Source organism: Pelodiscus sinensis, chromosome 1, assembly GCF_049634645.1.
Source record: "Pelodiscus sinensis isolate JC-2024 chromosome 1, ASM4963464v1, whole genome shotgun sequence".
In the NCBI taxonomy this organism is placed as follows: domain Eukaryota; kingdom Metazoa; phylum Chordata; order Testudines; family Trionychidae; genus Pelodiscus; species Pelodiscus sinensis.
This window is the reverse complement of record NC_134711.1, coordinates 267,980,628-268,052,716: the sequence shown is the minus strand read 5'-3', so window position 1 is coordinate 268,052,716 and position 72,089 is coordinate 267,980,628.

Here is a 72,089-nt window from a genome sequence, read left to right as displayed (position 1 = left end):
AGATGGCATCATGAGCTTTCGTGGGTACAAGACCCTTCTTCATCTACGAAAGCTCTTGATACCATGTACATGTTTTGTTAGTCTTTAAGGTGCTGCTAGACTATTGATTGTTTTTTAAGTTTTTCCATCATCCCTGAGATCACTGAGAGGTATGTCTACACAGCAAGAAGACCAATGGCTGGCCAGCCTATGCAGGCTCATCGTATTCTGGCTATGGGGCTGTTTCGTTGTAATGTAGATTTGTGGGCTTAGATCAATAGACTGACAGGCAGAGCCCCACTAGCTTGTGTCAGGTTTTTCTTTGCTGGCATATCCTAACAGTCTGATTGAAACATTTCCTTCTTGGTTCTCATCATCAATAATAGAGTGAGGCCCAGTTTTACATGTGCAGTCTGTTGTCTTCAGTGGCTTTGCACAAGTATAACTTAATGGACCCTAGTGAAACCCTTCTGCCAGGTGTCAATGGTAGCAACAATGGCTAGATTCAAAATGACTAGGGATTCCTTTTCTAAAATAACTACAGTATTAGGTCAAGCTACCACCCACAGTTTTACTCACTTTTCAGCGGGGGGGAGATAGGCAGAAATTTCTCCCTCGTCATCCTTAGCAGGTGGTTTCTTGCCCACTCTCAATCACTTAAGTCTACTTTGGAATATAAAGCAAAAAAAAAAAAAAAGAAGAAATCTATTGCAGAAATGGGAAAAGAATATGTTAGCTCAGTCTATACATTTAAATAAAGATCTAGAAAGCATTTGGTCAATTCTCACTCCATTCCCAATAAATGTCCAGTAGCTGTAAGATCAACAGGCTGACAGCCAGATCTCCACTCACCTGAAGAACTACTTGTGATTGGAATAAGTTACAAGTGGTAGCCAATGCATCCTGGGGTGGCACTCCAGGCTGGTCTGACTTAGGTCCTGTCAGAGCTGTTCAGGCTGGTCCTACCCTGAAGCACAGCCACCTAGCCAAACTCTGTGATTCAGCTTGCCCAAGGTCCAGGCTCTAGGAAATCAGTGTCGCTTACCTTCTCTGGCCTAGCCATGGAAACATTTCTGCTGCCACACTAGTAGTCTTCTCCACACCACTATTCTAGGCAATCCTCACCAAAAATCACCTTTGCTTGGTGAATTCAGTCAGGCCAGTTCATGGAGTCAACTCTGCTCCCTAGCTTGCCAATGGTCAGGTTAAGCCTTATAGGGTGTGTCTAGACTACAGGGTTTTGTCGACAAAAGTGGACTTTTGTCGACAAAACTATACCTGCGTCCACACTACCGCTGAGTTCTGTCGACATAACGTCGACAGAACTCAGCAGTTTTGTCGACGCTGGTAAACCTCATTTTACGAGGCATAACGCCTTCTGTCGACAGAGTTTCTGTCGACAGAAGGTGTTATTGCATGTAAACTGTCCTTTGCGTCTACACTACCATGTCGACAAAGCAGCTTGCTTTGTCGACAGAACTCAATGTAGTCTAGACACTCTTTGTCGACAGAAGTTTTGTCGACAGTATCTGTCGACAAAACTTCTGTTGACAGAAGCCTGTAGTCTAGACGTACCCATACAGTATAGGAGCTCTAAAAGGGAGACCCTGGAGTTAAAGTGAACTCTTGGGCAGAGTTCCTGTTTCTTTACATAGGATGGTCATTTCTAGAACAGAGCACCATTGTGCTGCCTTGCTGAGCCCAGATTCAATCTTAGTTCACATCTGGAGCTTCATGGTGACCCCTCACCCATGGCATATTTGGCACCGTTTCTATGCCCTTTCATTGAACAATAAGGATAACTATTTATGATCACATGGCACTTAACATTTAAACAAATTTTCACCCAAACAACAAAAGTTTACATGAAGGAGTTATGGGTAACAACCCAGGTGGGGTTGGCCCATGCTGACTTTTCCTCTGTCATTCTAGCCATGACAGAGGGTACAGTAGTAAACAACCCTGCTGATGGAGTACAAGAAGGAACTGAATTCAGTTCATACTCTCAGGTCTTAAACTGCTCCTCTTCACATGAATGGTCCAGGATCAGGAGTTTTAAACCACAATCCTGCATTGTGATCTGTGCTGACAGGCTACAGAAACTGGACACAGCCCTATTGATTTCCAGTCTGCTCACCCTGCTCGCAGTGCAAGTTAGGGGTGCTAGCTACACCTTTGCTCATCAGGGCTAGCTGAAATAAAAAAGCAGTGAAAACATATTTGGTCATTAATCTGAAGAAATGTCATACATGTAGAGAATACATTTGTTTATGAAGAATGGGTCTTTGGTATAGTTATGGTTTGTAGAGAGCTGGATCCTATGTGAGGGGCCAATGATGCTAAGTAGTCTCATTGACTGAGGCACTGTGATTACCAGTAAATGTTTGCAGGATCAGCAATGTAATTTCCTTCTGATGAATTCTGGATAATATACTCTGGATTTTCTTGGCTTTCCTCCTGGTAGTTTGTAACAGAAAGTGAAGTGAGAGGGAGCTTGCTGGTTCCAGAGAATTAAAAACTCCTGAAAGCGAAAGAGCACTGATTTCCATAGAATCAGAATTTCACTCAAATTATGTAACAAATACAATATTTATTTTCATAGGCATCAATATAATGGCACAAGATTACAGGTGATCCTCTTAACACACTCTTTTTGCAGATATATCTATATGGGTTCAAAATAAGATCTTAATATAAAGATGAAAAAAAGAAACTCACGATACAAAGAGGATTTATTATGTAAATAATTACCAGGCTATTTAGCACACCATATAGCCTTCCCTGAGCTCCAAATTTCCAAATGGTAGGTAGAGCTCTCCAGATGTGTAGATCTAGAAGCTCTAAATGAAGACCTAATTAATACACTGGCTTTTCTTAGTGCAGGAACTGTTATATGGAGTTGGTACAAATGTAACCACTAGCAGCTCAAAAGAAAACTGGCACTCTATATGTTGATTATTTAGTGAATCCCACAAGTACACACAATCTCCTCATAATACTCTGCATGCAGGCACGTAGTAACATAGAATAGAAGGGTTTATCAAGTCAATATTTTGTATGTCCCCCAGAAAAGATGACAAACGAATCCCCCCATCCTTTCTGGATAGATTTCAATAAGTCAGGAATTTAGAGGAACTGGGTTTAGATATTAGTTGCATGGAGTCCATAATTATTAATTTGTTATTATCAGCATACACATCATTATTAGCAACTCAACCAGCAGTATCATAATGCCTTGCCAAACCACCTTTGATATTTAAGGACTGGTGGTCACAGAGGAGTAGACTGGGATTAGAAGTGTGGAAGTGTGCAAGAACTCAGCCACAGTAACTAACTAAAGACACCAAGTGTCACCATGACATGGGACTCATTAGCTAAAGATGTCAGACATCAACAAGGCATGAAAAAGAGGGCTGGAAAGTGGGACCCACTGTTTTATGATGTTGGACATTCTGGAATGCAATCTGCTTTCAACTCCTTGGAGTGTCCATTTGTTGTAGGTCCTTAAGATACACCAACAGACTGACATTTGTCATTACTTATCTCAGTGGAATGCCTCCTCTGTAGTCCTTCTGGATGCTGTGAGTTTCCTTTCGACACGGTCAAATTTGAAGGAGGAAAAATATTGCTGATACTCATGTAGTGCTCAAAGCAAACATGGGACTAGATTTTCAGGAGAGCTCAGCTCTGATTTAGGCACCTTTTGACAAATGTCAAGCACCTGGCAGCTCTCATGTAACATTTATGGCTAGATTTTCAAAATAGCTCAAGCACCCAACACACCAGGATGTTGTGAAAATCTATCTACAACCGTGAGTACAGAAACAAGGAGAAGCCTAAAAGTCATAAGCCATCACATATTCATTTGAAAAAAGCCCCCAATTCTTTGAAATTGGGTGAAATTCTATGGCCTATGTTATACAAGAAATCAAACTAGCTGATCTAATAAATTCCTTATGCCCTTAAAAATCTATGAATCTATGAAAGTTTTGCAAAACCGGTGACAACTAAATATAAAAATATGGAAAGGGGAAAGTGGTGTTGATTTTACTTTTAAACAATCAAGTTATAGGGTAGAGTTATGCTAATGTTTTTAGGGCTGTTTTCAATGGGTTTCTATAAAGTTTACTGTATAAACTATAATATACCATTTTGGACCCTATCCTGCAACTCCTCTCTGCTATTACTTGTTGCCATTTATAGGTGTTCTGTGCAAGAAGAGTTTGCAGAGCCAGGTTCTTTGTTAAAAAAATAAACAAAGCAAAACAAAAACTTTGCTTGTTTCATTTTCAATGAAAATAGTAATTTGAAACAAAAAGTTTCTAATTTATGAAAAACTGAAAAGTTGGTGCTTAAATTCTAAAGGTGTTTCTTAAAAACCTAAGACTGTGGCCATTTTAGGCTCCTCCATTTCTAATAAGAATGTCACATTTGAAGGAATATTATTCTATTTTGTAACTGGAGGTATGAGTTCTGGTTCACTGTGCCACAGGTTAAACACACACAATGAAAATCTCTTTCCTTCCCCCTGCCAGTTCTGTCACTTCATACAATAGAAGGCCACAAAAATACAATATGATGCAGAATATTGAGGCTGTGGCTACACAAACAAAATTCTTTCAAAATTGATTTTCTTTCAGGCACCCACATATCCCCCATTTCAATTGCTCACTCACTGTATAGCTGAGCGGACACTTAAGGTAGTTGCAAAGCAATGCAGCCTGTCTGGGACATGAAGGAATGTAGAGCAGGATAATCACAACATCATCAACCGAATTCTCCAAGGTAGCTGGCCAATAATGCTGTTCTAATTGAATAACTTATCCACAGCTATTTCCCGTGGGAGAACCTTAGGCTCTCTGTACAGGCAGATGGTGCAGCATACACAATGAAACCTGTAATTTTCTCTTACCACTGGGCATGTTAACGGGGGGTTGTTTTTCGCTTTCTGCTATTCCATTAATATTTTATTTTAACTATTTTCCTTAAATTATTATGTGCCAAGAAGCAAAGGAAGAAGAAATCCATACAATACATCATATCTGTTTTACAGCCAGCTCACTGCTACATCATATTCATTAAAACATTGCCATTGCTAATTCAATCATTTTGTGTGTCATCATCAGGTGTGTATAGAAAGGAAATAGTCACACACTTTAAAGAACAGTACATGAGTCATCATAGCCCCAAATTAATAAACAACTGCAAAGCATACAAATAATCTGCAAGTGAATTCCATAACTGCCGTTCTTAAAAAAATGTGCATCAGTGAAGATGCTCAGAGCACATTTCTGATGTTGTAAATGATCTCCCCTACGCCATCCCAATTTTACATTCTTATCCACAATCTTAACAATTTATTGTGGTCCCCTAATTCGTGACATGTATAACAGCAGCAAAATCCTCAGCAGCAAAGGTGGTTGAAAGGAAAAATGCAGCCTAGGAGGGCAAGGCAGCAGAGACAGCCCATCAGCCGCCTTAACAACATGACAGATGACAGACCCAGAGGCAAATCTAGGACTGCCAGCAGACCAGCCCATAGAGTATGCCAAAGAGCCAGATACAGCTACTGAAAAGATATTATCCTTAGCTTAGTATCTGGGTCTTGCTGTAGCCATCCATACTTCATGTAAAGTATGTCCTCAGTATTGATCTCAACTATTGGGAGAGATTGAAACAATGAAGAAAACCTTTCCTTCTTGTGTTTAAATATTGGCTGGATAATGAACATGACATCTAAAATATTTATATAAAATAGAATGATGAATTCACATTTATAGTAGACTTCTTAGTGTGTACACATTGCTATTTTCCTTCCAGCATTTCCCCAACAAGAAAAAGACTTTTTTAGCTAGAGCAGGCGCAAATTGTTTATTTGCAACCATCATGCACAAATATAGATGTAGCCATTCAACCATCTTCAAGGAATACCCACCCATTGTAAATCTACATGCAATGGAATATTGGCACAGCACAGCAGTACTCGTTTGCTCTAAAAAGGTAAACTCTTTCAAAACACTGAGAAATCTCCAAAGCTTGGCGTGTCCTACTAGACATCAAATAAGCCTTTTCAATGAATGGGGGGGGACAATTAAAGTGACAGCTAATAATATGACATCTTGGAAAAAGATAATTGCACCCATTGTTAGACACTTAGCAGGTCAGAATTTACGCACATCCTTTCAGCAGTGGCATTCATCCATTCTCCCTGGCATCCTAATCTAAGAGCAGCATTGTGGTGATGGAATTATTATGTTTCCTTTTATGGAGTTTAGGGACATTTTTTTCATGATTCTGCCCCATCTGAAGACAGCACTGCTTTACAGCATGAGAAATAAGCTCTGTCATGGAAAATAGAAATGAGGTTAATGAAAAGCATCCTTTAAGTTTATAAAGAGGAGGGTGAAAGAGGGAAGATTTTTTTCTCCTTAATATTTAAAATAACCATGAAGAAATACCTTCGGCTGATATTTCTGGTTGTGTTCCTTAAAAAATACCAACTATAACAATTATTAACCCTGAATAAAAATGTTCTTATCGTTATTCTTACCTTTACATAAAATCAGAGCAATTGCCTCTTCACGCTCAGTGTGGCTCAGGTTACAACCATTAAAAACAATTTATTGAGGGAAAATGGGAAGGTTATGGGAGAGATGCTGCTTTTGCATAGCTCCCCTACATATTTCCACAGCTAATATGCTAATTACTTACTAAATAACCTTTAAAGCCAGCTTTTTCAGATATTTCTGGTTAAACACAAATGAGAATGATGTAGCACGTGATTCCAAATGCAAGATCTATAGAACACACTCACTGGGGGATTGCAGAGCACCACTTGGTGGTCTGTACATGAGGCTAACTCCTTCAACTTATTTCCATTCATTTATACAAGCAACAAGACAAGATGATCACAATGGCCTGCAAAATAAGCTAAAAAACCCAGCCTATTTTGATGCTGGCAATTGTACTTGTCACAGGGATACTTTACCCAGAAGACTGGGAATTGTATGGGTCCATGTTAAGGATGTAATAGGATACTTGATTAAATGATTAATTGATAAGCCAAAGCTTATAGATTAATACTATAGACTACATGGATTCCTCCTCCATCCCCCACTTGCCAGTAAATTTTTTAGCAGGCTGGACAGCAGCCCGGCTTAGTCCTGGCTTGAAACAGGTCTGAGACCTACTGTTGCTGTGGCTGTGCATTTAAAGTGTATTAGAACCGGGTGGGCAGGCAGCCCGGCCCAGTTCTGGCTCGCAATGGGTCCGGGAGCTTAGACCCCCCTAGACAAGGACTGCTGTCATCCCACACTGCTGCCTCTTTATCAGAGGCAGCAGCACAGGGCGACAGGCAGCTATTCTGCGAGGGGAGCTAGTTTTTAAACTGGTTCCCCTCGCAAACCAGCTCCCGCCTGACACTCCATACTGCTGCCTCTGATACAGGAGTGACAGGGGACTCCTCAGGAGTGAGGCCAGAGCACACTAGCTTCCGGCCCCACCCCTGGGGACAATAGGATAGTCGACTAACCGATAAGAATTCTTGAGAATTCAATTAACCGATATTTTACATCCCTAGTCCATGCAATCACAAATGACATGGAGGATACACATGTGATTATTTCTATTAGGATATGGTCTACTCTCACAAAAAGTTTGATGACTTCTGAGCTAACAAATCTATTATGCATATGATTTAGCTTTTTAACTTTAAGGAAACTGGAATCATAGCTAGGTTCTCAACTCAGTTTTCCAGGGTCAACTATAAAGGAGAAAATATAGTTTGGTTTTCATGCCCATGCAATTCTTTGGCTCTCCGCAGACAAACAGGTGCGCCAATTACTTCCAGTTGTGGTGGTGGTGTCAATTCTTGTGATTTTAGCACCTTCCTGGACTAACAGACCATTGAATTCATTTCAAAAAAGCTACACAAGAGCTGCCAAATGTTATCCATAATATCACCTTTGATGCTGGTTACAGTGAGTGTTTAGAAATTAGCTATTCAAATTGCCAAAATGGATCACCCAAAAGTATTTGGAATTGAAACTAGTCACAGGAGTATCACCTGCCCCTCATCTTTAGAGACATCTATCATTTGAGTTAGCTTCATTTGGTCTAACTGAACAGAAGCAGAGTGGACTAGCAGTGCTGCAATTTAATAACAAATTGTCTCCTTCAGATAAAAGCATATTGGAAAAATTGACCTATGTAAGTAAACATTGGTATCAAGAAAATACCCAGAGATAAGAAAAACTGAGCCATCTGCTACCTGAAAGTGTGGGCTGGAGGTGTTACTTTTAAAAAAATCATTCAAAAAAACAAACCTGTCAATAAATATTCTGTAGTCACTCACACTGCCTCCCTTTGTTAGTCTCATCCTTTTTATTTTTTATATGGGGCCAGATGTATAATCTGGGAAGTTTTCCAGACCAATTTTTTTTGAAGTTAGTTTCCAAAATCAACCATACGAGGTAAGGTGCTTTTGCCTGAAATTATGGTCTCAGTAAACTAGAGTTGCATGAAAACATTTTATTTGAAGCGAACATAGAGTTGAGGCTGTTTACCGCTTCTTCTTTGGGAGAAAATTTCTTTGATTTCTTGATAGTCTTTTTTTTCTAGGACAGAAGACCCACAGCCTGGATTCAGACCTGGCAAGAGCAGAGCAGAACATATGTGCCAAGATCCACAAATGCAGCTAAAAGTCCAATTTTAGGCTCCATTGAATCCTGTTTGGCTGATGAGGCTGAACTTGGTAGACCTCCTATATTCACTTAGTACCTACATTTTCAAGATAAAAGTTCTGAAGGGCCTAATGTTTCTGTCTCTGGACATGTGCACTGGTGCCTTAGTCCAGATGCCTAACCCTCAGTGTAATCAATGAACCAGAGAAAGATAGAAGAAGAACACTTATCTTGCCTCGGGTAAATATACGCAGAAGCCACCTAATTTCCCACAAAACAGCCAGGATGTGGTGCTCCCTTATAACCATTAAATTAGAAAATACCCCTCTCATTGGCATTTCCCATTCTCCCTCATTGGTTTAGATAACTCCAAGCTTAGTGCTGCAATACCTGCATCCCTCTGTGGATTCAGACCATGGGGCTTAAGCCAGCTTATATCGAAGCCAATGAGAGCTTTTCAACTGACTTCATTTGGAGTTGGATTGTGTCAATAGTCGAGCTGTCTGGCACTCAGTGCTCTGGTCAGACCAAATGAATTTCAACCATGAACTATACAAAACAGATTTTTTTATTAAAAAGCTTCTTTAGGGACCTCCTTTTATTCCTCTCCTGATTCTGTCTGATTATGTGGGGCCAAATTGTGACTGGCCCCTCTGTTTTCTTATAGAAAAGAACTATTGATCTTAATAGGAGAAAGGCATTAGGGTTCTCTAGAAAAGTAGCAGAGCTCTATAGAAGCTACTCTAAAAACTTACAATGAGAATGATACCCTGGAACTAGATGGTTCAAAAAACTTGTGGCTCTCCCGTAATTGAGTTTGCTACCTTTTGTCAATTCTCAATTGGCATGTGGTCCCTAAGGATATGTCTACACTGCAATGCTATTTCAGGATACTAGAGTATCCCAAAATAGCTATCCCGTGTCTTCACAGCAAGTCCGTTATTTTGGGATCACTTTTCCAACATCTCTGTAAACCTCATTCGACAAGGAGTAAGGCACATTTCAGAAGAGCACTTTATTCTGAAATATGGCACTGTGTAGACAGTGCCGAATGATTAAATAAGCTATTCTGAAATAGCATCGAAATAAGATACACAACTTGCACAGCTAAAATTGCTTACCTTATTTTGAGTTAAGGTAAAGTATAGACACTCCCTTAGGGACCATACCCTGCTGGTGTAAAGGAAACCCATAGCATCCTTTAGATCATGCCAGGGTCAACTCACCCAGGGAATCATAATACTCTCCATGATACAGAGCAATCCAAAGGGTATAGCAGTCCAGGGCTGGAACATCCACTGGCAGTCACCACCAGTCTTGTACCAGAAACCAATCAGTGCTTCCCCTTCTCTCCGACAACCTGTCACCTGCTGTGGATAAGCTGTTTCATGGCATCAGAAGGTGCTGGGGGAGGGGAGAGTAACAAGGGCACAGCACACGTGTGGAAGGGGACAGAACTGGATGGAGAAGAGATGGGGTGGAGATAGGAAGAGATGGGAAGTAGGGATGGGAAGAGGCAAGATGAGGTAGGAGTTTGGGGGAAGGAGTGAGAAGTCATCCCACCCCCCTGACAGATTAAACATTTGGGCCTTTGTCCTATGCCCTGAACCACATGGGATGGCCCTGCCCTGATTGTCTTGCTCCCCTCAGCCCCTTCTTATGCCCAGATTTTGGCACAGGAGAGAATCTACCTCCTTCTGTCCCCAAAATTCCATGGGGATGTCCCTTAGTGTTCTTCCCCGGGTACCTGGTCAGACTTGGAATAATATGCATAGTAAAGGTAAAGTTCTCAAACTTTGCTTGAGATAATCATGATTTTTCAATACTAGACAGTCAAGCAGAGCAGCATTTAAACACAAATATTATGTCCATGCTAAACTAAAATGAAATCTTCTAAAACACTGGGAAAATCTTCTGGGAATTTTATGTAAACACAGTGGTGTAACTAGAAGAAAATCAGTCTGATGTGTGTGACAGCTTGTAGTATGATCAGGGGAAATGTGTGTGTTTGTGAAAGAGAGAATAATTTTATTTGCATAAACAAAATTGGAGAAAAGTATAAGAGAGTGAACTACTATTGGGGAAAACAACAAACAAGTTGTAATTTTAAGCTATAAGAAGAAGGACAGAACAAATAGCAAGGCTGACCTGTTGGAAGGTGATGTGATAAAACCTGCCAAAAGCACATCATATCTGTCTTCCAGGTAAAGAAAGCCAAATGGTTCATTGCTTGGACTATTTAGGGCCTCATCCTGCAAATGCCTATATTTGAATAGCTAACTAATGGAATGAATCCCATAGAAGTCAATGTTGTATAATCTTGTCACAGTCCAGCATGCAATCCATATCAGTGATAGACAGTGCCACAATCCAGGTGCCTTGAATGCCTTATTGTTGTAGCTCCCAGCCTGGGCTGCTCACAAACAGCCTGCCAGCATGCAAGTCACACCTTGAGAGTCTGTGTATAGTCACCACCCTGGCCTATCAGGTCTGACCTCAGCAATCTGTCAGCAACATTCTAGTTGCATCCTGGCTTCCACCAGCCTTGGTTACCATTTTCAGAGTGACCCAGTCTGTTGTCCCAGAACATGTGTTCTGCACCATCCAACCCTGTCCTGGGCAGTTCAGACATTAGAGGTCCATTGCCCCTAGAATGGACAACAGTTTGCTATTGAAGTTACACAAATAGTTCCACACTGCATTAGTTTATATTAAAAATAATACAAATGTAATAGATTTTCAAAGAGCACAAGAATATGGCATTAAACTCAGAAATCGTTACAACAGAAGTAAAACATTTTCTAACCCCTAAAGCGTAACAAACTAGACTTGGTTCCAGGAAAAATCCTTCACACAGGTTCCCTGAAACATTGCTATCCAAATTTTCATGTCAGAATTAGAGCTGACAAGTGTTTTAAAAAACTAATCATGATTAATCATGCAATTAAAAATTAATTGTGATTAATCATGAGCTTAATTGCACTATTCAACAATAATAGAATTCTCTTTAGTTAAATATTTTTGTATGTTTTCTATGTTTTCAAATACACTGATTTCAGTTACAACACAGAATACAAAATGTACTATGCTCACTTCATTTTTATTTTGATTAAAAAAATTTGCACTGTTAAAAACAAAAGAAATAGTACTTGAGAAGTTCCCCACTGTTGTACTGTTGTGCAATATCTTTATCATAAAAACAGAAATTAGGAAAGTAGAATTATGCAAAAAAGATGGCATTCAATAATAAAACAATTTAAAACTTTAGAGCCTACAAATCCACTTACTCCTATTCGTTGTCTAGCGCCGATTACTCAGACAAACAAGTTTTGCATTTGCAGGAGATAATGCTACCCACTTTTTGTTTACATGTCACCTGAAAGTAATAATGGGCATTAGCATGGCCCTCTCATAGCCAGCATCACAAGATATTTATATGTCAGATGCACTAAAAACCTCATATGCCCCTTCATGCTTCTGTAACCTCTATCAGGTGGATTAAAACCTGGGCCTTCTGGAGCTTAGTGTAGGAGTCTGTACAGCTTGAGCTATAAAACCCGTTGGCTCTCAGCTTAGGCTGTAGAGCTCCCTTGTTCTTATCTGTGGCTGTAAGTGGTCTAAGTGCCACTACATGGGACAGTGAACCACAGTATGGGTACGGCTACACTATACAGTTTTTCTGGGCTACTGGAGGTATCCCAGAAGAACTGTTCCACGTCCTGGGAATGTGTTTGCTCTTCCGCTTTTTTTACGGAAGAGTAAACCTGCTCTTTCGGAAGCCCCGGTATTCCTTGTTCAAAAGAAGGGGGTGTGTGGGTTACACTTCCACCACCATTCCAGGGCATGCATTCATGCCGATGATGAGTTCTGCTCAATAACATTCCAAAGCAAAACAGACTAATGCCTGTTCATTTTTATTAACTGAGTCAAATGCCATCAGCAAAAGCCTGATTTTCTGTTTTGGTGATCTGGGATCTGTAGTTTCCATATTGGAGTGTTGCTCTTTTAAGACATCTGAAAGCATGTTTTGCCCCTTGTTTCTCTCAGATTTTGGACTGCACTTGAGATTCTTAGCCCTTGGGCTGAGTACTATATCTAACTTTAGAAATCTCACATTGGAACCTTCTTTAGGTTCTGTCAAATATGCAGTAAAAGTTTTCTTAACTTAATCAACAATATAAGCTGGGCCATCATCTAAGACTACTATAACATGAAATATATGGCAGAAAGTTGGTTTAAAAAAAAAAGCAGGAGGCACACAATTCTCCCCCAGCTATTTCGTTCACAAATGCATGATTTTTCTGAAGAGTGTCATCACCATGGAAGCATGGTCTCTGGAATGGCAGCTGAAGCATGAAAGGGCATATGAATGTTTAGCGTATCTGGCATGAAAATGCCTTGCAATGCTGGCTAAAAAAGTGAACAGGCGTTCAGGTAATTATGTAAAGAAGTAGGCAGCATTATTATCTGTAAATATAAACACTTAGTGCTTGGCTGAAAAAGAAATAGGACTGAGTGGATTTGTAGGCTTTAAAGTTTTTAATTATTTGGGTTTTCAGTGCAGTTATGTAACAAAAAATCTATTTTCATGACAGTAACTGTATGAGGTGAATTAAAAAATACATTTATTTTGTTTTTATAGTGTTAATATAAAGTTAAAATAAAAATAATGTAAAATTAACACTGTACACTATGTGTTCTGTTGTACCTGAAGTCAACATATATTAACATGTAGAAAAACATCCCAAAATATTACTACTTTTTAATTTGGGCTATATTGTTTAACTGTGTGATTAAAGATGTGATTAATCTCAATTTTTAAACCGTGATTACTTTTTTTAGTTAATCGGCTATATTAATTGCCATTAATGACAGTCCTAGAGAGACTCCCTCCGGGTATGTCTACACTAGCCCCCTTTTTCGAACTAGGGTGGCTAATGTAGGCATTCGAACTTGCAAATGAAGCCCGGGATTTAAATATCCTGGGCTTCATTTGCATGTTCCCGGGCAGGCGCCATTTTTAAATCCCATTAATTTGAACTGACTGCCCGCGGCTACACGCAGCAGTCAGAAGTTAATCCGAACTAAATCCTTAGTTAGGATTTACTGTTACTCCTCCTGCAATGAGGAGTTAAGGATATAGTTCAGATTAACTTCTGCCTGCCACATGTAGCCGCGGGCAGTCAGTTCACACTAAGGGGATTTCAAAATGGTGCCCACCTGGGAACATAGAATCATAGAATCATAGAATAATAGGCCTGGAAGGGACCTCGAGAGGTCATCGAGTCCAGCCCCCCGCCCTCAAGGCAGGACCAAGCTCCGTCTACACCAAGCTCCGTCTACCAAGCTGCAAATGAAGCCCGGGATATTTGCAAGTTCAAATGCCTACATTAGCCACCCTAGTTTGAACTAGGGGGCTAGTTTAGACATACCCTCCCAAAGTCAAAAGGCCTGTTCCTTTAACTTAGGAGAGGAGGAGAAGAGAGAGAGAATTTCCAGGGTAGCTTTACCCCTTTCATAGTCCAGTCTTAATTTCAAGTGGGTTCTTTTGAGGTTATTTCTCAAAGCAAAGTTTATTCAAATAATAAAGGAGACGGGATATGAGGATGAAGATGGCTTCATTCTCTTTAGTCCACCCCTGTGCATGGTGAAGTACAGATTTGTCTTGTCTCCCTCTTGATTTCTCAAGGACCCTATTTACTACTTCTATATAAATTGAGCTAACCACACATTCCTATGTTTAGGACAGATCTGTTTAACAACTTGGCCTAGACGGAGCAGTGTGAGTTAGAACATGTGCTAACAACAGCAGACATCAGACATGTGATGCTGTTACTTACATTTTACCATGCTATTAAAATAATCAAGTTATTATTTTTCATAGATAATTACAATAGTTCATGGGGCATGAATAGAAGGGTGCTTTTAGTCACATAACAATGGCCCTGCTGGGTCAGACAAATGACCCATCTGCCCCATTATCCTGTCCTCTGACAGAGGGGAGTGCCAGCTGTTTCAGAGGGAATTAACAGAATAGGCAATCATTTAGTAATCCATCCCCTATTGTCCACTCCCAGCCTCTAGCAATCGGACGTTAAAGACACTTGGACCATGAGATTGAATCCCTGACCATCTTGGCTAATAGCCATCTTGAATGTCTATTACCATCTTGGCTAATAGCAATTGAAGAACCTATCTTCTATGAACTAGTTCTCTTTTTATCCCCGTTGTAATTTTGACCTCCACAATATTCAATAGCAACACCTTCTTCAGATTGACTGAGTTGTGTAGAGAAATACTTCCTTTTGTTTGTTTAACACCTGCTGCCTATTAATGTCATTGGGTGAACCCCTTCCATCCCCGGTTTTTGAGTTACGAGAAGCAATAAATAACACTTCCTTACTTACTTTCTCCGCAGCAGTCATAATTTTCTGTCTTATTATCTATCCTTTTTCTGAAACAGTCCTAACGTTCTTTTCTCTTTTTTTACTGCCACTACACAATAAGTAGATGTTTTCAGAAAACTATCCACAATGACTTTAAGATCTGTTTCTGCCAATTAAAACCCCATGATTTTATATGTATAGGTGGGATTATGTTTTCCAATGTGCCTTAGTTTGTATTTATCAACATTGAACTTCATCTGCCATTTTGTTGCCCTGTCACCCCGTTTTGTGAAATCCCTTTGTAAGTCTTCAGTCTGCTTTGGATATAACTATCTTGAGTAATTTTGTATTATCGGCAAATGTTGCCACCTCACTGTTTACCACTTTTCTCAGATTATTTATGAATATGTTTAACAGCACTAGTCCTACTACAGATCATTGGGGCACACCATTTACTTCTTTTCATTCTGAAAACTGACCATTTATTTCTACACCTCGTTTTCTATCTTTTAATCAGTTATGGATCCATGAAAGAACGTTTCCTCTTGTCCATGACAGCTTACTTCGCTTAAGAGCCTTTGTCAAAAGCTTTCTGAAAGTCCAAAGGCTCTATATCCATTGGATAATCCTTGTCCGCATGTTTATTGACACCCTCAAATAATTCTACTGGATGATGGGGCGTGATTTCCCTTTAAAAAAAGGTATGTTGACTCTTCCTAGCAAATCATGTATGTATCTGATCATTACAATTTTTACTGTAATTTCAACCAATTTGCCTTGTACAGCGGGTTAGGCTTACCAGCCTGTAATTGCCAGGTTTACCTCTGGAGCCTTTTTAAAAAGTCAGCGGTAGGGCATTTTCCAGTCATCTGGCACAGAAACAGGTGTAAATGGTGACTTATTACTGTTTATATTATCAATTTGTTCCAACCCCGTCTATACTGACATCTCAATCTTGGAAAGTTACTGTGATTTGTCTTATAAAAAGAATGGCTCAGGTGTGAGACTCTCCCTAACATCTTCAGACGTAAAGACCAATGCATCATTTAGTTTCTCTGTAATGGCCTTATCTTTTTAGAATGCTCCTTTCGCATCTTAATTATCCAGTAGCTACAATGATGGTTTGGCAGGTTTCCTGATGTACTTGGCAAATATTTTGCTGTTAGTTTTGAGTCTTTAGCTAGTTGCTCTTCAAATTCTTTTTTTGGTCTGTCTAATTATATTTTTTCTCTTGACTTGCCAGACATTATGATCCTTTCCATATTCTTCAGCAGTATGTAACATTCATTTTTAAAGGATGCTTTTTGTCTCTAATTCTTTACTTTGTTATTTAGCCATAATGGCACTTTCTTGGTTCTCCTATTATGTTTTTTTAATTTGGAATATACATTTTATTTGAGCCTCTATTATGGTGTTTTAAAAAAATTTCATGCATTTTCTTTTCACTTTCATGTCCATACCTTTTCATTTCCATTTTGTGTATATACCCTATCTGAAGTTAAATGTTACAGTGGTAGGTTTCTTCGCTGTTCCCTCCCCTCACAAGAATGTTCAATTTAATTATATTATGACCACTATTAGTAAGCCAGATCCTGTGCTCCACTTAGGACTAAATCAAGAATTGCTTTTCTATGTTCCAGGACTAGCTATTCCAAAAAAGCAGTCATTTATGGTTTTTAGGAATTTTATCTCTGTATCTCATCCTGACATGACATTAACTCAGTCAGTATGGGAATGGTTGATTATTTTTGAGTTTTCTCTTTTTATAGCCTTTAGAATATCCTAGATCTTTTTACAATCATTGGCCAGGTGGTTGGTAGCATGACCCTACTGTGCACAGTTTAATTCATTTAAGATTTTTTAATATATTTGACTCTCTGCTTACTTTCAGATACAGTGCTGCTACCGCAACTTACATGATTTATCATGTCATTCCTTTATATTGTACCATGGAATTACCATGTCCCATGGATTATCATTATTCCACCAAGTTTCTGTCATGCCTGTTATATCAATATCCTCATTTAGTACCAGGCATTGAAGTTCAGTCTAGTATTTAGACTTCTAGTGTTTGTCTGAAAGCATTTATAAAACTATTCCCAAAGACAGAGCCATGCAGGCACCTGCAGAATCAGAGCAGTGCTCTGACTTATAAGAAGGATGCTTCAATGGCTAGGGGACTTGTTGGACACTTGGGTTCAATTCCTTGCTCCAGTACGGAGTTGCATGGTGTTATATAAATCACTGACCCTCTCTTGCCTTAGTTTTGCATCTATAAAGTGAGGCGAATAGTATTTCCCTACCTCTCAGAGGGTATGACTACACTACAAAGTTAGGGTATGTCTACACTACCCCGCTAGTTCGAACTAGCAGGGTAATGTAGGCATATCGCACTTGCAAATGAAGCCCGGGATTTGAATTTCCCGGGCTTCATTTGCATAAGCGGGGAGCCGCCATTTTTAAATCCCCGCTGCTTCGAACCCCGTGCAGCGCGGCTACACGGGGCTCGAACTAGGTAGTTCGGACTAGGGTGCCTATTCCGAACTACCGGTACACCTCATTTCATGAGGAGTAATGGTAGTTCGGAATAGGAACCTAGTCCGAACTACCTAGTTCGAGCCCCGTGTAGCCGCGCTGCACGGGGTTCGAAGCAGCGGGGATTTAAAAATGGCGGCTCCCCGCTTATGCAAATGAAGCCCGGGAAATTCAAATCCCGGGCTTCATTTGCAAGTGCGGTATGCCTACATTACCCTCCGAGTTCGAACTAGGAGGGTAGTGTAGACATACCCTTAGTTCGAACTAACGGATGTTAGTTCAAACTAACTTTCATAGGCGCTACACTAGCGCTCCGTTAGTTAGAATTTAAATCGAACTAACGGAGCGCTTAGTTCGAACTAGGTAATCCTCATTCCACGAGGATCAAGCCTAGTTCGAACTTACTAGTTCAAATTAAGGGCTGTGTAGACCCTTAATTCGAACTAGTGGGAGGCTAGCCCTTCCCAGCTTGCCCTGGTGGCCACTCTGGCCAACACCAGGCAAACTCTACTGCCCCCCTCCCGGCCCCGGAGCCCTTAAAGGGCCACGGGCTGGCTACACAGTTTGTGCCAGTTGCAAGGCTGCCAGCACCCGTGCCAGCACACCCAGCAGCTGACACCCATGAGCCAGCCACCCGATGACACCCAGCCCTCCCCCTCTTCCTGGGACCAGCCTGGCGGCTCCCAGGACCCTGCCCGGGGCCGCAAGAGGCGGGCTCCCTCATGGTCTAGTGCGGAGATTGTGGACCTCATCGAGGTTTAGGGGGAAGCCTCCAATGTCCACGATCTCCGTCTACGGCCGCATGGCTGCCAGCCTGGCCGCCAGGGGCCACCAGCGCAGCTGGGAGCAGGTGCGCTGGAAAATAAAGGACCTGCAGCAGTCCTACTCCCGGGCCTGCCTGCCAGGGGCCGACCCGGAGGCGTGCCCCCACTTCCAGGCTCTGGACCGCCTCCTGGGGGCTCATGCCGTCCCTGCCCCCGGGGACGTGATAGACCCCGGGGCAGAGGGACCGCTCCAGGAGACGGAGGAGGAGGAGGAGGAGGGCTCCGAGAGCCAGGAGCCTGCCGGCAGCCTGCCCAGGACCCGGGACCCCCGAGGCACCCAACAGAGCCGCTCGCCTGTGTCGTCCGAGGCTGGGGAAGCTTCCACATGTGAGTACCATCATGCTCCCCTTATGTGCATGGGGGGCTGAGGTGAGAGGGAGCCCCGGGACCATGTGCCTGGGCCTTGCCCACCACGGAGCAGCAGCTGGAGATCCTGCAGGGGCCCTGGCCTTGCAGAGGGGAGCTGGGTTTCACACACCTGGGCCCCTGGGGTAATTGACCGCTGTTCTTGTTTCACCACAGCCGCAGCACCTGGGCCTGCAAGGCGCACCACCCCGCCTGCAGCAGCCGCCCGTGCCCAGGCAAGCAGGAGAGCCAGGAACCAGGAGGAGTACCAGAGGTGGCACCTCCGGTTCCTGGAGCAACAGCTCCGTCTCCAGGACCACTGGGTCCAGGAGGACCTGAGGCTGCGCCGAAGGAGCTTGGAGGCACTGGAGGAGCAGGGCCATGCCCTGCGTGGCCACCTCCAGAGCCTGCTCGACCGCTTCCCAATTCCTCCTGCTCCCCCTGGTCCCCCTCCTGCTCCTCCCCCTGCTCCTCCCCCTGCTCCCCCTCCTGCTCCCCCTCCTGCTTCCTCCACACCCCCGTCCCTCCTGCCCCACCCTCCACAACCATTCCCCACTAACGCCCCCGGACCCGCAGCGTTGCGAGACAGGAGAGGCAGCCGGATCCCCACCCCTGAGCTTTCCTTTCCCTTCCTCCCTTCCCTCCCCTTCCAGCTCCCTCATCCCAGGTTCCCCCTCTCCTCTCCCACCCTCCTTCCTCCCTCCCCCCACCCCAGTTATGTAAAATAAAAAGACGTTTTTGTTTGAAAAACAGGTGTCTTTATTTGACAGTAGGTAGGGAGGGGAAAGGGGAAGGGGGTAGGGTGGAAGAAGGCCCCAGTGGGGCATGCAGGGAGAGGACAGTCTTCCTCCTCCACCAGGAAGCTCTCCCGCAGGGCTTCCCGGATCCAGACAGCCCCCCGCTGGGCTTCCCAGACGGCGGCGGTGCGGGGCTGACCATAGTGGCCAGCCATGCGGTCAGCCTCAGCCATCCAGGCTGGCAGGAAAGCCTCCCCCTTTCCCTCACATAAATTGTGGAGCACACAACATGCTGCCACCACGGGAGGGATGTTGTGCTCGGCCAGGTCCAGACGGGTGAGGAGGCATCGAAAGCGGGCTTTCAGTCGCCCGAAGGCCCCCTCCACCATGATGCGGGCCCTGGTCAGCCTGGCATTGAAGGCCTGGCGGGAGGGATTGAGGTGCCCCGTGTAGGGCTGCAGTGGGTAGGCGGCATCCCCCACCAGGCACACGGGCATGTCCACGTCCCCGACCCTGATGTGGCGGTCGGGGAAGAAGGTCCCGTCCTGCAGCCGCTGGCACATGGAGGAGTTGCGGTACACCTGGGCGTCATGTGCTTTGCCGGACCAGCCCACATTAATGTCCGCGAACTGTCCCCGGTGGTCACACACGGTCTGCAGGAGGATGGAGAAGTACCCCTTGCAGTTGACGTACCAGGACGCCTGGTGTTCCGAGGCCCGGATGGGGATGTGCGTCCCGTCGATGGCCTCCCCGCAGTTGGGGAAGCCCAGGGCGCTGAACCCCCGGATGATGGCATCCGGGTCGGCGAGGTGGACCACCCTGCAGAGCAGCACCCGGTTGATGGCCTTGACCACCTGCGGAGAGACACACAGCAAAGCGCCAATCAGTGGGGCACCCGGGTGGCTGGGAGCATTCGCGCCCTGGCAGTGCCCCGCGCCCCACTCCCGGAAGCAACCCCCCTGGCGGCGGTAGTACGGCCGGGACAGACCGACTCCTCCGGTGCGGGGCGCTTTCGCATCCTCCCGCCCCCCCCTTTGTCCCTGGGGCGGCCCATCCCCTCCTTGCAGCCCCCCTCCCCTCCGGCTCAGTGGCTGACGAGTGCCATACCTGCATGAGCACCGCTCCAACGGTGGATCTCCCCACGCCGAACTGGTTCCCGACGGATCAGTAGCTGACCGGCGTGGAGAGCTTCCATAGGGCGATGGCCACCCGCTTCTGGAGGGGGATGGCGGGCCTCATGCGAGTGTCCCTTCTGCGCAGAGCAGGGGCGAGCCACTTGCAGAGCTCCAGGGTGTCCCTCCTCATCCTGAAGTTCTGGGTCCACTGTTGGTCTTCCCAGCACTCCAGGACGATGCGGTCCCACCAGTCGCTGCTGGTGTCCAGACGCCAGATGTGGCGGGGCACGCCGGTGCTGGGGCACCGCCGCTGTTCCTCCACGGCCCCCAGGCGGAGAGGCAGGGGGCTGACGTGCACCAGGTGGTGCCAGGCAGCCTCGAGCCATTGCTGGCAGGCTTGCAGCAGCAAGTCCAGAACGTGCACCAGAAGGTGCAGGGTGAGCTCTGGCTCCATGTTGCCACCTGCGGCGGCGTCCCCGAAGGGAAGCACCAACACAGACGGGCACAGAGACCAACGCTTTGCTGTCCCTCGGCGAGGTTGGCAAGCAAGCAGGAAAAGCTGAGAACCGGCTGTCTGGGGGGGTCCCTTTAAGCTCGAGCCTCAGATAGCCTCAGACAGCAGCCACACAAAGCAACTACTGACCTGATGCCCTGCCAGAACCGGTTTCAGCTGCCCTTAAATGCGCCCCTGCGTCCAATCAGTGTGGACGTGCTAGTTCGAATTAGTAAAACGCTAATTCGAACTAGTTTTTAGTTCTAGATGCGTTAGTTCGAATTAGCTTAGTTCGAATTAACTAATTCGAACTAAGTTAGTTCGAATTAGCGCTGTAGTGTAGACGTACCCAGAGGGACTGAGAGAACAAATACATTAATGATGGTGATTTTCAGATATGACAGTGAGAAGGGCTATATAAATGATTAACCAATCAAATATGTTCCTAGGTCCCTGTGGGCCTGATCAAAAGTAAATGGAAAGACTGCCTTTACCTTAAATGGGCAGTCACCTGGCCCATAGACAATATTTTTGTGGGTTAAAAAAATAATTGTCTTCGTGTCAGTTCAGGTGATTTTCATCCTCAACATTTTGATTTTCCTCCCAGCTATAGCAGAGTTCCCACCCCACCCTCAGTTGTTTCTATCCACAAAAAGATAGAAAAGGTGTTATAAAAATAAGCCGGTATGTTTCATCTGGAAGTCTGTAAGGGTATGTCTACACTAGCCCCCTAGTTCAAAGTAGGGTGGTTAATGTAGGCATTCGAACTTACAAATGAAGCCCTTAAATATCCTGGGCTTCATTTACATGTTCCTGGGCGGGCGCCATTTTTAAATCCCCTTGGTTCGAACTGACTGCCCGTGGCTACACGTGGCAGTCAGAAGTTAATCCAAACTAAATCCTTAGTTCAGATTAACTGTTACTCCTCCTGCAATGAGATATAACTAAGTTCGGATTAACTTCTGACTGTAGCCACGGGCAGTCAGTTCAAACTAAGGGGATTTAAAAATGGCGCCCGCCCCGGCACATGCAAATGAAGCCCAGGATATTTAAATCCCGGGCTTCATTTGTATGTTCGAATGCCTACATTAGCCACCCTACTTTGAACTAGGGGGCTAGTGTAGACATACCCTAATTTATTGTAAAATACAGAATTTCATATTAGAAAAATTTGGACACATCCACTGAGGCTGTAGCCCCACAATTTCTCACCCAGAATGTGCACCTATGAAGAGGCACAGCTAGAACTGTGTGAAAGAGTCTTAATGAAAACCCCAAACAGGCAGCACTCCTTTGGGGCTTTGCTGCAAGCCTGAAACATAGCTCTGGTTCACAAACAAGCGTACTAGGTCAATTGAGGCCACATTGCAGGCAAAACCAGGGTTTTGTTGTTTTTGTTAAAAACTCTGCAGAACTTTGCAGCTGATTTTTCAGATTTGTTTGAATGTGTAAGCAGAAAAAGAACAAACACCAGGAACTTCCAGAAAGAGAAACCAAAATGAAAAGGGTTCACAAATTCAGCTAAGATCTGAAGAACTTTAGCTATGATATGTAAGCCACCTGGAGTTTTGTGTAGCTGCTGATAAAGGCCCCTCTGTATTATATGCCTGGTTGGTGTACTATTTCACTGTCTCTTATTGTCTAATAAATATATGTGGTATGGTATTTTTGCATTAAATGTGACAACCAATGGAAAAATTGTTAATGCTTCTCATTGTTTCTTTATAAAAGTATTTCAACTCCTTTTTAACTTTAGATTATTAAGATTTTTTTAAGCCTTACTTTCCCATTTTTTTATGAGAGATCTGGGAGGAAGAGGTAAAAATGTATGAGATCTCTGCTCTCAAGCGTTTGTTAGACATTTCAGTGAAATTATTAGCACAACAAACACAAATAAAAAAGTTTAACGAGTCTGATTAACACAACTCTTTCTTTCTCAATTGCTCAGGTATCCATTTCTTATGATGACAGAATACCACTAGTCACCAATAAAGTCCTCTGCAAAAACAACATAGACAAGTCTTGTTGCTGCTATTATGGAAAACAATCAAAATATGTTTAAATCTTTCAGCTTTTCCTTAAACATTAAAAAGGAGCAGGAATTGTCACCAGTTCAGCTCTTTCTCTTTCACAGGTCACCTTTAACGTAGCTAACAGGAAAGCATACCACAATGATCTAGCTAGGCATGCAAAAATTAGAACACTCCTTTGAGTAAAATAACTTGCAGATCTCTCCCTCCACACACACACACACACATTCCCCAGATTATCATGTCTGTGTATGTCTATGCTTACTTTAATAGCCAGCATGATACAAATTGCTTTATATTTAGTTGGTTTTGTTTTCATCATGCCTGTCCTTAATCTTTGCTTGTTGCCATCATTTTTCTCAGCTGCATTTTGAACTCTTAAGAACAGGCCTTAAAATGCTAAAAGAGCTAGTGATTTGGGGTGTTTCATCTGTGGCTATTCACGAAGGCATCTTTAAGGGATTTCATTTTTAGGAAGTGCTAGGCACCTATCCTCTAAAAGTCAAGCTCCTTTAACATTTTTTCTCAACTTGGGAAATAAAAAATGGTGGCCCCCAAAACCATGAGCCATTGCTGAAAATTTAATAGGTCTCTTTCTCTGGAGCATCATACATGCTTACTGTGTAAAGCTACAGTCATCTAATATGATGCAGATATTCAGACTGCTCTTTTTTTTCTACTGAATCAGTCATCTTACATACTCCTGGGTGTATTCATGAAGCAAAACCAAGGAAAATAGTCTTGAAGATTCATGAGAAATAATTATTCTAAAAGGAACAGAGATTATTATTGTTTCTTTTCCAGAGAAATTCTGTGAAATGCAAAAGCTAACTGAACAATTCTCTTCACTGTAAAAAGTCTCTTTCACCCCCTAGAGAGCTTTATCATTAAGGACCCAGCAATGCTGCCCTCCTTATCCATCCCCTCCAGGAGACTTAAGAGAAGCAGAAATCTTGAGCTGTGATGAATCACCTTGGTTGTTTTCTTATGTGAGCCTAATATTCAACTCAGTGAAGCAGGATTTCTCCTGCCCCAGGCAAGGTGGCCTGTACTCTGTGCTTCAGCTCAAGGGACTGTTGAAAATGCTGGAGAGTAGACTGAATAACAGAGAGAAAATACTGAAAACTTAATTACTGAAAGGTCAGATGAGCTCCTTTATTTCACACTGTTGTTTTTTTAATTCAGAGATTGAATTTGGCAAGGGGGGGAAAAAGAAGTAGGAGACGAACCTAACTCTCAGGGATGTTGATAAGATAAATACATTAAAGATTGTATGATTCTCAGTTATTATGATATCCAGAGTCATAAGTATCTAAAATGGACACAATTCTTAAACCTTAACTGGCTTGTTTCATGCACAAGTGGGAGTCTTAGACTGCAAGTCTATAAAGAGCTCAATGTGGGTGGACACGTGTATAGGTGGATGACCTTGACTTTAATGGGGCTTGATGCCCAGATCCACATATGCTAACATCATTACAGGACTGGGGACCACATCTGAAGATTCCTCACATTACTGCCAAATGGCTATTTAAAAACTGGATTCCTTAGGCTAACACCCAACTATAATTAGAAATATTTATTATATATTCATCCCACAATGTGAGCTGGAGATGCAATGTGCCATGACTGTGTACGGACACACAAAGGCAGCATAGTCTCTGTCCCAAGGAGGCAGTCTAAAGAAGACTCAATAGACAGTTCAGAGGACAAGGAAATAGCAAACATGTAAGGTATGACCAGGAGGTGATTGGCCGGTCCTATTAAGACAAAGCTAATGATAACAACTATTTCCCCCAAGAGTAGTTGATGCTACAGGATAAAGAACACTGGAGAAAACATACATTCAAAGTTCTGTGCTGCATTTCGCAGAAGATGAATGCAGTTTAAAACTGCAGTTTTATTGTTTCTTGGCAAAGTGACTGCCATGCAGGGAATGAAAACTGCAAGTTCCTTAGCATTGTCATACATACTTTTGAAAAATTGAGCCCTTTCCTGCTCAGGGGATTAGTTTAAATTTTTTTATAGCATTCGTTTTTGTGATTCTTTACTCCACTCTTTATTGCTGCTTCATCTTGTGTTTGCTTTATGAGGTTATTATTTTTTATACATTGCTCAGTGCCGTCTTTAATAGGCTCAGAGAGACAGATATTTGAAAATCTAAGTGTAATAAAAAGACAAAACATTTATTAACAAGAAGAAATACGATGGAAACCTTCTTGCTGCTTCAACACTTAGCTCAGTTCCCAATGAAATCAATAGAAAGATTTCTGGTGTTGGATAGGTCCCAACTTAACGAAATATTGCCATTGATGAGAGCATCTATGATCTAGTGGTTTGAGAATAGGCTGTGAGTCAGACTACTTGGGTTCTTTTCTTGTATGTTCCTAAAAGGGTATTATGAGGAAGAGGGAGACAAATTATTCTCTAAACCTCTGATGGCAGAAAAAACAATGGGCTTAAATTGCAGCAAGGGAGGTTTAGGTTGGATATTAGGGAAAACTTCTTAACTGTCGGGGTGGTTAACACTGGAATAAATTGCCTAGGAGGGTTGTGGAATCTCCAACACTGGAGATGTTTAAGAGCAGGTTAGATAAATATCTGTCAGGTGTGATCTAGATGGTGCATAGTCCTGCCATGAGCAGAGGGGACTGGTCTTGATGATCTCTCAAGGTCCCTTCCAGTTCTGGTACTTTATGATTCTATGAAAGAAACTAAAAGTAAATAGTCTGCAGTTATTACAAGGCAACACATCACCCTTATTTTTCACTTTAACTAAAATTATGTTTGTGGTGTAATCAGAATGTCCTTGCCAGGCAGGGAATGCCCCCAATTATGTGATTATGGTGCATGAGGTGTTACACTCTATGAAGGATAAACTTAAAAATCAACAAATAATCTGGTAGCACTTTAAAGACTAACAAAACATGTAGATGGTATCATGAGCTTTTGTGGGAACAACCCACTTCTTCAGATGACCAGAGTGTTGGAAGTCCAGATCCAAGAATAAATAAGGGAAGGGGGAGAGGGGAGAAAGGAAAAAAATTGAAGGGGAGGAAGAAAAAAAAGACAGTCAGTAGATAAGCTTCAGAAGGATAGCCGAGTGAGTCTGTAACAGGAAAAACTTAAAAAACAACAATTACAGGAAAACCTTTGTTATCCAGCATTCTGTTAACCAGAAAACTTTGTAATCGTAATTGCCCCCAGTCACAATACTGTCACATCTTCAGGCGCACAGGCCTGACTTAGTTTACCATGATTGGATTAACAATTTTTTATATAACAAGTACTAATCATCTTTAACTCAAAATAGAAATGTGAGACCAACTGCCTCACACTACAAAACTACCAATATTTAAAACTTGAGTTTTACTATTATTGTCCATTGGTTTTTCCTAGATTTATGGGACCCTCAGATAACCAGAATTTTTAGGTAACTGTAGTCTAGTAGCATCTTAAAGACTAAATAGTTACAGGAGGCTGATAAGAACCATTAGTTTGCACTTGGAAAGGAAGGTGACCAACATCAGATTCTACACAGACATCAAGAACCATTAGTACTGTCATTGTTTGGTTGGTTGATAATGTGTGAGCCATCTGATATCATGATTCAAACCGTTTTCATAAGAATTAAACTTGTTAAACTCCAATCCTTCTCTGTGTATTTGGCTTGTGGAATTGGTCTGAAACAAAATGGCAACTTGAAGATCCATTAATGAGTGTCCAGGAAGATCAAAGTGTTCTCCAACAGGTTTTTGTGTGTTGCTTTTTGGATATCTGATTTGTGTCTGTTAATTCTTCCCATAGAGACTGTCCAGTCTGGCCGATATACATTGCAGTGGGACATTGCTGGTATTTGATGGCATAGATCACATTAATGGATGTGTAGTTAAATGAGCCTCTGATTTGGTAGCTGATGTGGTTGGATCCAGTGATGAAAATGCTTGTGCAGATGTGTAGGCAGAGTTGGCACTGGGGCTGATTGCAGGGGTGGGTTCCTGAATACTTATGATGTAGCTGTGTTGCATGGTTGCCAGAAAGAATTTGTTTCAGGTTAGGGGATTGTCTGTGTGTGAGAATTGGCCTTTTTGAGAACAAAATAGTGCCCTCTATGTGGCAAAAGAGCCAGAACACTTTTCTGGTGCATTATCAATCCACTGTACAACTCCTTCTAGGAGCAGACCTCTGCATAACCCGTGGCAGACCCCCAAGAATCCAGAGACACCACTTTGATAACCACAGCTTTAATCTTTCTTGTGGCTCCCCTCTAAACATTTGTGGACATCCTTCTTGAATAGTGAACACTAGAACTGGACACAGTATGTCATCAATGGGCATCATTGCCAAATACAGAGGTAAAATAACGTTTCTATTCCTACTTGATATTCCCCTATAATAGATGAAAGGGTTACATTAACTCTTTCCAATGCAATATCACACTAGAAGTTCATGTTCAGCTGTTTATCTGCTATGATGCCCATGTCTGGGTTTGGGCTTGAGTTTTTGTTGTTGTTGTTGTTTTGCTTTTTTTTTAACTTCTCAGGATAGTCTCCTCTCTACCACCCCCCGTTCTGAAAAGATGACCAATATTCTTTTTTTCCTAGGTTCATACATTTAGGCTTGGATGATTTAAAATTCCTATTCATAGAATCACATAAATGTAGGTTTGGAAGAAACCTTGAGAGGTCATTTAGTCCATCCCCTCTCTTTCCTCCCCCATCCCCCGACCCCATGGTGAGGCAGGGCTACATCTCTTCAGACCATCTCTGACAGGTATTTGTCTAACCACTCCTTAAAAATCTCCAATGACAGGATTTCCACAACCTCCTTTGGAAGCTTATACCAGCTCTTAACTACCCCTATGATTAGAAAAGTTTTCTTAATATTTAACCTGAATCTCTCTTGCTGCAGATTAGGCCAATTACTTTATGCCCTATCTTGAGCAGAAATGGAGAAGAGCTGAGCACAGTATTCTTTGTATTAGCCCTTAATATATTTGAAGACTTATCAGGCTCCCTCAGAGGTTTCTTTTCTCAAAACTAAACATGCCCTTTCCTTAGAGTTCAAATTTTCTAAACCTTTTATCATTTTTTCTTTCCTTGGACTCACTCCAATTTGTCCAACCCTTTCTTAAAGTTTGTTGCCTGATGGACACAGTATCCAGCTGCAGCTTCACCAGTGCTGAAAAGAGTAGAATTATTCTCCCCGAGTCTTAGATATGCCATGCCTTTAGTTTACCCAGAATAGTCACCCTTTTCACAATTGCACCACATTGTTGACCCATTCTCAAATTGTGATCCACAATAACCATCAGATTCCATTCAGCAACCCCATAGTCAGTCCATCCAGTAATTCTGCATTTTGTATCTGTGTATCTGATTTTTTCCTTCCTGAGTATAGTACTTTGCACTTAAATTTATTGTATTTCATCTTGTTGATTTCAAACCAATTCTCAAGTCACTGGGAATTCTAATCCTGTCCTCCAAAGCGCCTGTAACCTCTTCTAGCTAGATGTCATTGGCAAGTTTTATATGCATACTATACATTCCATTAACCAAGTCATTAATGAAAATATTGAAGATTACTGAATCCAGGACAAACACCTGCATGCTCCTATTAAATACATCCTATCGATTTGACAGCAAACCAGTGATAACTAACAGGCACATCCCTATAACCTGCCTGGGTTGTTTGCCCAGCTGCTGCCAGCCTCCCGGGCAGCACAGGCTCCGGCTCCTGCAGCAGGACTCTGGCCATGCATAGCCGGGGGCAGTTGCAGGTCTCTGGTTCTGGCTCCATGCTCCAGCATGCTGCTGGAGGCTGCTGTGGGGCTCTGGCCTGGTCTCACACTGCTCTTAGGCACCGGCTGGCCCACCTGCACTTAGGCTCCCAGGCTCTCTGGTTCAGGATAATCCATGGTCCTGCCGGATATTGCCAGACCAGAGAGTGTCGGTTTTTGGAGGTACAACCTGTATTTTCTTCCAGGTCATTAATGAAAATGTTATATAGTGTAGGGCTAAGAACTGATCCATGGAGGATGCCATTAACAACACAGTTGATCAGTGATGATTTCCCATCATATAATTACAGTTCGAGGCCTATCAGTTAGCCAGTTTTTAATCTTTTTACTGTGTGTGTCATGGTGATTTTCTGTATCTCCAGGTTTTTTTAATCAAAATGACATGGTGCCAAGTCAAATACCTTATAGAAGTCTAAGCAAGGTACATCAACACTATTTACATTTAACAACCAACTTTGTAATCTTATAAAAGTCAAGTTAGTTTGACAAGATCTATGATAATTAACTATATTACCTTTCTTTATTTCATTAATTGAGTCCTGTACCAGCCATGTCATTACTTCACATCTGATCAATGTTATAGTGATTGGCTTTTAATTAATTATAGGAGCTTCAGGAGATAGCCCAGTTAGTCTGTCACAGAAAAAAACAACAAATGGTCTGGTAGCACTTTATAGACTAACAAAACATGTAGATGGTCATCTGAAGAAGTGGGCTGTGCCCACGAAAGCTCATGATACCATCTACATGTTTTGTTAGTCTAATTAATTATAATTAAGCAACGCATCTGTTTACAGTTATTTGGCTTCATTGGATGTTAGAAGATGCCGCTAAACCACAGTGAGGAGACTAGACTCAAGTTTTCAATCTTCCTGTTCTTCATTTATCCAATTGGTAAAATGGGAATAGTAATACTTGCCTAGCTTTGTAAAGGGCTTTGAGATCAATGATTAGAAAAACACCATGTAAGTATGAAATATTATTTCTATGCAGTATTGTTATGCTTAAAGACAGACATTTCAGTTTATGTACCATATTATAAATGCAATATCAAAGGATAACCACAAAATAACAGTAAAAGAAAGATTAACATCTCAGATATATAGAACCTACTTTTCTCAAATCTGTCTCATAGCATGGACCAGTAGTCAGGTTGGATGTTATGGCTGGATTCCAGGTCTGGAAGGCTTCAACTGATGGAGCATTTTTCCCGGGGGGGGCAGGAAAAACTGTAGGATGAACAATTAGATGCGTGCACTGCACTGAGCTGTGTGCACTGATTCTGTCTGACACAGAGGGATGTTAGTGCCTGTAGTGTATCTGCTCCTGTCACTATCAGCATTCAGCAGGTGACATCATGGAGTATGGAACTCAGCTGAGATGCCTAAGGACTAGGAGTTAAGGGAGCTGGTTGAGAAGGGAAATTATATATCACTGACAACACCACCAACAAAAAAGACTGAAGTGTATAAGCGAGCAAAAGCAGGGTGGGACAGTTGGAAGCAATGAAGTCAGCATACGACAGCATGGCTTCTGCAGCTGGATCAATTCTAAGATAAAAATAGCTGCTTGTATCCTCTGCCTCTGCAGCTCTAGCGTAGAAGTCTCAGCTTAAGAGCTACGCTATGTAACTCTGCCTTTTTTTCCCAAAATGGGAAAGAAACAGATCCCCAAAGCAATCAGAGCTAAAAACAATGTTCAAGAAAATAATCCCTCTCTGCCCTATACTCCAGTAATCCTAATTATATTGGTACCACTATTGCATAACTTACTTTATGTTGAAGGTGGTGCTCACAATCTGTTAGGCACTTTCCACACATTCCCTACCCTCATTTACTCACTACCTAAGGACAGACAGAAAGGCAGAGGGGAAGGAAAGGGGGGAAGAGCACATAGGGTTTTTTTTATTTATGTAGCATCTTTTATCCAAGAAGTTTTACTGACATTAGTCCTCGCTTCCACCCTGAAGGAGAGTGATAATTATTTTTCCCACCCATATTTGGATGGATAAGATAATGCCAGATTCTGAAACCTTTACTGATGTTGAATAGTACTTTGCACCAGGAGTAGATCCAGGAAGTTAAATGAGAAGTGCTTGTGGGGCATGATATAAGGGTTTCACAATTTGGCTTTTAATGAGTTGACCAAGGTCACACAGCAAGTCAGTGTCAGAGTTAGGTAATAATAGTACTTTAGACGTACTGTAAAACAGTGCTTGTTACCCAAAGATTGCAGAATGTTTCGCAAATGTTCAGCTTTACAACTCTGCTAGGAGTGAGGAAACATCAGCTCCATCTTACAGAATAGTGACCGAGGCACAAGTCTACTCCACAGAATAGTCTTCAGGATCTTTATTGTCTGTAGCTGAGGAGGAAACATGAAATCCTGAGGTCAGAGCCCTTCTTCTGGAATGATCATGTACCTGAGCCCTTCTTCTGTGGAGACAGAGTCCACAACCTCATCCCCCAATGTTATATATATCTGAGAGCCAGAGCACAGAGCTACTCCAAAATAGCTTTGTCACTATCAGACAAAGGGAGAATGTAGGGTGGCTAAAAGCCTTCCATATCTCATGGCAATAAGACTATTGTCCACAATTCTGTCCACTTTTGTCCCAGGCCCTTTTTCTCATACAGCTATCTGGGGTTACTATAGTAACAGGGCTGTAATGGCCTCTTCAAGAGGAAGGTGAGGGTAACAAAGGAATGGCTACATGCCTGGGAAGCTAATTGCACAGGACTCCCCACTCCTGTACACCAAAGCTATCCCCAGTCTTTGGGGGCAATGATAGAGGACACCCGCACAAAAGCTGCCTCTATTGATGGCAGTGTCTGCTACTGGTCCCCTCTGGCAAAAAGCAAGCTTCTCACTCCCATGCACCACTGCTGTTAATTGAGTTGAACTGGAGCTGCTGCTGTTAAAGTCCAGTTCTATTTCATGGTGTGTGGGATTCAGCTAGCGCTAACAGAGGTGGCAATGGCAACTAGCTCCCTTGGAATTTGGTCACAAAATCTCTCAGGATTAGAATAACAAAGGCCCAAGGTCCCAGAAGATAGTGAGAAAGGCAGCCATGATGGTGAAGTTTGCTTCAGTAACCTCCATCTGTTCTCTTATTTCCCCCTTTTACGTTTCGTTCTCTGACCCACCAAAAAGTGATGAGTTAACTAGCACATCCCCTTATTATTTTGTCTACTAGGTAGGCCTAACATCTGAAACACCAATTTTCGTTCATTAATTTCTGGTTTAACATCTGTTTTTACCAAGCCTGGTTTTTATATACTTCTTGAATCACATCAGGAGACTTCCGGTTTACACTAATTCAGTCTGCCTCCTTTTTGTACCTTTGGCCATCAGCATTTATTACAGATTATTGGAATACTTTATGATCTTTTACATGCCTTTTATAGTTAATCTTACAATAAGAATAAATTTGTAAGCCCAATTATTGCAATACATTGGGGCACTTACAAGCAGCAACTTACTGGATACGTCTACACTGCAGGCTTTTTGCGCAAAAACTTGTGGAGCATCTACACTACACGTGCGTTCTTGCACAAGTAAATTTACAGTAAAGCGTCAGCCCAGAGGGCTTTTTGCACAAGATTTATTCCTCTCCCCACAAGGAATAAGCCCTTTTGTGCAAGAGCTCTTGGGCAAGAAGGCAGTGTGGACGGGCAACAGGGTTTCTTGTACAAGAGAGCGTCCACACTGCCATGGACGCTCTTGAGCAAAAGCACATGGTACTCTGGATGTGCTCTTGTGCAAGATGTTTTGCACAAGAACTCTTGTGCAAAATGTCTTGCACAAGAGCACATCCACAAGAACTCTTGTGCAAAACAGTTCTTGCACAAGAAGCTTGCAATGTAGACGTAGCCTCAGAGTTATGATGAATGGGGCAATCATGATTCCTTATTATTTCAGGCTCTCTGCAGGGTCAGGCAGGCATTGGTCACTCTCAGGTTACATTTTCAAGCTTTTCTTCACCACCATGAGTAGAAATATATATATTTAATTTAAATATTCTGATGTATTCACACAACCCCTGAAGCTGGCGACCTAGGTTTATAGTGCCCATGTCTTAATCAAGATCTGGGAAAGACAGGATTTTAGTCCCTGCTCCATATGTCAATCTATAGATTATATAATAATTTATCTGTTGATTGCAACAAATCCTTTTATTACACTGTCCTGTTCATTTTGATCAGCTTGTTGATATTAGGATAATGTTAGTATATTAAAAAACAAAACAAAACAAAGAGGGAAGCTGTATACAGCCAGAATAAAAGATTACATGACAGCTGTTGAGTTTATCATTGTCAACATTTGCTTCCTCTATGTGGACTGGTCCTATTATGTCAGTAAAGGGGCATAGGATATTATTTATGGGAATATATGTTCTAAAATCTGCATTCTTTATATGTATGCAATGGATCCCAGTCTAGTCTCAACAGACTTCACAGTTGATTTCCAGGGGAAAGCATCACTTTTTAGCTGTGTACACTATTACTCTACATTCATTTGGCTAATATATATTTTTCAGACTGACAAGAATACATTTATCAGCTGAGAAGAAATAGGAACTTCTCTGTGATAAGCAGGGTACTAATTGAAAAAAGAAAAGCTCTGTGAATATCATTTCTCTAAAACAACCAAAGCCACCATTAGAAGGATGGAAAAACTATATGGCTGTATACTCAAAAAATCAAGAAAATGTCACAGTGAAGGCTGCACATAAGAGCTAGAACCTCAGGGAGTTATGCTGATTTGCACCAGTGAACTTCACTGGAATTATGCCACTTTATAACAACTGAGGATCTGCCCAATTCTTTAGCTCTGATCCCCTTTTCATAAGCATACTACAATATGTGATTTTCCATGTACAGTAGAACTTCAGGGTTACTAGCGTGAGAGGACACAGCAAGCTAAGCCCACAGGGGCTCAAGTTCCTCACTTGGAAAACTAAGATAAAACTTTAAGGATAACAGCAGAGAGAATAAGCCATTTGACATCCTTCACCTCAAGAGACAAAGAAACTAGGTGGCCTGAGCTCTGTGTTGGATCCTGGCTAAGAACTACTCATCCACCCTGTAAGAAAAACTGGGGTGAGAAAACTATTTTGGACAAAAGTCTCTAGTTTGATAACTTCAGTTTTAGTCTGAGCAGTGTATTTTACTTTTGTTTGCTCGTAACCATTTCTATCTCAATCCCATGCACTTGGTATCACTTGAATGCCTGGGCTTTGATAATGAAAACACCATCTTGTTTTAATACACAACCATCTCAATGCCGTGTTGTCTCTTAAATACATTGGTGTTGTCTCTTAAAGGACCAGCACACTTGAGAAGATATTGAGAGTGTTATGACAGTGTTGAGCACTGCAGAGCAGAATGTTTTGAGGAGAATTGGGGCTGGAAGGGCTGTTGGTGTCACTTGGAGGAAGCCAGGGTTAGGTCATTGTACTGTAAGTCGGCTGCTGGTGCCAGGACTTTGAGCCAAAGCTACACCACACAGAAGCACCCAGGTTTATAGATAGGAAGTGCCACAACCCCTTATTGGCCTAGGTGAACTCCCAAAGTATCACGGTACCTAAACAACAGTGATTTTGTAAAACACAGACTAACAGTGACTATTTGCTATTGAAAAGGATAAATGGACACGCATCAGACATTAAGAATGGCAACAGCCATAGGCCAGCATGGGAGCACTTTAACTTGTCTGGGCACACAGTTTTGGACTTGTACGCAGAGGTGAAAGCGAGCGGGTGCACCCTGGTGCGCAGCTCTGGCAAGAGCTGGCTGAACTGCAGCAAAAGCCAGCAGGGCTCTATTTAAAGAGCTGGCAGGGACCTGGCTTGCAATAGGACAGTACCTGTAAGAAATTTTAAGTTATTTTCGCCAGTGCTCGCAAGTTGACATTCTCAGACAGAAAAACTTCAAAAACAGACTGAAGAGAAAAACTGCTGAGCTGGAATTCATAATGAAATTTGATACTCTAAACCAAGATCTAAACAAACTCATGGCCTAGGATTAGACAAGACCAAGCAGGTCAGTTTAAAAGTATGTCTTCTAGCTATGCAAAATGCATTGGTGGATTCCACTTACCTTAAGCTGTCTACAGTGGCCGCTTGAATTTGCGCAAGAGCACTGACTTTGTAATGTGCAAAATCAGTGCTTCTTGTGCAAATACTTTCACGCTCCCGCTCAGGGATAAGCCCTCTTGCGCAAGAATACTTGCACAAGAGTGCCGGTAGAGACAGGCATCTTAATTTTTTGCGCAAGAAAGCCTGATGGCTAAAATGGCCATCGGAGCTTTCTTGCGCAAAAGTGTGTCTAGATTGGCACGGATGCTTTTGCGCAAAAGCACTTTTTGTGCAAAAGCATCCTTGCCAATCTAGACGCTCTTTTGCGGAAATACTTTTAACGGAAAAACTTTTCTGTTAAAGGTATTTCCGCAAAATCATGCCAGTCTAGACATAGCCAAAGGGTCAAGGAGGGATAATGAAGAGGTCCATGGTACTGCTCTGCCTTCTGCTTGTCTCCAGCTATACACCTAGAAGCAGTATAGCAGTGTCTGCATTCTCTGTGAATGCTGGGAATCTCCTGGAGGTAGATTATGCTCCTGCTGCTACTGCTCTGTGCAGGCTGCTAGAATAATCAGAGGGATTTCTTTCACTTATGCTAGACTGCAACAGTCTTAAGTATCAGTGGATGATCAGTACAGAATTGAGCTGACCCAGCTATGTGTTCTGGCCTTTGGGGTAGAGCAGAGGCAATCAGGCCTCTCCATATCTGCATATTGTCTAGGATACTACATCTTCAATTGTGGGTGCTATCTTGCTCTGTAAACTAGGGTGCTTTGGTGCTGCAGCTCACAACCTGGGATGCTCACAAGTAGCCAACAATCATGCAGATTGCACCCTGTCTACACTGCAACACTATTTTGAAATAATGAGCGCTATTCCAAAAGTCCGCATCTACACAGCAGGCAGTTATTTTGAAAAATGTCAAAATACTGTCCATCTAGAGGACTTCTTACTGCAACTCCTGTAACCCCCATTGTACGAGGAGTAAGGGAAGTTGGAGGAAGAGCGGAAATAAGTGCTGTGTAGATGCTCCCTATTTCAAAATGAGCTATTTTAAAACAAGATATGCTTATTGTGTAGCTTATTTCGAGTTAAGCCCTGCAATATAGATGCACCTGATGAGTGTCTGTGTGCTATTCAGCCCTGCAGGCAGTCTGTCAGATCAAATATTTTCTTTCTATGGACAGGACAAAAATATGACACTTTGAAAAGGTACAGAGGACGTCTAAGGCCCTCAAAACAACTGCTTGTCATCATGTCTTGCTTGCCAACACAACTGCTTGTTAACATACAAACCAAATTGTAAGCTCCTTGGGAAAGGACCATGGTTTCCTACATGTTTCATATCCATGACAAATAACAAGGCAACAACTTGTTGTACAAAGCATCTCATCCAAACTGCTTTTTACATTTTGACAGCACAACTGTACAGTTTACTGCTGCAGCCATTGCTCAGCTATTGACTTCAATTCTGAAAACCTACCTAATAGCAATTTTTGAGCTTTACATAATGTGATAGAAAAGTAATGGATAAAAAAGTAGCCAGCGAGTTTAAGCAAGGACATCACTCATTTCAAGGCCTAGGCTGATGTCATGGACTTTTAGATTATTCTTCAACTAATAGTCGGCAGCTGAGCCTTTTATATAACCTCATATTCATTCTGAATACTATAATCGGTCCACACGTATCTAAAGGAGATCCTCACTAATTGGTGCTAATGACTGAGAAATCCATTGTAAATAACTGAATGTTGTGAATTGGTAAGTGGCCAAACACAGTGAATGACCAATATTTGGGTTTATTTATTTAGAGAATGATAGTGTATATTATTAATCATACATCATAGTGTATTAGAGAAGGTTCTGTTAAAATAATAGGGTCAGATTCTGATCTACACTACCATCATTTTAGGCCACTGTGGCTGGGCAAAAGGGGTCATAAGATGGGCATAAATTAGTTTTACACCAACTCTGCAACTCTATCACCCTTCCACAATAATGTAAAGAGGCATGAGTAATATGAGAATCAGGCCTCAATGAAGTTATAAAAGGAACTATCGCTGTAACTATCTATCAGATCTTCACAGAGAAATAGGGAGAGCGCTGCATTTTGGTGAGAATTATTAAGTGCTGTTCTATTGCAGGTTAATTTCCATTATGCAGAGTTTGTTGCAGCTACTAAAAGTGAATCGTACAGCCTGGGTCAACAGACTTCTGCTAGTGGGGCCCAGTGTTGTGAAGCTCAGCCCTGTATCCCTAAACTTTAGAGCCTGAACTCCCAGTGATGGTCACATTTCCACCATCTTATACCAGAATCTGCCAACCATTATTCTTACCTACCTCTAGTTTCCTTCCAGGACATATTACACAATTCATTGTATATGGTCAAGCCCTAAAATACACCCATATCTGCTCCAATCTTTCACATGGAGACAAACACCTACTGGATCTTTATCAAGCATTCTTAAAACTTAAATACCAAGCTGAGGAAGTGAAGAAATAGACTGACAGAGCCAGACAGGTACCCAGAAGTCACCTGCTTCGGGACAGGCCCAACAAGGTAAAGAACAGAACACCACTGGCCATCACCTACAGCCCCCACCTTAAACCCCTCCAGTGCATCTTTGACAATGTACAACCTATCCTGGGAAACAATCCCTTGCTCTCACAGACCTTGGGAAACAGACCAATCCCCCAACCTGAAGCAAATACTTAGCAGCAGCCACACACCACACCATAGAAACACTTATCCAGGAACCCATATCTACAATTAACCCCATTGCCAACTCTGTCCTCGCATCTATACAAGTGACACCATCACAGGATCCAACCACATAAGTCATACCACCGGAGGCTCATCTACCTGCCCATCCACTAATGTGTTATATGCCATCAAGTGCCATTAATGCCTTTCTGCCATGTATATTGGCCAAACTGTACAGTCTCTGCCCCTAAGGTTAAATGGATACAGATCAGACATCAGGAATGGTAACACACATAAACCAGTAGGGGAATCTCAACTACAAAGACAATTTCCCTTCTCTGAATATTCACACCTCCAAGCCAGTTGCTACTGAATGATTCAATTCTACACTGACTTGATTAGCTTCATTAATACAAGCAACTTCTTCCTTATATATACCTCTGCTTCTGTAACTTCCACTCCAATTCATCTGATGAAGTGGGTTTTACCCATGAAATCTTATGTCCTAATAAATCTGTTAATCTCTAAAGTGTACATGATTCCTCTTTGTTTCTGAGTCAGATAGTCCACATCGATATTAATTGTGAGCTAGTGTGATCCCATCACTATAAATCTATTGACTTGGTTGGTGAGGCTCACTCCCTGCATCTTTGAAGAAATACTTGTAGAGATCAGGGTCCCACTGTGCTAGGTACTGTACAAACATGGCAAATAACAGTCCCTCATCTAAAATACCTACTAAAGGAAAAGGTAAACAAAGTACCTCATGGCCAACCAGCGGCCAATCCTTACAGGCTGTGACCCAAAATTTGAAAACCCCTGATACAGAATACATGCCCATCATTTGACACATTTAAACAGCACACATAGAATTTACTATATTTTTTAAACAGTCTCTAAATCTATAATTGGGTCAAAGAGTTTGGCAGCTTGCATACAAGATTTGCCCCACTGGTCTAGTAAACATGGATTTAGAGGGGTTTTTTAATATTGCTTTCAGTTCATTCTTGATCATGTAATCATAGACAGTGCTAACTGACTGCTTCCTTTTCATCCAACCTGTTAATAAAAGTGCACAAGGTCTCATTAATAATATGAGAACACAGGAAATATTACAGAAAAGAAAATACAACCCTTCCCATCATGCCTGCCATTGGTAAGCTTATTTTAATCCCACCCTCCATCTTTATCACCATTCCTAGAGCTCTGAGGCCATTACTGCAAGGAACTGCCATGGAATTTTCAGCATTACTCTGCCGTGATAGCTCTGGAAATGGAAAGGACAGTTATTATCCATCTCTTGAATCCCACTGCCTGGGATTGCATCTCCCATCGATATCTGCTACTACATGACTGTTGTTCTCTTGGCCTGTTTTTGTTTTTTGTGCATTGGACACCTCAGGAAGACTGCCAAGGACCCATGAGCAAAACAGGAAACCACAAATGTCGGCAGAGTTTTTCGTGGAGCGAGACTCATGAAACCTGTGTTCCACACCAGGTTCTGCCCTGACATGTTGTGTGACCCTGAACCAATCACTTAAGGAACATCTACACTGCAGTAGTATTTCAAAATAACTGATTTTTTTTGAAATAACGAAGTGTGCATCTACACAGCAAGCCGTGATTTTGAAATAGTTTCGAGATGGCAGACTTCTTACTCTGTCCTCTGTAACCCTCATTTTATGAGGAGTAAGGGAAGTTGAAGGAATAATATTCTTCCTTTGACTTCCTGCTCGGAGCTTTGCTGGAAAAAGCGCCAGTCTAGACGGTGATCTTTCGGAAAATAAAGCCTTTTCTGAAAGATCCCTTATTCCGAGGGCTTTATTTTCCGAAAGATAATAAATAAAAAGGCTTTATTTTCCGAAAGATCCCCGTCTAGACTGGCGCTTTTTTCTGGCAAAGCTCTGAGCTGGAAAAAAGCGGCAGCCATGTTTATGCAAATGAAGCAGGGGGGATTTAAATCCCTGCTTCATTTGCAATTGCGATGTGTCTAATTTGCATCCCTTTTACGGAAAAGGAATGCAATCTAGACACAGCCGTGATGTAAATAAAAGTGGCAGAATCAGACTTTATGTATTTAACCTTCTGTATCTGCAAAATCTTCAGAATTAAGGTAGTTTGTCATTCTTCCAGATGTGATTTCCAGGACTGGTGTGATGATAGCAGCCTTCACAGTACAGCAGGCATTCAGCCTTTGGAATAACTGAAAGCAGCCTGGAGATTCTTAACCCATTTGTAACAGCATTGGTGCTGAGTGAAAAGACAAAATTCCCACCTGAGAAATTCCAGTATTTCAACATTAATTTTTATCCTCAATCAACATAAAAAATTAAAACATCATGATGTTCATAGATCATAAAGTTCAGGAAACTCAGTAAATGTTTTCTGTTGTCATTTTCACCTAACGTACCAGTTTGATCAGGTGACTTAAGCTCATGGTCCATGGGCCATCTATGGCCTCAAAAGTTCCATAATCTGTCCTGAATGGCTGCCATCACCTGAGTGCCTGTGGTCCCCTAAGCCCAGCCCCTGCTCTGCCCTTACCCCACCCCTATTCCACTCTCTCCTCTCTCATCGCACCCTTTCCCCCTAACCTTCTATGCTGAGGGACACATTATAGGGACTATACAATGTCATTTCATGCTGATTGTAAGTGATATCTCATTTTCCTTTATACATTCAGTGAGTAACTCATAAATCAAATTTTAAAGGGCTCACTAAAAGGCAAACCTGTGTCTATGCAAATTTTCCCAAATGTAGGTTTCAGCTCAGTGCCTGAGGCAATAGAAAATGAAGACTCCACAGAAATCAAATGTATAGGCCCAGAAATAATAAACAATGTGTCCCTGATGGGAAGTAAATACGACATACAGACCAGCTTGTCAATTGCCTTGGATAATTAAATAGTATTACCTTGGTACTCACTATAGTAAATATACAGTAGGAATATGTCAGAAATATTGCAAATATTGAGGTAACCTTGGCTATTTACCTAAGCCAACCTTACTTAGATAATTTTTAAGAGTGATTATGATACTACATCAGACTCATTCCTGTGTCTCAAAAGTACCAGATTCTTTCTGAGGAGAAATGATAGGCTCCAAGGTCATTACTAACTTACACCAATTCTGAATTGGGCCCAACATTCCAAAATAACCAGCTTTTATACAATGGGAAAGTCAATTCAGGTTACCCCATATTCCCTTCTGGCCACATTTTGAGCATTCCTTATTAATGAGTGTAAGTACAATGCTGTAATCAATTATTGATATCTTGTTGCCTATGCCTGTGGAATGTAAACATTTTTCGTTCCATCACAGCCTCATTTGACCTGCTGGGGGATTTGTGCATGTTTGTTCAGAAAACCTATATAATGTAAAAACCACTTATCAGAGTGCAAAAAAGGATAATTAGTTATTGTCATTAATGGAAAGCCTCTCATTTTTATTCATGAATGTTAGTGAGGTCTAATATCATGATGTTCCACCTGGAACTTATAAAACCATTGTTTGGACATGTCTTCATTTGTTTACTGAGTTTTATTTGTTTGGCTCCAAATAAATTCATTCCTAAAGTCTATAGTCTGTGAATGTCATGCAACTACTATACATAACAAAAGCATTAGATTTTTAATTTTTTTAATTTTAATTTTGTGGAAATCTTTTTTCTCTCATAGTACTGAATTGAAATTTTACTGAAGTGATCTCAAAACACATTAATGCAATTTTATTTCTCATTTTTAAAGAATTTTGTAAATCAGTCAGTTTGGCCCTAATTCAGCAAAGCACTTAATTTTAAACACAAGTAGTCTCACTGAAGTCAGTAAGGATTTAATTTTAAGCAAGTGGTTAAGTTGCATTTGCCTCAATGGAAGTGCTACGAGATAGAAAGTGTCTGTGTTTACATGCCTTGATAAATTGGGGCCTCACTGAAAAGGGAGTATCTTACTCACATGTTTAAAGTTATTCGTGTGGTTAAGGATTGATTTTCTGAGTTGAGGCCATTGGGAGGAATTTTCAAAAGCATTCAATGACTTGGAAGCACAAGTTCCACAGGATTTTTTTAAAATTCCACCTGTAATATTTGTAATCTTTTTGAAAGGTATAAAGCACAATAGATGTACTTAACATGTATTATGCTAATTTTATTGTTGATGAAGTTCATATTTTAAATACTCTGCTTCAGTGAAATTTCATAGTTAAGGTCTAAACTCCTGCTGTGGCAGACAGATCACCACTTGACAGACATTGCAAATACATTAAATATTGATTGTAAAAAGATCCATGTAGAGATATAAAGCAAAAGGGGCAACCAAGGGAGCTCTCTAAACCCAACTGAGATATTGTTTCTTTGACAGTACTTGGACTTTCTTTCCTGCTGAAGATAAGATTGTTAGACTCACACCAATGCTCTACCTAATCTAGTATTCTCTTTCTGGCAGTGGCCAGTACTAAAGGCATCAGAATCCCCCCACAGAGAATGATTTTGGAACAGTTTGCCAACATCAATTAGTAGCTGGCTTTTTATCCTAAAAAAGCGAGTTCTCAGCTCTTATTTTTAAAGGATGTCCCATCTCATCAACCAGAAAAATGGCTAATCCTTTTACAAAAATCATACTAAATTCTTGACCTTTGATGTCCAAGGGCAGTGAGTTAATTATAGTTAATGTCCAAAAAGCACTTCTTTTCCTTCATTGATTCTTTTTTCCTGTGTTATGAAAGAGGTAAATAAAACTATCCAATTTACCTTCTCCAAATCAATCATTATTTCTATCCTTTTGTCATGTTCCCTCTTATTGATCTGCTTTCTAAATTAAGAAACCCCATTCTTTTCAATTTCTCCTCATGTCTGTGATCAGAAACAAGAATTCACTATGGAGTGCTAGGGTAGCATTTAAATGTATCCAATCTCTTCTGGGGGGAGTTAAAAGAAAGATTAAGAGTGAAAGAGATTTTGAAACAGGGAGCATTATTAGTTAGACGTTCGTGGATTATGTCACTGCATTGTAAATCTTATGAAATACACAATATTGACATCAATACATTACATAATGATGTGCCAAGTATACATGCTCTGTAACTGATCTAAAAATAGACAAATTGTTTTTCCTGAGCACGGTAGCTATAATTATAAGTAAAGTGTAGTTCATTTCTACAAATACCTGTATGGCTCCAAACATATTGGGATAGCACCAAGTAATCAATTCTGGCAACAAACAGTTACATTTTGGTTGTAGACATCCTCACCAGAGCACTCCCTGCAGTGCAGAGCCACCCAGCCTCTATTTCCCAACTGGTCTCCTGCTGCTCCTCCCAGCCTCCAGCATTTCAATTCAAGCTGACCAGTCCTTCAATAGTCCATTAGCCTGTTCTTCCCTTGCCTGAAGGCTTGTGTGCCCTATTACGTTTGATTACATTTTTTTGATGTAATATACTCACATATCAATAAGAACAACTTCAGAACAATTACCTGCAGTGTTCTATATTAGAACATTTGTGTATCCAAAATTGAAATATGCTATCATTACTTTGTAACTGCAGTCTATTCAGTGTTCCTTTTTTAAGAAGTGTATACAATTATTTCTAATGAGATGGATTTCATATAGCTATTTTCATGTGTCACGGTATCACTCTACCAAACTCAGAGTATGATGGCAGGAAATGTTTATTGATTAATAGGTTTTCAAAAGAGCTCATCACTCATTTGCTCCTATTCTGGATAGGGTTTTCTAAAAGCGTCAGGTTTCATTTTGGCCCCTTAATGAAGTGGCAAGTTTTTCAGAAGAGCTCAGCATGCATGGATTCTGTGCCTCTCAGTGGGAGCTGCTAGGTGCTGAGCAAAAATCTGGACACTTCCCTTAAATGAAAATCTTTTTAAAATCTTCCCTCAGATGTAGAGGAAGAGACCTTTAGAGAATGTGGCCCTCAGAAATAAATGTGTACCCACTTTGGCTACTGTGCACATAACTTCTGAATCTTGAAAACAGCAAAACAAATTAGGGAACAAATCTGCCAGCACACCATGTTCAATGTATGATGCTCAGTGGCTCTTTATAACCTTATCTTCTTCACACCTTTCTCTTCAGAGTGTTTCAAAGCCAGGCTATTCAAGGGTGTACAATGATCAGAATCTGCGTTTTGCTGGAACTGTTGGTTTGTGAAATATGTATTCCATTAATTAACTTCAAAATGGTAGGAAATGTCAAGATTGGCTGACCTACGGGCATTCGGACCCTTATCCAGACGTCACTAGTGCTGGAATTCAGGCTTAAGACTTTCATCCAAAGTCTGCTCTGACTTAACAATGGGTTCAAACTCAGATCTAGCCTCAGCTGGAATGATTGGAATCTCAGGAGGATGGGTGCCTATGCATAGTTTCCACTACAGGTTGGGCCTCTCTTGTCTGACATCCTTCGGACCTGACTGGTCCCCAATGAGCAGATTTGCTGGACAATGGGAGGTCCCGAGACACCAACCCCTCAGCCCTCTGCCCTGCCCCACTACCAGCTCCCTCGGCTGTCTGCGAGCCAGCTCCAGTTGTGCTGCTGGCCAGCCAGGAAGTTCCAGCTCCACTGCCGAATGGCACATTGTCTGACTGGGCTGCTGCAGCCCCAGTGCCACTGTCGGTCGGCATATGGCCCTAGCCACACTGATTCTGTAAGGCTGCTGTGGCCAGGTTCCTTTCCTGGGCTTCTGTGACCACAGCCCTGGCCCCACTGCTCGGCAGCAGGCCGCCACCACCACCACTGTCCAGGCTGCTGCAGCCCTGCCACCTCCCAGTCTAATGTGGCCCAGCCAGGCTTCCCCTCTTGGGCTGCTGTGGTTCCGGCCCTGCTCCCAGGCAGCAAACAGTCCCAATCGCACTCCGCAGAGCCTGCTGTGGCCCTTCTGCAAAGAGTTGCATTAGACTCCTAGCTGCTGGACCTCCTGCCCTAGGGCTCTCTCATCTAGGAACATCCATAGTTAATGAGAGAATCCCAGATTTGGTAGGTGCAACCTGTATTTACATGTATATCAGCTATTTACTCTTGTGGCCACCCCCAGTCACTCACCTCTTGCCCCAGAGAGACCCTTCCTTTTCCATTGATGGCTTGTGAATGAGGAAGCGCAGGCCTTCACCTTTCTTTTGTCTTTCCAGAGGATTGCTTTCTGGCTGTTTCCCTATTACATATATTAACCTACGTAGCCCTAATTAACCCTTGTAGAATATCTTACAAAACAGCAAAACAAAGGCTTCTGGAATTCTAGAATCAGCAGCCAATGCGGAGAGTGGAGACCTAACTGTTTTATTACTTGCCCCTTATGTTTGAGTTTGTAAGTGTGCAGCATTGAGGCACCAATCTGGGGCCTTGTCTATACATACTGGTGCCATCGATCTACTTCAGCTACACAAATAGCATAGCTGACGTCAACATACTCACTATGGCGTTTTGTGTGAGGTAACATTATTGGGGGCTGCTCTCCTGTCAACACTAGCTACTCCTCTCATCTTGGTGTAGTAACAATGTCAATGGGAGCATGCTCAGAGATACATTAATCCCGTCTATGCATTTGTTATAAATTGGCAGTTGATAGATCGATCGCTGCAGCTTTGATCCACTGCCTGGTGTAGACAAGACCTCAGAAGCATCACAATGGAGTAGGTAGAGATGGAGCCTGAACTGGAAACTATCCACACTCACAAGACACCAGTGCTGTCTGAGAAGCCACAGAAAAACATGGAGGCTGGCCCAGCCCAAAAAAAGCTCCTACAAAAATTTGACTATTTCAGGTCCTATACATAGCTGGAAACAGGGCTTCAATGGCTCCAAATATAATAATGACAATGTCTGTGTATTAATACTTTGGTTTCTATTATCATCTTCCATTAGATGGGACACCCTAATTGGTAAAAGTTTCATCTCAGATACATTTACAACTGAGGAGAGGGACGTGAAAACCAGGCTTTCTGTGGGATTAAAAGATTCTGATACTCTAAAAATACTATTTAAGTTATCTAGCAGAGTGGAATAATATGTAAGCACAGTCTAGATTAAGTTATAGCCATGACTTTTTACAGCCTTTGGCTACAAGGCTAACGCTAATAAAAATGGATGTCTCAGCAAAAAATAGACAGTCATATTAAAGAAAAACATTGTTTATAAAACAAACAGGGAAACAAACCACAGGACATAATTGTTGAAGACCACTGATATCTGTGTGGAACATTTCAGCAGTACATGTGTAAAATGTATAAAATCCCAAGTTCTTTTTTATATTCTGATTCGAATTTTAGGGACCAAATTCTGGCCATCACAATGATGCCTTTGTTCTTCTTATGTTCTTAAATTGCACACTGCATGGTAAGACCCCTGCAATTAACCATCTTAGTTCCTCTACAACTCAAAAATATTTAAAATATATTATTATTTTGTCTTAATACAGATACAAGGAAGAATCACTATTACATTTTAAATTACAGCACATAAAATATTAAAATGAAAACACTCTTTTTTCTAAGGTAATTTCTGGTGAAACCTCAACTAAAAAGCAAAATAAAGACAAGCTCATTGCGTGGCTTGAAAACTCTCCTGAAAATATTATTAATGAAGCATTGTAACATATTCCAGAATTTGATTTCACTTTTGTATCATTGGTCTGCTGGCACTTTAAAACTTGGGAGTGAAAGCTCCAGTGCCCTATTTTCCCATTGTAAGGGTTTTATTTTAAAGACAGACTTGAGGGATAGAGGAAACCTGCAGTGGAAATTTGCAGTTGGGGGAGGGGGCGGAATTCAAGCTTCCCACTCAGTCTAAATCTCAGAACCAGAACCCTGAAGTTTAGATGGATAGTGGCTCTCCATGGCTCAGTCAACATTCCTCCAAGGAAATATACTCTCATGAACTATGGGGATCTGTAAGTCATCGCAGCACAGCATATTGGGAAAGTGAGCAGGAAATAGGCACCTTCCACGATAAAAAGTGTAACATGAATGCAACATGGAATCTGGCCCACTGAATTTTTCAGTGGATGTGCTCTGTGAAAGACACCCTAAACCTGAAAGCTAAGGTGAAACCACTAACTCATTTTCCGTGTAGCCTCTTGAAGCTATCTAATTATATTTATATATAATTAAACCCCCAAATCTCTGAAAGTTAAAAGCAATGACAGCAGCAGAAGAAATAAAACCACTCAAGGGGAAAAGAAGCAATTCTTGGAGTTGTCATAATTAAATTATAGCCATTATGAGGGTAAGCAGAAACAAACCTGCAAATCATCTCAGCATACAGTAACCACTGCTAAAACATAAGGTTTCTCTTTAATGTATTAATTTTCCTGCATTTGCATTGGCAATTAGAATTACATAGAAGGAATTATTAATTAGAAATTATTTTTCCATTACTGCATTGGAAAACAACATACTCCCATCTAACATAAAAGTCTGTAATGACATTACAAATGCTTGTCTATGTTTTATAGTAATGGTAATCTAACATGATTAATTACTAAAGAGATACAGATATGACTAAGCAAGCTACTTAATAGTATTCAGCACGTATATGGCAATCACAGGGGTAATGTCAGCCTTTTCTTAGTAGGGGGGTTGAGGTCAGATAAATAGAACATTGTTGGGGGCTGCAACCTCTTGCCTCTTGTCCAGGGGCCCGCGGAGGCTGTCAGAATCCCTACTGGGAGGGTTAAGAAACATGGTTAGTCTTAATGACTGAGAATAACCCGAGTAGTTGCTGAAAGATGCAATATGCACAAACTCATGTTCTATGTATGGGAGTATCTACGTTCATACTACGTGGAACGGTTGAAAGAGGACATGCAAAATCCGCGGGAATTTGCATATCTTCTTCCTATTGCAAGAAAGTGAAAGTAATTAAGATGCGGCTCTTTCGATGAACCTCCCCCTTCGTTGAAAAGCCACTTTTCCTCAAAAAAGGAGGTTTACGTGGCTTTTCAACAAATGGGGGGTTCACCAAAAAATCCACGTCCACGTCCTGTGGAATTTGCATATCTTCTTTCGACCGTTCCCTGTGGTCTAGATGAGCCCTATGTGAATAAGCCTTTGTTTTAAGACTTTTTATCTTAAAGAGGGGGGTTAACAAACAATTAAAGGTCAGATGAAGGGATATGTACTATAGGCCCATGCACAGAGCCCTAGCTCCTTGAGTCATGTGTTTACATCAACATTTCATGTTTTACTTTTTAACTAGTAAGTTTCTAGTCCCATTAGTTGTACAGAAAAGCTTAAAAATATGATCCCATTCAAGCAATGCAATGATGTCTGCCTGAGTTCATAAACAGCCAAGGACAACAGTTCTGAGAAGTGGGGACTGCCTCATGCATTTCAATAAGGTGCTAATGCCAAGACCCATTCTTCTAGGGTAGGGCTCTGCTTTTACAGCTCTAGCTCATCAGCTGACTACAACAGAGAAGAAGAGGAGAGTGCTGGGTGTGTAGGCCTCATCATCGGAGGACAATTAGGCACAAATGTGATGCAGATGCTACAAACACAAATATAATTCTAGACTGTTTCAGGCACAGAGATAGAGAAGTAGTAATGCCAGTACATGGCATTGCTAATACCTCATTGGGAATATTGTGCCCAGTGCTGGACACCCATGCTCAAGATAGTTGAATTCAAAGTGGAACAGATGCAGAGAAGAGTTATTAGGAGTCCCAGGCTATGTTCTCAGAGGAGATTGAAGAACTTGGCTTGTCTAGCTGAGCAAAATGGAGTCTGAGAGGGGATATGAGTGATCTCCATAAATACATTTGAGGAGTTGTAGCTGGGCTTTAAATGGAATTAAAACATTCTGGGTACATCTACAGACCAGGGCTAAAGTCGAATTAAGCTATGCAACTTGAGCTACATCAACTGCATAGCATAAGTCGAAATAGCTTAATTTGGCTTTAGGCGCGGTCTACACAGCAGGAAGTCGAAGGAAGAACACTTCAATTCGACTTCCTTTAATCCTTATAAAATGAGGGTTAACTGTAATTATTAAATCTGTTTTCTTTTTTTCAAGAGCAGACATTTTAATAAAATATTTAATATTACAGTCCTAGTAACTGTTAAGCAGAGTGAACAAAAAGCTGACTATGGGAAACCACTGAGTTCTGGCAACAATAATGCATTCTGTGGATTCCAGAAATTCATTAAATAGGGAAAGAGAAATTCATATGTTGTAAGGTTTATGCATTCTCTGCTTGTTCAAATAATGATAATACATAAATAGAATAAACTGAAGATTAAACTCTGGACCTCTGGAGGCTAGTGGCTTGAAATTTGTCACAGGGTGAACTTCAAATGGTATCCTTGCATTGTAAATGTCACAAAGTCAGGTGCCCCCATGAAATTTGTAGTACTTACTAGATTTCAGCCACTGAAAATACTGCAAAACCAGTTTCCCCCTTGGTATTTCCACTTTTGATTTTAGCTGAGGCCAAAAAGTGTATAGATGCTATTTTCAATTAAGTTAACAATACATTTTCTCAGGTTCAAAAACTTAGTTTTGGTTGAGTTCTAATTAAGGATGTTAAGGGCTAGTTGACTAGTCGACTATTTGAAGGGGTACTTCAAAGGGGCAGCACTGTACAGCTAAGCCAGGGATCAGCTGTGCGGCACTGCGGCTTTGAAACCCCAGGGTGGTGTTTCACAGGGGCAGTCGCTGCACAGCTGATCTGCAGCCAGCTGTGTGACGTTGCCCCTTTAAAATGCCAAAGCACCATGGAGGCCGGGGTCAGCTGGGGACTCCCCAGCTAACTCCGGGTTCCGAGGGGCATTTCCCCAGAATCTGGTTCTGATCCCAGGTTCTGGGGAAGAGCCGCGTAGAACCCCAGATCAGCTGGGGAGTCCCCAGCTGATCCCAGGTTCTGTGTAAATGTTTTAAGTCCCCTGCTGGCCCTAGGCTCCATGGCTTTGAAATGCATGAGAGCCCCCGCTGGGGACTCTTGTACATTTCAAAGTAGGCATGCAGTGTGCAGCACGGAGTCAGTGGGACTTCCCGCTGTCCCGGGCTGCATGCGGAGTTCTGCATTCCTCCTTTGAAATATACAATGTATATTTCAAAGGAGGAATGCGGAAGTACCTATTGAGTAGTCGAGTAGTCGTTGGAAATTCCGTCGACTACTCAACTAGGCAATTAACTGCAATTTAACATCCTTAGTTCTAATCCCATTCAAACCGGTTCATTTAATTCTATTTTGGTTTAAATTTTGCCTGGTCTAGTCCAGCAAAATCTGTAAGATGTTCACAGTGTTAAGATGTCTCCTTACAACAAAATACATATTTAATATCTACTTGTATTTACAATATGAAATTGTATTCTATTCAGCTACAACTTCGTCTTTAATATCATTATACCTGCTAAAAGAAAAGAAGACAGTGATGGTGTTTCTGTGATAAAGTTATGGACAATGATTAACAAAGGAAAGCATGAAGCAAAGATAGAAAATGATATGGGAGTGTCGGGGGGCTCGCCCCTGTCTTGGGGTTGCCACCCCCATCCGGGGCCTAACTCGGCCCGTCTGGGCCTAGCCCTCAAAGTACACTGCCCCTCTCGTAGGGGAAATACGGCCCACCGGCCTAGTCCCAAAGTACAATGCCCCTGTGCTAGGGGAAATACGGCCTCCCGGCCTAGTCCTCAGTTTGCAGGCCCGGAGGCCTAGTCCTCAGTTTGCAGGCCCGGAGGCCTAGTCCTCAGTTTGCAGTTTGTTACCCTGCTCCCACGTGCCAGGGTCTCAGGCAGCAGGGGTAGGGGGGTCCGGTCCCTCCCTCTCCACCGGACCCCGACCCAGGGCCCTAGTAGTGGCATGCGGTTCCCACCACTGGCTCGGCGGGGGCTCCTCCCCGCAACGCCCCGAGCCCTCAGGGGCTTCTACAGCTCCCTGCCCTGGGTCGCTTCCTACCCCCTGCTCGCAGCCTGCCGCGGTCCCACCTGTCGGCGCCGGTCGACGGGCTGTAGTGGTCCTCCCCCTGGCAGCTGCAGAGTTGGCGGAGTCCGGTCCAGCACTCGGGTCGCGGGTGGTCGGTCGGCGGCTCCGGCGTTGGGGCCGAGCCCTGCAGAGGCCCGGCAGCAGCACGCTCAGCTCCCCCGGCGACTCCCTCTCTGTCCAGTGGCCGCTAGCTCCTGCTCGGGTCGTAGTCTGCCTTTTCTGAGCAGGCCAGCAGCCTTTTGTACCTTGGCTCCCTTTGGAGCATGCCCAGTAGGGCTGTGTGGGTGGGGCCCTCTCCGCCCCCGGCCCCAGGTGGTTTCCCTGGGCTTGAGTGCGGGGCGGGGCCGCCCCGTCACAGGGAGACATACAAATGTTTCTACATTTCTCTCTAGAACAATGGTGACTACACATACTTGAAAAACCTCACACACGTTTTACATCAGAGTAACTCCTGATTTATATCTATGTAAGTGAGAGATGAAGCAAGATTTAGGATGGAAATAAAATTTTTCACGAGGTATAACCAGGAACAACTGGGAGGAACTGGAATGAAACACACAAATGCAAATGAAATAGGAAAAGCAGTACAACATTCTTAAGAAATCAGTAAGACTATAGAAAATATTCCTAGGGAAGTGTGAGAAATGCCATTATTTGAGTAATTATAAAGTGAAAACTGGAAAAAAATATTTGGGAATATATGGCAGGAATAATACTGCTGCAGTTTGTAGAAGAATGGTTCTCAATGAGTCTGGAAAAATGTTCTCTTTTATGGAGACGGAAATGGTTACAAAACTTTCTGGTGTTCTTAGTACTTAGTTTCAGTTTTGAGGGAAAACCCCCAAAGATCAGAGTCTATTTTTATCATTAAATGCAATCATTTTTGTTCTTTCCACTATTCCATAAGTATTTGTTAAAAAAATCTATTTCACAAATTTGTAGAGTGTTTTCTGAAGTAAAAAAGTTATTTCTTCCTCTTGTGGACTACAAAAGTGCCCTAGGAAATTTAACCAGACAAATTGAGACAGATGGATGTCAAGGAAGTGGCTTCATTTCCCAAACAATGACTGTGAAGGATGGAGAGGCAAGTGGAACTGAGTCTCAACTGAATTGATTGAGTTAACCAAGTTTATTCTTTTGTTTTGTTATAAGGAAAAGCTGACAGATGTTCATTATAGTTCTAATACATTCATGTATTAATAGGGGGGCTGACTAACATTTTGCAAGCTCTTTGACTGTATATTTTTCACTCAGACACCCACCTCAAAGGGATATTAAAGAAAAGATTTGATTAAAATGGGGAAAACATAGGATTTTGTTTTTATTTTAACCTTTACATTCTTAAAGGAACATGAAAGTATGAATATAACTATAAAGTGAATGACTTGAACAGTTACTTTAAACAGAAGTAACAACTTCAATTGCCTCCCATTTTCAAAAAATAGCTACTGATTTTCATTACTTCCAACTTGAAACAGATTAAGAGCACCTGATTTTCAGAGGGTGGATGCTTATCGCTTTCTGAAAACAGAGACCTATAAGGGTATGGAGCTATTTTGGGATATTGGAAGTACAGGCAGTCCCCGGGTTACGTACAAGATAGGGACTGTAGGTTTGTTCTTAAGTTGAATCTGTATATAAGTCGGAACTGGCATACAGATTCAGCCGCTGCTGAAACTGACCAGCGGCTGACTACAGGAAGCCCGAGGCAGAGCTGCTCTGCCCTGGGCTTCCTGGAATCAGTCGCTGATCAGTTTCAACAGCGGCTGAATCTGGACGCCTGGGACAGAGCAGCTGGGGCGCTGCCGGGTAGGTCCCCACAGCGCCGCACCTTGGCGCTGCGGGGACCAACTGGCAGCACCCCAGCTGCTCTACCCCAGGCGTCCCCAACCGGCAGCGCCCCAGCTGCACTACCACAAGCGTCCCGAGAAAAGCCTGGTCTGCTGGGGGGGCCACTAGCTGTGCCCCCCCCCCCCAGCAGACCAGGGAGACGCGAGCGGCGGGACTGAGACGCATCGCGGTCCCGCTGCCTGGGTCCTCCGCGTCTCCCTGGTCTGCTGGGGGGAGGGTCCCCCCGCCCGGGGTGAGAAAAGCTGCTCCGCGTCTCCCTGGTCTGCTGGGGCCTCCCCCCAGCAGACCAGGGAGACGCGGTGCAAAGCCGCGGAGGACCCGGGTGGGGGGACCACCCAGATGCACCGCGGTCCCGCGGGGTCCTCCGCGGCTTTGCTCCACGTCTCCCTGGTCTGCTGGGGGAGGCCCCAGCAGACCAGGGAGACGCGGAGCAGCTTTTCTCGCCCCGGGCAGGGGGACCCGGGCGGGGGGACCGCCCAGACATGCCGCAGTCCCGCCGCCCGGGTCCTCCGTGGCTTTGTTCCACGTCTCCCTGGTCTGCTGGGGGAGGCCCCAGCAGACTAGGGAGACGCGGAGCAGCTTTTCTCGCCCCGGAGGACGCAGGTGCCGGACCGCGGCACGTCTGGGTGGTCCCGCTGCCCGCGTCCTCCAGGGTGAGAAAAGCCCCGTTCGTAAGTACGGATCTGATGTAAGTCGGATCCGCGTAACCCGGGGACTGCCTGTATCCCAAAATAGTTGTTCCACATCTTTATTTCAAAATAAATTTCCAGATAATGGGTGTTCTATTCTGGCATCCCTGTAACCCCCATTCCATGAGGGAGAAGGGACCTTTTGAAATAGTGCTTTATTTCAAAATCTGGCATTGTGTAGACAGCACCAAGTTTTGAAATTACCTTGAAATAAGCTACACAATTTCCATTGCTCAAATTGAGCAGCTTATTTCAAAGTAAGGGCACACCCTAAGAGATTTGAAATTGAGGTATCCCAAATCACTTGCCACTTTTGGCAATTCAGGCTTAAGAGCCTGAATATTATTTTATACTAATTTGGGCATATCTACATTTCGAAATAACAAGGTGAGCATCCACACTACCAAGCCCGTTATTCTGAAATAGTGGGCTTTTTATTTCACAATAATAACTCCTGCTCGTGAAGAGGACTAAGCTTATTTCAAAATAGTTATTTTGGGCGTTATTACTTTGAAATGACTTATTTTGAAATAACCTGGTAGCGTAGATATAGCCATTGGTATTCTGGTTACTTAGCTACCTTGGCTTAATGAAATGAGAGAATTGTTCTCTAAATTTGTGTCACAACAAGCATTGCCTAAAGCATATTTCTTATTCCTCATGTGTTAACCATGAGGTAAATAGTGTTGAAGTGTGTCAAACTGAGGCAGTTTGATTATTTCATAATAACAGAATCCTTTCTGATGGGTCACAAATAAAACAGTGCAGTTCAATAGAGGCAGGCAATTTATAGAATGAGTGTCCTTCTGTTTATGGAGATTTTCAGAAAGAATCTATTGTAACCTACTTCTTGCCTTCATTATCCTCCAAAAGTTACCTCATAGGCAACAGTAAATTGTATTATCATGACGAGTCATATACTGAAATAGCTATAGTAGTTGTCTATGAAGAACGGTATTTTCACTCTAGTACAAGGACGGGCAATAATATTTGATGGAGAGGCACTCCAAGAATTCAGTAAGTGAACAAGAGTTGCCCTCTTCCATTATATTAATGGAGGAAGTGTGGGGTTTAGGATGGAGGTTGTGTGAAGAAGGGAGCTTGGAGTAAGGGATTGGAGTACAGGAGGGAATGTGGGATCTGAGAGGGAGTTTGGGTGAAGGAGGGGGTTGTGGCCTGGGGCAAGAGACTGGGATGCAGGAGGGGTGCAGAGTTTGGGATGGGGTATGGGTGCAGGAGCGGATTCTGATCTAGAGGAGCAGAGTAGGAGGAGGTGCAGGGTCTGGAAGGTACTTGTGAATACAGGAGATCCTGGGATTAAGACTATGACTAGGGGTAGTGGATTGGGATGCAGTGTCTGGGAGGGGTTTGTGAGCTGGAGAAGGAGTGTTGAAGGAGGTTCAGGAAGTATGGGTGCAGAAGCAGAGGTGCACAGGATTTGGGTTACATGGGGTATAGGTATAGAAAGGGGGCAGAAGGTTGGGGGAGGGAGGGGCTGGGGTTCCAGAGGTAAGCTTTGACCGGGAGGTGCTTACCTGGGTGGCTAGTGGTTAGCACCCACCTGGTTCCTCAGCCAAGGTTCCTGCCTTCCATGCCCCTGCACTGTATGGTTCTGAATGGTATGAGCACAGATAGGGGAGGGGCACTTCATGTGCTGCCTGTCCTGCAAACAGGCAAGCTCCCATTGGTTGGAAACTGGCCAATGAGAACTGAAAATTGTGCTGGAGCAGAGGCAAAGTACAAAGTCTCTTTTCCCCTTGTCCTTGCTCGCAGCGTTCAAAGAGCTGGTTTGAGCAGCGTGTGGGGGGCAGCGCAGGCAGGGAGCCAGCTCAGAATTATAGCACATTCAAAACCCAATACTTCCCTTTCTATTGCTACAGTGAAGTTACATCGAGGAAAATTTTGATCCCATATTTCTTATCTTGTTGATGTATGGCCTTTTAAAAACATATAATCTCTATTGATGCCTAGTGCCTTAGTCACAAGCCACCCTTCTTCTGTGCATTTGCAGTATGCCTAGATTTAGGTTAATACAGTATCAAACCCTTATATAGGAGGACAGAAATTTCTGACTATTGACTACATATAGTGAGAATCTCCAGGAAATGAAGGAAGATGATCATTATTTTCACTGCCCTTCTCATTGCTCTGACTTGCCAATCACTTACCATCTCCCTTGTTCCTAAATTTCCCACCACACTTAAATACTGGAAAGGCACGGGACTTAAAGAAGGATAGCTACAATGGGAGTGTGGACTGTGGAGAGAGAATAATGCAGAGCATCTAATACACTTGGACTTCAGTAAAGCATTTGATATGGTACCACATGAGAAATTAGTTAAATTATTGAAACTGGGGGTTAGCAAGGAGGACAAGGATCTGGCTAATGGGGAGAAGACAATGGATTGTAGTGAAAAGTGAACTATCAGACTGAAGACAGGTTACTAGTAGTGTTCCTCCAAACTCAGTCTTAAGACCAATCTTATTTAATACGTTTCATTAATGAGCTTGGCTCAAGAAGTTGGAGTTTGCTAATAAAATTTGCTGATGACACAAAGCTGGGATACTTCATTAATACAGAGAATGATCAGAACATTACACAGGAGGCTCTGGATGACCTTGAAGACTGAAGTAACAGAAATGGGATGCAGTTTAATATTATAAAGTGATGCACTTGGAGTCTAATTACAAGGTTTGGGCTATACACTGGAGGTGTATCGGTTGGCACCAACAAAGCAAGAGGAGACAGCATGTGGGCTGATCATAGGATGACGGCAAGCCACAAATGTGATTCAAGCAAAACATTTCTGGTAAGATAGAGAAGTACTAATGCCATTGTACAAGGCACTGCTAAAGTCTCATTTGGAATATACATTGTTCTGGTCACCCATGTTCAAGAAAACTGGACTGGAACAGGTTCAGAAATTAGCTGTTGGGAGGATCAGAGGAATGGAGAGAACTTGGTTTTCCTAGCTAAACAAAATAAAGACTGAAAGGAAATACAATAGCTGGGAAATACAATACCACTTTGCTATATAGCAGGGCATCACTTGCCCCGCAGATCTCTACTGATAGGCCACCTGTCTCTGTAAGGTCCAAGGTAGTGGTGCTTTTGCCTTCCAGCCAAGACACATTTCAGACTTACCTGTCCCTTATTAAGGAACAAGGGAAATTATGATAAAACCAAACAAACCCCATAACTCAAAACAGGAATATCTAATGAATCTTCAGTAGGAACCCACCTCTCCCACACCACGGCACTTCTATTAAGGGCTTGTCACCCAGTCATTCATGCTACTGTCAATCAACCAGGTTCTGGTCAACCCTTCTAGAAGGGCCTTTTTTGACTTAATTTAAAAAAGTGTCTGGGATCCTTTTAACTCTCCAGGACAATTTTGTCCACAGAGTTCCATCCACTCTTATGATTCCAGGGAGAAGTCCATCAGTCCTATCACTGGGGTACACCGCAGGGCAGGAAAGGAGATGTTTAAACCAAAGGATAATGTTGGCACAAGAACACATCAGAATCAGAGGAATGAAGTTCTGGAACAACCCAATAGGACAGTGGTCACCAACCAGTCCATCGGGATCTACTGGTAGATCGTGAAGCCTCTGACAGGTGACCCTGACTGGTTTGGCTGAGAGGCTAACAAGTGCCTGCATTTCACCTGCCCCTTCCCCCACTTGCCCAGAGCCTCAGTGCTGCCCTCTAGGAGCCTCTTTCTTGTTGTGCAGAGTAGGGGAGACAGAGGCAGGGGGAATGCTGATGTCACTCTGTCCTTTTCCCCTGTACTCCATCTTCACAGAGTGAAGAGGGTGGGGCCTTGTTGAAGTGGTGGGGCAGGTCCTTGGAGAAGGGGCGGGGCAGGGATATTTGGGTTTGAGGTAGATCCTGGACTGACTTAATTTCAAAAAGTGATCTTGTGCTTATAAAGGTTGGAGACCACTGTAGTAGGAGTTGTGGGGGCAAGCAACTGGAATAGTTTTAAAATAGAGAGTGTGTGATAAATTCATGAGTGTAACTATATAGTCAGTTGTTTGGAGCAGATGAAGAGGGGAGAGCAAATCACAGCATTCCTAATGTTTAGTTTCCGTCTTATATTCCTAAAATTTCATACTTCAATCAGTCATCTGCAAAGGCCAGCAAAGAGTCCTCCTCCCCCCTATATATTTTGGGCTCTCCATCCTCAGGGAAACTTTCTAGTTTATATCCTTTGCTGCTTAAATTTGATGCCATAGGTCTTCAGCTTGCTGGCTGCTGGCTTCAGGAATCAGGAAGGGATTTTCTTCCCCATCCCAGTTTATTCTGGATGGGATTTTTCATTTGTTTTGTCTTTTTTGTTATCTCATTCTTCTGAAGCATCACTGAGGGCCCCCTTGGCAGGGTGGGCCAGAGTTCTGAGGTGGCATGAGAATTTTTTTTCCTTGGGTTCTCAGCTGGCTGGTTCTTGTTGATGTGCTCAGGGTCTAACTGACCACCATATATAAAATAAGGAAGGAATTTCTCCCCAGAACAAATTGGTAGTGATACAGGGTTTTTTTCTTCTTCACCTTCCTCTGCAGTGCAGATCACATCTCACTTTAGTGATTTCCCTACCACTACAGGGATCTCCAGCACTGATGCACCTTAGTCCTTCCTGTTTTCTGCTTGTGGTATGCAATAGTTTAGTCTCCTGTGGTTTGTAATACTTTGACCTAATTTCATTTTTTGGGTTTAAAGTGAGGGTACTGGGTGATGTTGGTGGCCTGTGATACATAGCAGGTCAAATACCATCATCTGATGGTCTGTTTTGACCTCAAATTCTATTATTCTCAGTTATGAATTAAAACTCCAATGCTGCAGACTTGTGCAGACAAAGTCCCTGTTTACATACAGAATCTTTCCCAAACTCTCTTTGAAAGTTCAAAGCATGTTAGAAACTTTTTGTTTTTGTTACTTTTACAGGAGGAATTAAATGACAGTATTTAAGAAGCCTGGAACTAAATGAGAGCTCTTCTAATTCTGTTATCTGTGCTATGTAGGAAAGACATTGTTGACTAATTAACTTTACTAGAAGGAAACAGGCAAAGTGGAAAGTGAAGGGACTGTGAAACAAACTCTGCTGGGGCACTGAGTTACATCTGTAAAAGAAGGGATGTCCCTGCAATTTCTGGAAGAACTCGGAATTAGAATTCTCAGCCAGGCAGAACCTCAGCTGGTGTAAATTAGTGAGGCTCAACAGAGATGTGCCCTTCAGGTTTCAAGCAATTTGCCTCATGGAGTGAGTATAACAGAATCTAAGGTAGGGGGGAGGAACCTCCCTGCAGACTCAGCGCAGTTCACCAGGGTTAGCCGCTGGCAGGCCATGAGCATCTACAAGCACAGCTGCTCACCGTTCCTAGTGGCCGTGGTTGACCATTCTTGGCCAATGGGAGCTGTGAGCAGGGGCAGATGACCGTTTTGGGGGGCCCCGGGCAGCATAATTCCGCGGGGCCCCCCCTTTGCCACGGCGCATACGCAGTGACACCATGCGCATGCGCGGCGGCGCCACGGCGCATGCGCGGGGCTTTCTGAAGCGTGGGGCCCGGGGCAGCTGCCCCATTTGCCCTGCCCTATATCCGCCCCTGGCTGTGAGAAGTGCTGGCTGGGTTCACACTGCTTCCCACAACTCCGATCGTTTGGGAATGGCGAACAACAGGCACTGGGAGTTGTGGGACTCCATCCATGCCTGTGGACACTCAGGTAAACAAACTCTCTGGTGGTCTGTTTGTAGCTAACCCTGACAGACCACGTGTGGCCAGGACTTCATTTTAGAGGTGTTGAGCACCCACAAAGCTCACTGATTTCAGTAGGAATTGTATGTGCTTGGCACTTCAGCATATCAGTCCATTTATATGTTGATTTGAAAGTCAATTTTAAGATATTCTCATTTGAAACTATACCCTGCGGTTGTTTTTCCTACAAGTTAGTATTATGTAAAATGTAATACTGATTTCTCATAGAATCTTTGAACAGAATTGAAAATAGATTGAAAAAGTAAATTAAGTGGAAAAAAACCTTAAGAAAAACAGTATAGTTGAAATCAAATATAGTAGTTCTGTCATTTAAGTTATCAATAGGGGTTTGGAACGGGTCCCATATGAAGAGAGGTTAAAACGACTGAGACTTTTCAGTTTAGAAAAGAGGAGACTGAGGGGGAATATGATAGAGGTATATAAAATCATGAGTGGTGTGGAGAGAGCGAATAATGAAAAGTTATTTATTAGTTCCCATAATAGAACAACTAGAGGACACCAAATGAAGTTAATGGGTAGCAGGTTTAAAACTAATAAAAGAAAGTTCTTCTTCACACAGCTCATAGTCAACCTGTGGAACTCCTTGCCAGAGGAGGCTGTGAAGGCTAGGACGATAACAGAGTTTAAAGAGAAGCTAGATAATTTCATGGAGGTTAGGCCCATAAAAGGCTATTAGCCAGGGGATAGAAACGGTGTCCCTGGCCTCTGTTTGTCAGAGGCTGGAGAGGGATGGCAGGAGACAAATCGCTTGATCATTGTCTTCAGTCCGCCCTCTCTGTGGCACCTGGTGCTGGCCACTGTCGGCAGACAGGCTACTGAGTTAGATGGACCTTTGGTCTTACCCAGTACAGCCATTCTTATGTTCTTATGTTTTTATGTAATATACTTAATAATAATTTTATCACCATTATCTTCACATACATGAGAATAAATTAGAGAATTAATGTGATGTTCAGATGGATGGAAAATAGAGCTAGAATTAAAATTCCTCCTCACATCATTCTTAAATTGTTTAGGGTCTATCCAGGCTAAGGTAGCTTCTGTCATGTTTAGCTTGCAGAAGCTCCAGAAGCATTTTGGAGGCTGCTTACTACTGGTGAGATGCACATTTTTCTGCTAGCACCTGAGGTGATGAACTTTGCTTTTTGTTTCAGGAAAAGGTATTCAGGCTGGCAGGAAACAAATGAGTATGGCCTTACTCAGTGTATCCCTTAAAGTTGTAACAAAAGAGAGAGGTTGCTCCTCAACTGATAGTCCATTATCTGTGTAAGCGCCAGAGATGCAAAAAAGTGATCTGTGCCTGAGAACTCAGCTAGGCTATGTCTACACTACAAAGTTAATTCAAACTAACAGCCGTTAGTTCGAATTAACTTTAATAGGAGCTACACATACAAACCGCTAGTTCGAATTTAAATCGAACTAGCGGAGTGCTTAATTAGAACTAGGTAAACCTCATTCTACGAGGAGTAATGTCTAGTTCGAATTAAGGGCTGAGTAGCCATTTAATTCGAACTAGTTGGAGGCTCGCCCTTCCCAGGTTGCCCCTCTGGCCAACACCAGGGAAACTCTTCTGCCCCCATCCCAGCCCCGGAGCCCTTAAAGGGGCTTGGTCTGGCTACAGTGCTTGTGCCAGTTGCAAGCCTGCCAGCACCCAGACAGCAGACCCTGCACCTGGAACAGCATGAGCCAGCCACCCACAGCCACCCAGCTTCCCAGGACCAAGCTGGCGGTTCCCAGGAGCCTGTCCAGGGCTGCAAGGGGCAGGCGCCCGCCTGGTCTAGTGCGGAGATCATGGACCTCATCGAGGTTTGGGGGGAGGCCTCCAACATCCACAATCTCCGCACTAGGCACAGGAATGCGACCGTCTAGGGCAGGATAGCTGCCACCCTGGCCACCAAAGGCCACATGCGAATCCAGGAGCAGGTTTGCATGAAAATCAAGTTTGTCCAGTGAGACCCCCGACCCTGAGCCCTGAGCTTAGAACATAAGAACATAAGAATGGCCGTACTGGGTCAGACCAAAGGTCCATCTAGCCCAGTAGCCTGTCTGCTGACAGCGGCCAACACCAGGTACCCCAGAGGTGATGGACCGAAGACAATGATCAAGCCATTTGTCTCGTGCCATCCATCTCCAGCCTTCCACAAACAGAGGCCAAGGACACCATTCCTACCCCCTGGCTAATAGCACTCCATGGACCCAACCTCCATGAATTTATCTAACTTCTCTTTAAACTCTATTATAGTTCTAGCCTTCACAGTCTCCCATGGCAAGGAGTTCCACGGGTTGACTATGAGCTACGTGAAGAAGAAATTTCTTTTATTAGTTTTAAGCCTTCTACCCATTCCTTTCCTTTGGTGTCTTCTAATCCTTCTATTATGGGAACCAATGAAGAACTTTTCTTGATGCACCCTCTCCACCCCACTCATGTTTTTATAGACCTCTATCATATCCCCCCTCAGTCTCCTCTTTTCTAAGCTGAAAAGTCCCAGTCTCTTTAGCCTCTCTTCATATGAGACCTGTTCCAAACCCCTAATCATTTTAGTTGCCCTTTTCTGAACCCTTTCCAAGGCCAAAATATCTCTTTTGAGGAGAGGAGATCACATCTGTACACAGTACTGAAGATATGGCGTACCATAGTTTTATACTTCCCCTCCTCCTTCTTCCCCTGGCTTCCCCCTTCCAGCTCCCTCCTCTGAGGTTTCCCCCTCTCCTCTCCCACCCTCTCTCTTCCCCTCTCCCACCTCCTTTTCCCAGACTCCCCAGAGGTTAATTCCCTCCCCCCCAGTTTTGTTAAATAAAGAGAATTTCTATTTTTGAACACACGTGTCCTTTATTTTTTACATCAGGAAGGGGGGCTAGGGAGGGTTAAGTGGAAGGAGGTGAGGGAGGAATGGGGCACGAGCCCCTGATGGGGAGGACTGAGGTGGCTCTGTGGGCTCCTCGGGGTGGAAGCTCTTCTGCAGGGCCTCTTGGATCCTGACAGCTCCCCGATTGACTCCCTCAGATAGCAGCCTGCGACAAGTGCAGCCGGGCTGATGGCCGAGTGCTGTGATGTGCCGCGTGTGGGCACTCAGGGCACTCCAAGACAGGACTGCTTTGTTGGCCCTCATCGAGTTAGACAAGCAAGCGGGGAACCCTGAGAACTGTCTGTCTGGGGTGGGGGTCGGGTCCCTTTAAGCACAGCCCTCGGCTAGCCTGAGGCAGCAGCTCCACACTCCTAACCTGATGCCCTGCCAGCACTGGTTCCCGCCAGCCTTAACTTCAGTTCAGGGTCCACTCAATGTGGACATGCTATTTCGAGTCAGCAAAACGCTAATCCGAATTAGTTTTTAGGTCTAGATGCACTAATTCGAATTAGCTTAGTTCGAATTAACTAATTTGAATTAAGTTAGTTCAAATTAGTGCTGTAGTATAGACATACCCAAAGGGAGATCATTCAAGGAGAAGAGCAAGACTCTATATCTAAGCATGGATGATTCTTTCTTAGAACAGGGTTGGAGAATCTTTTTTGGGTTGGAGGCCACTGACCCACAGAAAAATCAGTCACAGACTGTATACAAGTGAAAAGCAAAACAAACAAACAAAACTTCACTGATGTGGCCCCCGATTGAAAAGGAGAAAGACACTCTCCACATTCCGAGCTTAGGATGGCCCAGACTAGTAGATTTTGTGTGCTCCAGCCCCATGGAAGGATGGAGGGGCTGGAGCACTAGTGAGGATTCCCCAATTCTGGTGGAAGCCCCGAGCATCGGGAGCCCGATCCAGACAAGCTGGGGGCCACATGTGGCCCCCAGGCCTTAGGGTCCCTACCCCTGTTTAAGAAGGATAATCAGGGGAAAGAGACACCTTACAACACTGATTGAGGATGCAGTGCTTCTGATAGGTGAGGATGCAAGAAGCTGACCTACCAACCAAAGGAACACGGCATGTATACCAGACTCAAAAGCTATTTATCTGTATTATATCTTCCATTCTTGATTGCACACTGGGATTATTTCAGCTCTTGATCTGTAGTAACTCATGTGCACTGTAAACAACATTGGATAGGAGAGGAGGACATAGATGGATTTAGCTGAAGGACCTGGGAAGTGCATTAGGCAGTGAATTCACATGAACATTCTCAAATTTTACTTCAGCAGTCCACTGCAGAGATCGTCTTATGACACGTTGACTTTGCAAACCAGACCAGCCTACTGCTTAAAATTAATATATTTAAGATTGCCTCCTGCAAAGTCAGTAAACCCTGCTGTAGGAGATTTGTGCCCAAGAGAACCACATATATTTTCAGTAGGAAGGTGCCCTATATTATGTTATCAAAAAAGTTTAAAACTTAAGATACTTATTAAAATATTGAAGGACTTCATTTTCTTCCACTCACCTTCCCAGATCTATCCTTACGGAAATCCCTTCCCTTCAGAACTGATGTAGAAGCAAATAACCATTACTCTTAGTCCCTAAGTACATTGCAAGCTTTGAATTAAATGGGCATAAAAAACACAATTTCATTTCAAAATAATATGCTTAAAGAATCTAATAACAGAACTTCTCTCCCCATGTACATCTAATACTTCCCACCCTACTAAACACAAGAATTCTGATTTAGGGTTCAAACTCCATATTTAATTCACTCTAACCATCTATGTGCAAGTATTGCATCATCTGCTGCATGGTATATAAAATCTTAGTGTTTAGGAACCCCTTTGACTTTTTAATTTTCAGGCATTTGTCAGTTCCAAGATCAATCCCCTGGAGGTAAATTTTCAAACTGCTGCAGTGGGAATTACTGTATGCATGCACACAATTATAACTCATTAACAATAATGGGAGTCACTTGCCTGCCTGCCTTCTCATGCATCATGATGAAATATGACCTCTTCATGTTATTTTAATAGCACTAAAACATTAAGAGTTTTTTGCTAACCATCCCTATAGGCATATGACTGTATCTATCCACAGCTTTGTCATCATGCTCAGGTACTACAGTATGAGCTTGGTATAAGAACCATTCATGAGGTTCCAGACACTTTACATCTATAAACTAATTTTTTATGCCCAGATTAAAACCTACTTTACAAGTGCTCTGTCTCTCCTACCCAGGTTCCCTTGATGAAATTAGTAGTTTGTTATCTCATCATGAGTGCACAGAAAAAACATTGGACACTTGCAGACTTGATTGTATATTACAGAAACTCTGGGCTTTTATTATCACTGACTTCTCCTGCATCTGTCATGTTCTATTTAAATTTACTGAGCTGAATGCAGATGCTGTACTATGGTAGAAAATGGGAGACAGACAGAGAAGGAGAAAGTAAGCCAGACTGGGTACGTATTTGCTATGTCGCATAGCCAATATGTCTAGGATTTTTCTGGCCCTGCCTAAGGCTCTTATCAGTCTGATAGACCTCAGATGCCACAGAGTCAGGGTAACTGCTATAAATGGAGAACACCGCATAGAAGAACAGATTTCAGTACTATACTATATGAAGGGAAAATAGCATCCAGAACTTTGAACCATAATTCATTTTTAAAAATTAACCTACACATAGGGTATATAAAGAATTAGTTTTCATTACTATCATGTTAACATGAAAACAAGATCTTTAACAATACATATTCTATATTTTCCTTTAGATAGAAAAATATGCAATGATAGTATAGTCAATTGCTATAAGGTTTATTTTGGTCACCACTGCACTTGTAGCAGAAGTATTTGAATAGACAGCAGTTTCAGCTAAGCAGAATAGACTTGATGTTCTCACCAAAGCCTATCAACTTTCCTTCTGTATTCAAATAAAATATATACCTATAATTTCTTGCATTCAAGTAAAATATATTTTAATACAGATGGCATCTATATCCATATCAAATATATGTACACCATATGGAAGGAAAGATGACTTTGTGCAATAGCGAGAACATCTTGCTTCTCTTTATCTAATATATATTTGAGAGTCTGTCTGACCATCTGTCTGTTCAAAAACTCCTGCTAAAAAGAGGTAGGACCACCAAATTTGTGGTACAGCTTCCTCTTATCATCACTTAAAGCAAAGTAAGGGTTTGGTTATGTCAGAAAAATGGGATGTTCCTGAAATGGGACTACTTCTCATAAAATCAGGCAGGTGAAAGGGGCTAGCTGGGGCCTTACCTTCCCCCATCAGTAAGGCTGTGTCCAGACTCAGGAGTTTTTTCGGGAAAAGTAGCCTTTTTCCGAAAAAACTTCCCCTGCGTCCAGACTCAAGCCACGTTCTTTCGAAATTAAATCGAAAGAACGCGGCTTTTCTTTCGATGGCGGTAAACCTCATTTCACGAGGAAGAACGCCTTCTTTCGAAAGTTCCTCTTTCGAAAGAAGGCGTTCTTCAATGTAAATAGGGCTTCTTCGAAAGAGAGCATCCAGACTCACTGGATGCTTTCTTTCGAAAAAGCAAGCCGCTTTTTCGAAAGTTCAATGTGCAGTCTAGACGCTCTCTTTCGAAAGAGGCTCTTTCGAAAGTATCTTTCGAAAGAGCCTCTTTCGAAAGAGGCTTGCAGTCTAGACATAGCCTAACTGTGCCAGCTCCAAGCCTTCCCACCCCCATGCACCCTTTAGCTTCTCTTCCCTCCCTCTGATTCGTATGGGAACATTACTGGCAATTCGCTTTTGTCAGGGAGCAAGGGGAAAGTGTACAGTTTGTTCCATTCCTCACTCTGGCTGGGGAGTGAAGGGGGCAGACAAACCTGGACATTCCCCTGCCAGGGGACATGCACTCCTCTTCCAGATGCAGGGGTCGACTGGCCCAGCAGGACACCAGGAATTTCCCAGTGGCCATCCTCAAAAGGGCTGGCCAAAAGGCCGAAGGGCCGGCTAGCGGCTGCTGGAGGAGGTGGGGGATTGTGATGCGATGCCACACTTTAAATTCCCCGGTGCCACGTGCCGGCAGTGTTCACGGCATGGTGGGGCCGAGGGAGCGCATGTGCGGCATGCTCAAATGCCACGCAACAGGTGAGAGGGGAGATGCCCGGGCATAGTGTGATGTCATGGCCTGTGATAGGGTGGAGGAGAGACAAATGACAGGGGGCCAAGTGGAGACAATGAGGAAAAGGGCAGTTGGGGAGGTGTCAGAGTCTGTGTGTGGGGGGGGGGGAGACACAGGGTGATGCTAGGAGAGGAGAGGGTAAGGGCATTGGGGGCTGGAGAGGGAGGTGCTGGGATAAGGCTTGAAAGAAGGGGTGGGCATGAGGAAGGTGGGGATGCAGTAAGTCACGTGTGAGGGCACAGAGGCATGATGGGAACAGGGGGCAGAGGGTGGTGAGAGGGTGGTCATCAGGGAAAAAGAAGGCAAAGGGGCAGAGGCAGTGAGAGAAGGGGGAGGCACCAGGAGGGTGGAGGGGTAAGGGACGGTGCAGGTGCCAGGGGATTCTGGGGATGAAGCAGAAGATCAGACACCTGCAGAGGAGGGACCAGAACCTGAGGAGAGAGGCAGGACAGTGTGTAGAGGAAGGTGTTAGGACAGGGGATAAGGAGGGGTAGCTCAAATGATCAGAGTGGGGCTACTGGAGGAGTGGGTACGGGGGGAGAGAAGGGCTGGTGGAGGGGGACATGTCTCAGGAGGGTTGAGGGAAGTGAGGAGGGCAGGAGTCTGAGTCAGGACAGCAGAGATGGGTGAGGGGTTGGGGGGGCAGAAGGCACCAGGGGAGCTGATGGAGCAAGTGGCGGAGACATGGCAGCAGAGGGAAAAGGTAGAGGTTTATAAGCTAGGGTATGTCTACACTACAGCGCTAATTCGAACTAACGCATCCAGACTAAAAAACTAGTTCGAATTAGCGTTTTGCTAATTCGAACTAGCATGTCCACATTAAGTGGACCCTGAACCGGGGTTAAGGATGGCTGGAAGCAGTGCCGGCAGGGCATCAGATGAGGACTTAGAGCGTGGAGCTGCTGCCTCAGGCTAGCTGAGGGCTGTGCTTAAAGGGACCCGACCCCCACCCCGGGCAGACAGTTCTCAGGGGTGCCCCGCTTGCAAAGCAGTCCTGGCTTGGAGTGCCCACACTGGGCACATCACAGCACTCAGCCATCAGACCGGCTGCACTTGCCGCAGGCTGCCATCTGGGGAGAGGAGGCAATTGGGGGGCTGCAGGAGAGCTTCCACCCCCAGAAGCCCGCAGAGCCAGCCCAATCCTCCCCTTCGGGGGCTCGTACCCCATTCCTCCCTCACCTCCTTCCACTTACCCTTCCCTAGCCTCCCTTCCTGATGTACAAAATAAAGAAAACATGTGGTCAAAAATAGAATCTCTCTTTATTGAACAAAACTCGGGGAGACTGGGAAAAGGAGGTGGGAGAGGGGAAGAGAGAGGGTGGGAGAGGGGAGGAAAACTACAATGATCAGAGGTTTGGAGGAGGTCCCATATGAAAGAGACTGGGACTTTTCAGTTTCGAAAAGAGAAGATGGAGGGGGATAGGATAGAGGTTTATAAAAGCATGAGTGGGGTGGAGAGGGTGCATCAAGAAAAGTTCTTCATTAGTTCCCATAATAGAAGGACTAGAGGACACCAAAGGAAAGGAATGGGTAGCAGGCTTCAAACTAGTAACAGAAAGTTCTTCTTCACAAAGCAAAGAGTCAACCTGTGGAACTCCTTGCTGCAGGAGGCTGTGAAGGCTACAACTAGAACAGAGTTTAAAGAGAAGTGAGATAAAGTGATGGAGGTTGGGTCCATGGAGTGGTATTAGCCAGGGGGTAGGAGTGGTGTCCCTGCCCAAAGTTTGTGGAAGGCTGGAGAGGGATGGCATGAGACAAATGGCTTGCTCACTGTCTTTGGTCCATCCCCTCCAGGGTCCCTAGGGTTGGCCGCTGTCGGCAGACAGGCTACTGGGCTAGATGGACCTTTGGTCTGACTCAGTACGGCCATTGTAAGCTCAGGGCTCAGGGTCGGGGGTCTCAGTGGACCACCTTGATTTTCATGCACACCTGCTCCTGGGTGACCAGGCTGGCAGCTCTCCTGCCCTAGATGGACACTTTCCTGTGCCTAGTGCGGAGATCGTGGACGAGGTCCACAATGTCCGCACTAGACCAGGCGGGTGCCCGCCTCTTGCGGTCCCGGGCAAGCTCCCGGGAGCCACCAGCCTGGTCCCGGGAAGAGGGGGAGGGCTGGGGGGCATCGGGTGGCTGGCTCGAGCCGTGCCAGGTGCAGGGTCTGCTAGCTGGATGCTGGCAGGCTTGCACCTGGCACTGGCATCGTAGCCAGCCCGTGCCCCTTTAAGGGGTCCGGAGCCGGGAGGGGGCCAATAGAGTTTCCCTGGTGTTGGCCAGAGTGGCCACCAGGGAAAGCTGGGGAGGGCTAGCCTCCCTCTAGTTCGAATTAAGGGGCTACACATCCCTTAATTCGAGCTAGTAAGTTCGAACTAGGCTTAGTCCTCGTACAATGAGGTTTACCTAGTTCGAAATAAGCGCTCCGCTAGTTCGAATTAAGTTCAAACTAGCGGAGCGCTAGTGTAGCGCCTATCAAAGTTAATTCGAACTAATGTCTGTTAGTTCGAATTAACTTTGTAGTGTAGACATACCCATATTTATTAGTAACTTGGGTGCTACAAGTCACATGAACTCAGTACTGGTGCACAACACAAAATTCATTCTGCTCATGGGAGGAAACTCTTAGAGGGAACACTTCCCCCAGCCTCTCCACCCTCGAATTAATGTCACACACATTGGGTTAATGCAATTGCAGGATAGTTGTATGAGGGGGATTTGGTGGAGTCCAAACTAATCCCTATTGGTAGGAGGATGGTGGGAAAAGTCCTTAGAGGGGTCATATGACACTTTTTACTTCTGGTCATGTGTCCATCTTGCCCCGAGAGTGTTACCTCCAGAGGCCTGGCTAACGGGAGTCAGGGAGTGTGGCTAATGGAGGTCAGGGACATGGTTAACAGGGGTCAGGGGTGTGCCTAATGGGGATCAAAGAGTAAATTTAAAAAAAATTCTTTGATGTGAACAAGTGGGCCATTCTCAACCCATTTCCCAGGCCTATTTTGATTGCCAGTCCACCCCTGCCCACATGTGCCTGTTGGAGCTGCAGCAGCCATGGACAGGCATTCTTACCTGTCCCCAAACTGCTGTGGTGAGAGAGGGCTAGGGTAGTCCTCTCTCCTCGGAGCAGCCTGCATACCAAACCCCTCATCTCTAGGCCCACCCCAAAGCAATGATTTAAATCAGTGTTTCTTAAACTGTGAGGCAGTCAAAGGTGTGCCACAGAGAACAACGGAGTTCAAAATGGCTTCCCTTAAAGGCTCAGATAACCTTTTTCTTTTGCTCAATAACTTCCCCCCAACCCTTAAAAAAAATCCTTGGTGTTCCTCATGAAAAAAAAATTATTGTTTGGTGTTCCTCAGTCTTAAAAAGTTTAAGAAACACTGATGTAAATGAAGAAAAACAAAAATGTATTAAGAATCCAAGCAATGCTCTCAATATGTGTTCAGGTGCAAACATATATCTGAGCTCAGATAGTGCTTAGATAGATTTTACATGAATTGTTCAGTATACTTTAAGAAATGGACTTATGAAAACGTTATGTTTTACTAACTGTTCCTATATTTTCTGATGATTTTATTAAATTGTTACATTCTTTATATTTAAAATAATTCAGAATATTTGACATTTTCAGAACAGATATAGCAGATTTAGAAACAAGAAGGCTGATTGGGGATCCCTTGGTGATCAACTACTTGTAGAAGTAATTAATCACCATCAGCATAAACAAAGATTCCTCAAGGTGAAGGCACTGCAGTCTGGGAAGGACACAGGTCCTAGTGCAAGGTGACAGAACCATTAACACAGAGGCTACATCTAGACTGCGGGCTTCTTTCAGCCGTTTTTCCGAAAAAACTCTGCAGTGTAGACATACCCTTAGACAGCTATTTAGGGAGAGTGAGTTTCATGACCTAGGACAATGGTCAGCAACCTTTAGCACATGGCACAGCAGGGTAATCCACTGGCGGGCCATGAGACATTTTGTTTACACTGATTTTCTACAGGCACAGACTCCCACAGCACCCAATGGCCACAGTTCACCATTCCTGGACAATAAGGCTGGCCACTGATTCATAGAATCATAGAATCATAGAACCATAGAGCTGGAAGAGACCTCAGAAGGTCATCAAGTCCAGTCCCCTGCTCTAGGCAGGACCAATCCCAACTAAATCAACCCAGCCAGGGCTTTGTCAAGCCGGGACTTAAAAAACTCTAGGGATGGAGACTCCACTACTTCCCTAGGTAACCCATTCCAGTGCTTCACCACCCTCCTAGTGAAATAATTTTTCCTAATATCCAACCTGGACTTCTCCCAGCACAACTTGAGAACATTGTTCCTCGTTCTGCCATCTGTCACTACTGATAACAGCGTTTCTCCATGCTCTTTGGAATCTCCCTTCAGGAAGTTAAAGGCTGCTATCAAATCCCCCCTCACTCTTCGCTTCTGCAGACTAAACAGACCCAACTCCCTCAGCCTCCCTTCGTAGGTCATATGCTCCAGCCCCCTAATCATTTTGGTTGCCCTCCACTGGACCCTCTCCAATGAGTCCACATCCTTTTTGCAGTGGGGGGACCAGAACTGGACACAATACTACAGATGTGGCCTCACCAGAGCCGAATAAAGGGAAATAATCACATCTCTGGATCTGCTGGCAATGTAATGTAACCTAATATAAAATCATAGAATACTAGGACTGGAAGGGTCATCGAGTCCAGTCCCCTGCCCTCATGGCATGACTAAATGCTGTCTAGACCATCCCTGATAGACATTTATTTAACCTACCCTTAAATATCTCCACAGATGGAGATTCCACAACCTCTCTGGGCAATTTATTCCAGTGTTTGACTACCCTGACAGTTAGGAACTTTTTCCTAATGTCCAACCTAAACCTCCCTTGCTGCAGTTCAAGCCCATTGCTTCTTGTTCTATCCCCAGAGGCCAAGATGAAAAAGTTTTCTCCCTCTTCTTTATGACACCCTTTTAGATACCTGAAAACTGCTATCATGTCCCCCCTCAACCTTCTCTTTTCTAAACTAAACAAACCTAATTCGTTCAGCCTTCCCTCATAGATCATGTTCTCTAGACCTTTAATCATTCTCGTTGGTCTTCTCTGGACCCTCCCCACTTTCTCCACATCTTTCTTGAAATGCAGTGCCCAGAACTGAACACAATATTTCAATTGAGGCCTAGCCAGAGCGGAGTAGAGCGGAAGAATGACTTCTCGTGTCTTGCTCACAACACACCTGTTAATGCATCCCAGAATCATGTTTGCTTTCTTTGCTTCTTGGCTACAAGGGCACACTGTTGACTCATATCCAGCTTCTCATCCACTGTAATCCCCACGTCCTTTTCTGCAGAACTACTACTTAGCTGGTTGATTCCTGCAGCTCCCATTGTCCAGAAACTGTGAACCACAGCAAGTGGGAGTTACAGGGGTGCCATACCTCAGGCAGAAGAAGCAGGACAGGGGGCTTTCTCCCCTGCTGGGGGGGGGGGGAGCATTCACCTCCCATGACTGGAGTAGTGTTAACAGGCCTTTTCACCTTAAATAATCCCTCAAAATATATGTAAACTGTACCCGACAAACAATCTGTTTAAACCTCGTCTGTAGTTGTGACACTTGGGTTAGTTTCCCTGACCTAAAGAAGAACTCTGTGTAAACATAAAATCTTGTCTCACTCACCCACAGAAGTTGGTCCAGTAAAAGATATTACCTCACCCATCTTGTCTGTCTCTCATAAACAAATTACAGATTTTAAATAGGTCTTCTCTTTCTTCCAATGATTATTAGACTATTTTTTTATGCCAGAAGCCCCCTTCCAAATGGAAAAAAGTTCTTGCATTAGCTTCTAATAGTGTTGATATGCGTTTGAGGCTATGGTGTTAAGAAAGCATATGGGATGCAATATGTTAGGAGCATAGTCAGGTAACAGTAGGTAAGACACGGGCCAGAAAGGGGTGCTCCAGTGCTGAGCAGAACTAATTCCTGTGTGACCAGCAGGAGGCACTACAGCAATGAGCTGCACCATGTTACAATTTTTCAATGAAAATTGACTGTAACTCAGATTATTTGGTCAAGTTGCAGCACTTTCTGTAAAATACTTGTAGAATTTTAGCTAATTCAGAATATTCCTGTA